This window comes from Malania oleifera, chromosome 4 (assembly GCF_029873635.1).
Source record: "Malania oleifera isolate guangnan ecotype guangnan chromosome 4, ASM2987363v1, whole genome shotgun sequence".
In the NCBI taxonomy this organism is placed as follows: Eukaryota; Viridiplantae; Streptophyta; class Magnoliopsida; order Santalales; family Ximeniaceae; genus Malania; species Malania oleifera.
The window spans coordinates 97,605,214-97,677,302 of NC_080420.1; the positions used below are offsets into that span (position 1 = coordinate 97,605,214).

At 34.8% G+C, this 72,089-nt stretch overlaps 1 protein-coding gene across 1 annotated transcript; it reads right to left on the bottom strand.

Annotated features, from left to right (window-relative positions):
- Positions 1 to 17,368: 17,368 nt before the first annotated feature.
- LOC131153457 (loganic acid O-methyltransferase-like) lies at positions 17,369 to 20,072 on the bottom strand. Its single transcript, XM_058105775.1, has 3 exons — positions 19,870 to 20,072; positions 18,722 to 19,396; positions 17,369 to 17,886 (listed from the first exon to the last, which is right to left on the bottom strand). The coding sequence occupies exons 1-3, from the start codon at positions 20,032 to 20,034 to the stop codon at positions 17,548 to 17,550; spliced, it is 1,179 nt and encodes a 392-aa protein (XP_057961758.1). The 5' UTR covers positions 20,035 to 20,072; the 3' UTR covers positions 17,369 to 17,547.
- Between the last annotated feature and the right edge of the window lie 52,017 nt (positions 20,073 to 72,089).

Sequence of the window (72,089 nt, forward strand, 5' to 3'; positions counted from 1 at the left end):
TATATCAGTTTCGTTACCTGATGGAACAATACCAAATTATAACCACTCCTTCTATCAGGCTTGAGCCCGTCTCTCCAAACAATAACCCCTTGTTTGGTCCAACGATTCAACAACTTTGAATCGTTTAAGAATGATGATAAAGAAATTTGTGTACGAAAGAGAACTCTCATAATAGAGTAGATTAGTACAATGATCGGCTCACTTATACTCCAAAGTAATTCAAACATTAGAAATTTGAAGCTCAACGCTTAGTATGAATTACCAAATGATTTTTCAAAGAAAATGAATGATTCTGATTTTTTAAAGCTTTGCTTCAAAAAATATAAATCAATATCAAATCAGAAAGTTTAAGCACAAGAAAATTTTAGATCCTTTGAGAAATTTGAATATTTGAAAATCACTTGATCTAAAAACTTTTGAAAAATAGCTTGATCTAAAAACCTTGAAGGTTGCTTGATCTTAAATTTTGAAGAATGCTGGATCTGAAACTTTGAAGATTTCTGGATCTGAAACTTTTGAAGATTTCTGGATCTGAAACTTTTGAGAATTGTTTAATTTCAAAAACCTTTCAATATTGCCTCTAGAATCATTATTTTAAACCTTTGAAGCTTTTGACTATTTGTAGATGTTTTTAGAAGCCATCCATTACTCCCAAAGATTCCTAAAATTCATTTCCAAATATTTTGAAATAAATATGTTTAAAAACATGGTTTAAAAAATCTTCTCTTCTTAAGCCCTTTTTATTTATTAAAAAAAAAAAAAACCTTTTAGAGTATATATGTTTAAAAAAAATATATTTTTGATTTTCTATGAGCTTCAAATCATTTTATATTTGAGTTTAACCTTTGAAGTACTTACATTAAGAACATCTTAAAATATAATTCTTTAATCTTTAATCTTGTTCTTCCATCATTTTTGTTGTTTCAATCTTTTATTTGAGCTTTTCACCAGTATAATTTTATTCCTCATGCTCTTTGTAATTCATAAGCTTTTCTTTGTGTTTTTCAAGGATTCTTTGTAATCCATAAACTATACTTGTGTTCTTCAAGAATTCTTTATAATCCATAGACTTCTTTATGCACTTGGGCTTTGTCACTTTCCTGAAAAAATTTTACTTGAAACATATTAAACATATCATTGATTTGTTATCATCAAAATAAGAATTGTAAGCCTTATTAGGCCAACATAACCAATTAACTTCATTTATTGTTAGAAAAACAAGTTACTTGTTGTGAAACTAAGTTATCAAAAGTGGTAGTGTATACATTTTCATGGCGATCTACAGTAAAAAACACTTTATGATCTGATTTACTTTCAACTATGCATTTATCATTTTTAAATGATACCTTATATCCTTTATCACACAATTAACTTATGCTCAATAAATTATGATTTAGTCCATCAACTAATAAAACATTATCAATAACAAGGGAATGATCCTTACCAACCTTACCTACACCGATGATGCGTCCCTTTGCGTTGTCGCCAAACGTCATAAATCGTCCATCATTGGGAATGATTGACGCAAATTTTGCCTTGTCACCATTCATGTGTCGTGAGCACTTGCTATAAAGTACCACCTATCCTTGGAGGAGGATGTTCTCAAACATACCTACAAAATAGACTAAGTAACTAATGCTGGTCCCCAAATTTTGTTGGGTCCACGGGGGTTAGTAGCTGGATCACCTTTAACTACCCATACTTTTCTAATTTTCGCATGCTTGTTCCTAAGTGGACAATCAAATTGAATATGGTCAATTTGTTTGCATTTAAAACATTTCATTCTACACTTAGGATCTTTAGGAGGGACTTGAGATTTTGATTCACGTGTGAAATGTCCCACGTAAAGATTAGGTCTTCTAACATTTTCAATACCATTAAAACCTAGACCCTCTTTACTTAGAGAGTTTTTTTGGAACACCAAGTAGTTTTTCAAAATTGTGTTTGCCCTCGGTGAATTTAAAAATAACTTTGGAGCTTTCCTCCAATTTCCTTTCAAGTTCAGCAATAGTCACATCTTTTTCTTTCAAAATAGAAGCGCAAGAGGTTTTTGCAATTCCAAACAATTTTGACCAATTTTCACATTTCTTTTTCAAATCATTATTTTCTTTGGTTATTTTATTCAACAGTTTAGATATACAAATATATTCAAATTGTAATTCTCTAAACGTAGGCATGTAATCAGAATCACAATCATCACATGAATAATATGAAGATAAAAAGGAAGAGGACGATACCTCATCACCGTGTGCCATCAAGCACAGATTAGCAACCTCTAAGTCGCTGCGATCTGATTCTGAGTCACTGCTTAATTTATCCCATGAAGTGCCTGCCTTAATGGTTTTCTTTTCTTTTTCTTAGCCTCCCTTTTCAGTAGTGGGCAGTCCAGCTTGATGTGCCCAACTTTGTTGCAATTGTAACGCGTGAGGGCATTTGATTTTTCTTTTCTTTTGCTAGACTCTCCCTTCTCAGATGCAGACTCCCAATATCTTTTGTATGGCTTTCTATTCTTCCTGAAGAATTTTCTAAATTTTCTAGTTAGCATGACCATATCATCATCAGTGTCAGGTTTGCTGCATTCACTAGATGTATTAGTGGAGGTTTTCAGTGCAGTCACCTTTTTCTCCCTATTAAGTTCATTGACTCTCTTATTTATGACTAATTCATAGGTCATCAGGGAACCTATCAATTCATCTAGAGTCATGGCCTTAAGGTCTCTACCCTCAGAAATGGCCGTAGCCTTAGCTTCCCAAACAAGAGGCAAGCCTCAAGGATCTTCCTAATCATCTCATATATGGGATAGGTCTTACCTAATGCATGCAGTGAGTATATAATATGTGTGAATCTAGTGTACATGCTCTAAATGGACTCACCTACATTCATCCTAAAGGCCTCATATTCACTAGTCAGCATATCTATCTTACTATCTTTCACATCCCTAGAACCTTTATATGTGACTTCTAACTTAGCCCAGATTTCTTTTGCAGTAGAACATGTCATTACTCTATTCAACTCATTTACATCAAGACCACAATATAGAATATTCATAGCAGTGGCATTCAAACTAACAGATTTCATATCATCATCATTATATTCTTCCTCAATTTTAGGAACTTTAGTTGTACCCTCTGTTTTCAAAGGAACATAATTTCCCTTAGAGACGATCCTCCACACCTTCTAATCTGTATTTTGAAGGTAAATGCACATCCTCTATTTCTAAAAGGTGTAATTAACACCATTGAAAATCGGAGGTCATGTGGAAGATGGTCTCTCAAGGAAAAAGGTCATGGAGCTATGAGCCATCTAAGATATTTTTCAAAATAACTATGAGTCTATGCTACGTGGCTCTGATACCAATTGTTAACTTTACAGTGATCCTAAGAGGGGGGTGAATTGGTATTTTTAAAATTAATGCCCTAGGTCAGCATCCTAATAGCAGTATATTCACAACCCTAAAGTCAATCTAGTGCAAGTAAAATAAATCAATTGTAATAGTAGCAGAAATTAAATAACGCAATTTAATCAACTAAGCATGCACTAAAAAGCAGTAAAGAGAAGTGACACGCAGAAGTGTTATTGAGGTTCGAGAAATTGCTTACATCCCCACCTTGGATAACAAGCACAAGGATTACAACTATAATTCTCACTTAAACCGGTGGAGTGGCATCTAAACAACCAGGTCAATTAGCACAGGGCTGACCTCAACTTTTATACATAATCCTTACTGGGCCGGATTACCACCTCCTCATGCCATGTCTGGAATACAATAGTATTTTCTCAATCAACTGGTACATTGATTATGCTTTCATGTAAAGTAGATATGTACCTAATACGCATAGTCACATACACATCAACGATATGGATATAGTGTAAGCTCAGTGATGCAAATAGTTGTGCTATCAACACTCAATATGGTATAATCAGTTAAATGCTCAAGAGTGTTCAATACAAGAAATATCTTTGAATTTAAGTAAAGCACATTTCGGTAACAAATCAATATTCCAAAGATATCAATCAGATATTCAAACTAGTTCAAGAAGATTTTTTTCAATGAAATAAGCACACTACTAGTTTGAAATATTTTTCTTGTTGAAAATATCTTTGCACAACAAAAAAATCAAAGCTATTGGACACTTGCAATAACAATTTAAATATCCTAAGCTTACTACTTTATCCCAACACAAGATTTATAATATGAAAATCGGTGGGATAAACCTAAGCTAAACTCCCCAAAAGAATATCACAATCAAACATACAAATAGGAGTTTCTAGGAAATCTAGCAATCACAAGCACTCAAAATATGCTCTCTCAATCTCAGAATGTACCAAGGATATGGAAATTTGAGAGTATTTGGACAAAGAGAGGATTTTCTGGCAAATGAAATTGCTAATTAAGTGCTAATCTTTGCAAATGAGCCTATATTTATAGGTAAGGGTAAAATTATAACCGTTTGGGACTTGTTGGGAATTATTAGAAAAGTTTCAATTAGTTTAAACACAATTAACCCAACTTAACCCGATTTTACCATAGTTAAAATAATTTTAACCCAACGAGGTTCGGGTGGTTGAACCGTGGTTGGGTTGCCCGAACAGACACAATAAATAAAGGTTTTTAAATAGGTTTGGTAGCCCAAGTTTTAGTTTGATGGCCTGAAACAAAAGTCAAAAATTTTTTTTCGTAAATTCGAGAGCTCAGTCATAGGTTCGGTAGCTCGAACTCGTGTGTTTGGTCGCTCGGGGCTTAGTTTGAACTAAACAACTTGGTAGCCTGAGTTGGTGGAATGTCCTTTTCAGGTGGTTTGGACAACCGTGGAAGGTGTGCATAAATTTGGTCAGTCGCCCGAGAGGCTAAGTCAACCGTTGACTTCTCAACAGTTTGGGGCTCGAGGAGTTTTGAGCTCCTAGGATTCGGTTGCCTGAGCTCTATCAATTTTTCTAATAATATTTAATTTAAGTACATTTTAACACTCCTGTATTTTGTATGATATATGTGAGAGTGTTGGGACCTTGAGTCATACTATGATCTTACTGAACTTACCATATATCCTATATGCATGATATACAGGTAAGTAATACAGACTATATTCCTATTTACTATTACAGATCCATATTACATAAATTGAATTGGAATACAAATTAAAATCTTCAGGGTCTTCATGTCTTGTTTCAAGTGTCATTCCTTGAGATGCTCATCTAAGACTGCACAAACACTTGAAAAACATCAAATACGTAAGTATTTGTCATTACCAAAACCGGGTGTGACCTATAAGGTCAATACTACTGATCACCACTTTGTTTACCTTCAGATTCAACAGCTTGAACCCTTTCACCCCTTTATGATAACCTATAAATATGCACTGTCTAGACTTTGCATCGAGCTTTCATCTCTCCTCACTAGGAATGTGCACATAGGCTAGACACCCAAATACTCTCAAATCAGAGTATTGTACCTCGATGCCCATCCACACCTCCTCTACGACTTTCCCATCTAGTGCTTCCCATGGTGATATGTTAATCAGGAAACATGCCATATTTAATGCCTCTGCCCAGAAGTTCTTCGCGAGCCTTGCATTCAACCTGAATTGACACCAAGCCCTTTTAGCTATGGTTCAATTCATCCTTTCCGCCACACCATTTTGTTGTGGTGTCTTGCATAATATGAAATGTCTCTTAATGCCATGTTGCTTACACAACTCTATGAACCATGAATCAGCGTACTTAGTTCCATTGTTTGACATGAGGCACTTAATCTTTATCTCGGTTTGATTTTCCACCTCAGATTTACACAATTTAAACTTGGTAAACATTTCTGACTTATGTCGTATGAAGTACATCCATACCTTTCATGAGTAATCATCAATGAAACTCACAAAGTACATGTTGGCCTAACATAGCTTACTAATGTTGTTTTGATGATAACAAATAAAAGGTCACTTAACATGTTTTTTTGCAAGTGATGAAACTTTAGGAATCAAATCATTAAGCTCAAGTTCAAATGAATACAAAAGCTAATTGCAAGACTCCATGGAAAAGGAATATGAAAGCTTGAAGATCATGAGAGCATGAATATCAAAGAGGACTTGCTAAAAGCTTAGAGAATTTGAAGCTCAAAGTCAAGATGGACAAAACAAAAGACAAGCATGAAGACTCCAAGCATAAAATGTTTGAATGTCTTAAGAGAGTCTCTATGTGAGTACTTCATTCAAATGATATTTTGATTGGATTTGAAGCTCATTAGGAATCTCAGTGACTTAGAAACCATGTTTTGAAAAACCCCGAAAAATACTTTTCAAAAGTCTTAAATTATTTTAGCGAAAGCAAAAGAGCAAAAAGAATTTGGAAACAAAATTGAAAAATCAGTTTTTGGTCTTTCCAAACAACTAACGAGGTTTTCCCAGTCGACTGACAAATATTTGAACTGATTTTGAAATAACCTGAGAGGACCCAGTCGACTAACTCTTGAGTTCCTAGTCGACTGACTCATTTTATGTTTGAAAATCTTTGTGTTTTAAATGGATCCAGGCAACTGACTCCTATTTCCCAGTCGATTTACTCTTCAATATTTTAAATTTTAAACATAATGGGTACTTTTCAAATTTGATTTTTTGAATTCTAACCGTTTTGAAAACTTGAGAAACACTCCAAGTCACTTGGGGAACACAAAATACTCTTAATTGATCATCTATAAATACCTCCCCAAGGCTAAGGATTCAAACACACTAAGTAATTACAGCAATCAAGATTTCTTGCTCGCAAAACGCCCAATACTCTCAAATGCTCTCTTGTGAATTACTTTCTAAAATTCTCTACTGAGGTTTGCTGGCAATTTCTTACACAATTCTGAACCTATATTGAATTTTTTTCAATCTAGAAAGAAAGCTCACGGTGATATACTTATAAATGCTTCAAACTATTTTAATTATTATTTTTAATTGAAGTATATTTTAGTGCTGAATTATTGTACTAATCTGATCTTGTTGAGAGTGTCTTTGTACATCAAAATGTGTTCTTGTTTTGTAGACGGTTAAGGTTCTTGAATCGTTGTTGGACCAAGTGTGAGGTATCATTTGGAGAGGCATGATCTAGCCTATTGAAGGAGAGATTCTAAGGTTACTCCTGCTCGTAAAGGAGTGGTTATAGTGGAATCCTTGGGTGGTTTAGCTTAAGGCGAGGATGTAGGCTGGTATAACTAAACCTTGTAAAAAACTCTCATCTCACTCTTTTCCCTACTCTCATTTAATTTCCTTTTTATATTAACTGTGTTGTTGGATTTTAATTTTTTGATCATATACACTACGTGGATTGGAAATTCAATAAATGAATGTTTAATTTGATTTTGGAATTGCAAAAACCGAAAGGAGTACGTTGGTTGATCAATATAAATTGCGAAAACCTTAAAGGGAGTATGTTGATTGATTAACACCCAAGACTAATTAACTGAAAGTTTATTTAAAGTCTGAGTTTTTGGAAGATTGTTGGAAGTTTGAATTGTGGTTTATATTGAAGAAACAAGTTTATAAACACAGGGCTTTTTATCAGCAAGCATACATTCTCAAACTCTACTTTGAGTTGCTGAATCTTGACAAGCATTGCTGAACTCTTTCTCTAATGTGGATTGTGTTAAGTTTGTGTTGATTGGATTGTATTGAGTTGTTGAAAAGAATAAACAACTTGGCATATACATTCATAAAGGTTTTACAAAGTTAATTTTCCGCTGAACTTGAAATTCAAAACCTACTTTGCTTGTTCAATTGCAGAAATTAAAATAAGTTAAATAATTAATTAAAGAAATTTTAAAATACCAATTCACCCCCCTCTTAGGAATACACCTTCCTTTACAGTACATATGCCCCCTTCGTGATGCTACTCTCACCAGCCCCCATACATCTGAATGAAGTTAGTCAAGGATTCCCTCCATCTTGTGCGTGGCTGCCATGAACTGTACCCTATTTTGTTTCCCAAGCATAAAGTACCTAAAGAAATCCATCTTGCATGATTTGTCCCCCTTCAAAAGATTTCTCATATGAAGCCCCATTATTCCACGCTCACCCATATGCCCTAACTGTATATGCCACAAGACAGTACTATCCAACACAGTCTCTGCAGCTACAACTCCACCTACAAATGTAGTGCCTAGTAGTGTATAAATATTCCCTGGTACTTTGTGCCCCTTCATCATGATTAAAACATCCTTACTCACCTTCATCACCCACTTTCTAACTTGTAACTGAACTCGTTACAATCTAAAGTGCCTTATGAAATTTCGATTCTGATGTTAGGCATACTCTTGTATATGCCTAACATCACATAACGTCCTCACCACACCATCATAAATTTCGATTATGATGTTCCCCATTTCGACAATTTTTCATAAAGCATAATTCCTTATCAGAACAAAACTAGAATTTACCAATTTGTAAGTGGTAAACCAGTCTTTTGTTAGGCATCATGTGATAAGAGCACACAAAATCTAAGTTCCAAGAATTCGTGAACCTATCTGAACTAGATGAGACCGAAAACATATCACCGTCATGGCTTCCCGAGTCTCCTTTTTCCACTACATTCGCCAAGTTTGACGAACTTTCTTTATTTTTTGCATTCTCCTTCTTGCTCTTTGGATAATCTAGTTTTATTTGCCCTTTTTTTCGTACTTAAGACACCATACGTCCTTACTCTTCCTAGAATTGGACCAAGCCTTATTGTTACTTGGTCGACTCTAGAACTTGTTTCTCCTACGATCCTAATTACCTTTCACCACAAGCCCTTCACCTTGAAAATTCTCATCGCTTACCTTCTTCCTCTAATGAAAACCCAACAGGGCACTCGTGATATCCTCTAACTCCAGAGTTTATTTTCCCTATGTCAAAGTCGTAACTAGATTCTCATATGTAGGAGATGTAGGCAGGAAATTCAGCAGCATCAATGCTTTGTCTTCGTCCTTAAACTTCATATCAACCTGCTTTAGATCACTGATTGAATATGGTGATGTATTTATTGAGATACAAACCCTCTACCATCTTAAGCCCATACAATTTTTGCTTAAGATACATCTTGTTTATCAATGACTTAGACATATGCCGATTCTCCAGTTTCAGCCAAATTGCTGTTGGCGATTCCTCATCCATGACATGATACATCATGTCATCGGTCAGACAAAGTCTGATAGTCTCTAGAGCTTTCGCTTCCAATTCCTTCCAACTCATGTCGTCCATGCCTTCTAGCTGCCTCTTGTATAATGCTTTCACCATACATTGTTGTGCCAATAAGTCCTTAACCCTCCTCTGCCAAAGTACAAAATTTCTTGACCCATCGAACTTGACAATGTCAAACTTTGTTGAAGAAATTCCAGCCATTGCAACCAATAGCTCTAATACCAATTTGTTTTGCAAAGATTACCAATACATAGAGGAAACATAAATAGAATCAAATCGTGCAATGCATCAATCAATGATGAATAATATGGAACCAATCAATCACAAAGATAATAAAGGAAAGCAAATAATCAATGACACGAGATTATGTGATTCGGCAATGTGCCTATGTCTATGGGAAAAAACAGATGATTTTCACTATCTTATCAAACAAGGGTTACAATATTTTTTATATGCTGACCTTATATGCGTACATAAGGCTTAGAAAGTTCCTAAAGTACCTCTATAGGAATCTCCAGAGGAAAATTCTTCAAAATCCCCAATCTATTAATATTCCCAATTCAAAATTTGTAATCAGCACCGAATAAGACCTTAAACGATTTCAGCAAACCGTTGATGGTTTAATATTGAGCCTAAAACACTGTGACTAAAATCATCAACGGTGTTAGGCAAACCTTCGAAGGTTATCTCTTGAGTCCAAATTATTGACCAAATTGTCGACCAAATTGTCGATGGTTTCTTCTTGTAGCCCAGCTTCCTTGTTCTTTCTTCACCATTCTTTCCCCTTACATGTATTCCACTGAATAAGAGTCACATACTCCAACACAAATGTTAAGGTGGATGAGTGGTTTAACATTAAAAGATAAAGTCACAAATGAATATAAACATAATAATTTAGGCATAACACCAGTTGAAAACAAAGTAAAAGAGGGGAGACTGAGATGGTTTGGGCATTTGAAACGTAGGCTTAGTAGAACACTTGTAAAGAGAAGTGAGTTAGTTATTATGTTTCACATGAAAAAGGATAGTGTTGGAATTGGTGTGATCCCAAGAGGGGGGTGAATTAGATATTTAAAAACTTTTCGGCTAATTAAAACATTTCAATTCACCATAGTTCATATCATATTCAATATTAAAAACATGTACGTAAAATGATTAAGCTATCAGTGTAGACATACACGTGTGCATTATATCACATTTAAATGAAATGTGTGCATGCAAATAATTGTAACCGTGAATAAACAAACATACACATACATAAATTTAAGTGCGAAAATGTAAATGAGATAAAGAGAGAGAGTGACACACAAATTTATTATTGAGGCTCGGCCAAACCAGCCTACGTCCTTGCCTTGGGCATACCCCCAAGGATTCCACTGACCCTGCTTACTTAAATGGGCGGAGCAAAAGCCGTTACAACCTCTCCTTACGGAGCGAGGTAAACTCCAGTTCAATTACAAGGTTGAACCCAACTTGTCTCACTTATGGGGCTGAGATTCCCCAATTCAATTTTTGGGTTGAACCTAACCGCTCTCACTAAAAACATTTTTGTACATAATAAAATGCTTCTTAAATACAAGAAAAGATGTACAACATTAAGGCCAATACATGCACTCTCTTATGATATGCAATAATGCTTAGTAGAGAAAGGGTGCTTGTCAAAAAAAATAATCAAATCTTTGATGAAAGATATATATATGATAAAATGCATCAAAAAATTGAACCCTAATAAAATATTCTCCTAAAATATTTTCAAATACAAACGAGAGATCCTAGGGTTTTTTCTCTAAATATATATTTGCAAAAACTAATATCTAAGATCTTTGATGTTATATGAAACATGCAATAAAGGTTTCAAAGATTAAATGTAAAAAAAATATTTTCTCGAATAAAGATTTGCAATAAAGGATGTTTGGAGAAGTTAGGATTTGTGCTCAGAATATGTTCTTGCAATAATCACAATTTAAAAACAAATGCCAAAACAAAAATAAATACTCTCTTTCAAAAGATTTTCCAAAGAATAATGAAGAGAGTTGGAGAGTAAAAAATTTAACCCCAAAATGTTTTTTGAAATGAAAGTGTAAGTGGGGGAACTTTGATTGCAAAATATTTGAGAGAATTTTTAAAACTAATCAAAGTTGCTAATTTAGAGTAATGAAGGGGTATTTATAGTTTTTCTAAAAATTATGACCGTTGGGACACGCTAGATATTATTAGATTTGTTTAATTAAATTTTAACCCCACTTACCGCAGTTAATTCTTGGCAACCCGAGAGTTTCAGTCGCTCGGTCCTTAGGGCCGGTTGCCTAGATAGACACACAGAGAAAAGTAAACTTTTTGAATTTGTCTAACGACCCGAAAAACTATAATGATTAAATAATTAAGAAGATAATAGATGAAATAGATAAATAAAGAATAAGGGAAGAATGATGATTTAAAAGAGGAAGAACAGCAGACCTCATCAATGAATATCCTGTCTTTGTCGATGAGTGTTCTTCTAAAGATGGTCGACGAAGTTTAGTTTCTCATCGACGAAGAGATCTCGAGTGAGCAGATTTCAGATTTTAAGTTTCATCGACGAATGCAATATCTCGTCGACAAAGTTCCTTCTGTGACTCGTCGATGAATCTTGTATTCTCGTCAATGAGGTCACATGACAACACTGTGTATAAAAGGATTTGGGGAAGCTTCTTGACGAAGAAAACATATTTTCCTCCAAATTTCTCTCTCTAAAACGTCTTCTCTTCCTTCTCTCTTCAAATCCAGCTCGGATTTAGCTCGAATCGACAAACGGAGACTGCTATGGTGTTTTAGGGACGATTCTCTACATATCTAGTGGAGCATATTTCTAAACTGGGCTTTTTCGGGAAATGCTCCAAAGTTGAGGTAAGGGTTAAGATTTTTAATTTTGGGGTTTTAAATGCTTATTTGAGATTTATAGGTTGAGAAAATGCATAAATAGTAGGTTATTTTGCGTTTATACTAAATTAGGGTTTTTCATTCAAAGTTCGGGTGAGCACCACAGGTATCTTCTGGGGTTCCTGTTAATGTAGTTCAAGAAAGTAGGTAAGGGGGAATATATATTAAATCAGTTTTATGAATTAAACGGATAAATGGATTATGTTATGTATATATATACGTATATATTTTTGTATGGGTTTAAAATGTCAACTATTTAAATTTTGATTTCTGAGCCTATGACTGTTTTATTAGTTATGTATATGTAAAAATGGATTGATGAAAGTGAAATATTTTTCAAGATAAATATGTAAGGAATTAAAGGTATATTTTCAGTATATGAATGTAAATGTAGGTTGGCTTATTTTATAGGAAATGTTTGAATTTTACTGCTGAATTGTGTGGCATGAGAAAAATGGAAAATTCTATGTTGAATTATGTTATATGTATGAGATATAGGTTATGCAAGGAATGCAATGAGAGTGAAAATGTTATATGGACTATGCTACATGTGATTGTTAATGCAACCATGTAAATGATGAACAACTGGAAGGAGCTATAGAATAATTGATGTACATCTAAAAGGAGTTGTTGTACAACTAATTAATGTACAACTAAAAGGAGTTGTAGTATGACTAACTGATGTACAACTAAAAGGAGTTGTAGTACAAATGTATGAAATGAAATGAAAGGAAAATGCAATGTGAAATGTGAACAATGTAAAAATGGGAAAGAGTCACGTAAAGTGAAATGTTACGAAATGTCAAAGTTAAGAATGAATAGATAAGAATTGCATGATAAATGACAGACAGAATAATGTATTACACAAGTATCAGTATATATGCTAGTATAACATAGTACGTTTTATGGGCGGGGCAAACTCTTCGCCCAAAGGCTTGTTGAGATAGGCGAGTGCCCTAGTAGGTATTAGATGTAGCAGTAGGCTACATAACATATTGGGGTAGAGGGAAATTACTTGTATGGGCGGATAAATTTCCTTATTCTCGGGAGCCTTCTCTGATAAACCTTTGTATGAACAGTGTGAGTACGAGATTACTATTTTACATGAGGGCTTACTGAGTAAGGTAAGTACCCTGATATACTTCAGTTATGACCATAGGTTGCCTAAAGTATCAGAGTAGAGGGGTGCTACTTGTATGGGCAGGTAATCACCCTAATCCTTAGGTATTCTTGTGAGTAAAATATCTTGCATGTGTTTGATCAGGTTCAGAAAATGATTTTAGAAATTATGATGATGATTTGCAAATGATGAATATATATAAATATGTTATTTACAAACCTCATGTTAGCCACACTTTGAATTAATATATTGTTTCTTCCCTTACTGAGACGTGTCTCACCTAAATACAAATTTATCTTTTTGAAGACTTCCACATGATCGAGCTTAGAGAGTTCGGGATTATTATAGCATTTTTGGGTTATAAAAAGAAAAAAATGTGTAAACTTGATGATATTTTTGGGATGCATAAATTTATATTTTATGTTTTAAGTCTTCGGAGTTATGAATACTAGAAGTTGTGGATATTGTTTTTGGACATATGTATATATGTGGACACAGGTGGAGAAATGATTTATTCTGGAATGTAGATAGATATAGAAAACTCTGGAATTAAATGGATTGAGGATTATAGTTATGTTTTCCGCTACATAATTGTAAATGGAATAACAGGTACAAGAAAATGGATTACATGGCACCTAGGTCCCACTAGACGGGTTCGGAGCGCCACGAAGCACGGTTTATTAAGGTATAATGCACCGAACTAGGTTTTTGGGTTCCGGGTGTTACACTTTGGGTGCCCAAGGGGGAGTCCGGGTTGCTGGGTCAATATGATTTTCCAAACGTTTGAGGTTTGGTCGCCCGGTGAGTTGTTTAGTGTGCCGAAACTCACAATTTGGTCGCCTGAGCCTATTTTGAACTAAAAGTTTTGTCGCCCAAGGATAGTGGAAGAGTAACTTTTAAGCATTTGGTTGACCGGGGGCAATTAGTTCAATTTAAGTTCGGTTGTCTGGGCCTCAATCAACTTGTTGACGTTTTGGCCAACAGAGTGTTCGGTCGACCGAGGGCTATAACACATAAATAGTTCGGTCGCTTGAGACTTTCAATTAAGCCTAAAAACCTAACGTCGGTCGACTGAAGGTCGACCAAAGTCAGCTCTAAGGTCTGTCTATGACATTTGATTCCCTATGGTCAAACTACGGTCATCTAAGCATTCAAATCATATCATGCATATGCATGCATTATTACAGACCGAATAAAAAAATTAAATGCAATACAAATTAAAATCAAAATGTCCTCTTCTTTTGCTCTTCATTTTCCATAGAATTTGTCAGAAGTGTGTGAGTTTTATGTCCCTGCTGGCTTCCGTTTTCCAGTATCTTATGTTCGTGCTAAAATGATAAATTGTTCACACACTAAATGCACACGTAAGATACTAGTAGTTTATTAGCATCAAAACAGAGATTAAACTCAAAAAGTCAACAGATAGGCATATGTCTAAAATAACTTCAAGTGAGATAGTGAGTAGGGATTTAATAACTATTAATATAATATAAGAAAATGCTCTTGATCGAGTAAACTGGCGAAAATGAATTCACATAACAGACCTTACATAGTGAGACTTGTAGTTGTTGTTGTTGAATGATTTCAAGAGATTTCAAAACGAAGAAATAAAGTTTAAATAGCATTATATTTAAAATATTCTATTAAAATGAGATTATTTTGAGAAAAAAAAAATCTAAATGGAATTAATAGAAATAGCAGTGGCCCTAATCATACACATCCCTTGTGGCTAAATCTAAATTGATTCTTTCTTTGCAGTGGGGTATGATTCAATTAATGCCTTACCTAAAAAGGACACCCACTTGTTGAAGTAGGCTCCACGTACTTTATGAAGCCGAGACAAAAGAAAAACCTAATTTCTTTCAAGATACTAACTACGACTGCACTGCAAAATCATATACTGCATGTGTCAAAGTAAAAGCATTTTTGAATAATTAGTATATTTATATTATTGTTATTGATTGATAGCCTAGTAGGTGTCTCGTGACCCTCAACAAACATATATATATATATATATATATATAGAAGAAGGGTATGCACAAGGTAAGGGTTTTATTTTTTTTTTGGTGCACCTTCCTCCTGTCTATCTGATTTATTTTACTTTATTTCTATCTCCGGTTTAAGGCTTAAGAAGATGGTACCCTAATGTTGAAGGGATAGACATCGTACATTTTGAATAAACACATAATTAAAACTATTAATGTCATTTTTATATAGTAGTTGCTTTTATACATGTTTTAGTTATGACAAAAAAGTTCTTGTGGCTTGACTTGACGTGCATGAGCACCAACTTGACTCGAAATTTAATTTACTATTAGGAGTGGCTCTTCCCAATATGGGGTTCTAAACAAATAATTTAATTAGGAGTCCTTAATATTTTATTTAATTTTATTTTCATTTAAAATTAATTTTTCTTGGTACATCAAGTAATTTTAACTGCACTGCATGTGCACTTTACCCACCAAACACGTGAATTCCATATACAGTTAAATTAAATCCTAGGGGCTAGAGAGAGAGAGAGGCCACTATAAATAATGTTAACATCATTATATTAAAAAAAAAATTTGGGGCCCTAGGCAAATACCTCAATGACCTTAATGAAGAGCTGGCCCTGGTTACTATGTCTTGATGAACCCACTCGTATATACCAATACCCATCATGCACTCAATTTTTCTAATGTGTGACAAACTCACGAGTAAAATTTTGAATAATTTTTCCCTCACTTGTCATGAGTTCCAACTACTTCCCCTTGAATGGAAGTAATTCTAGATCACTAGTATTATGAAACCAATTATGAGTCATTTCTCAATCATTCATAGGAAATTAGACTATTGAGCCATAGCGAGTCCACATGGATGCCACCACCCCTCCTTCATAGAATTTACATCTGTAGGAATATACACATGAGTGTTTGAGCCTAATTCTAACTGTTGGCTCTAACTCCACTTGTTAGGACTGAGGAAGTCCTCATGGACTGATTTGATATACAAAAGTAAATACTAACTTGACCTAAAAGTTTAAATCAGTAGTGTTAGAGATGGAGCCAGAAACACAGCTGGAGACGAGTTGAGATGAGTTAGAAAACGCGTGGAATTTATTCTTCATTTAATCTATTCTTTTAACTTCCATTTTGTGATTAAATTGTATTGATTATCATTTAAAATCCAAGCCTATATAAAGAGGTTGTGGAAGATATTGTATAATACAATAGCTCAGAATAGCACAGCAGTGCAGAGAGAGCACAGAGAGTGCAGAGAGAGCTGAGAGGAAGAAAGGAGGAAGAGAGAGAGAGAGAGAGAGAGAGAGAGAGAGAGAGAGAGAGAGAATTGTAACATTTTCCGACGAGTTATTGAATAGTTGGTGTGTGCTCCGTGGACGTAGGTCGTTCTTGACCGAACCACGTAAAATTCTTGGTGTCATTCTCTTCTGGATGCTCATAGGGTCCTAACAAGTAGGCCTTAAACCCAATCATATAAATAAGCCACCCATCATCCCCTCATTTTTGAAATTTTTTCTTCTCCTTTTTAAGCTATGCATGGCAGAGGTAATTAAAAGTTTTTCCTAGAAACATTTGCCATGGAATTTTAATTTATGGAAAGAGGACAGGAAAAAAATACGGAGACATGATCCTTCCATGTAAGGTTTTATTCAAAGATAATTACAGAAATACGAGACTGCATTGACGTTGGTGGACATGCATGAATGGTCATTTTTTGCATGCTACATATGCTTCCTATTTGCCACATGCAAACTATTGGAGCTGTGCACTTGTACATAGTAGATAAGCCTAAACCCACTTCCATACTGGCACGACTGGTCCCATGCTTTGATGGAGTATCAAGTTTTCCACTTCTATAGGAGTCATCCATGACCTTGACCATTACAAACCACACGAAGAACAAAGAGAGGAGGACAGGCCTGAGCTCCGCAACGCTCCAATGGTCACATCTTGTGACGAATATAACATTGTCCAACTTAAACATACCAATATATTAACTCCCTATATACAATACCTAGTGTTCTTGTATGTACTGTAAAAATTTCCTACATGTATATAGTTTTTTATATAGATATATGCCCATGAATTTTCTTGATAATCATCAAACAAATGTTGCCATGCATCATATATGCTCTTTGACCTTCCAAAAAATATTAAAAAAAAAATAGAAGAAGACGTCGAGAGGATACATCACCTTGCAAATTAAATATATAAGAGGAGACAAGAAAGAAGAAAAAAGAACAATCCTCTCAAATGTAACATTGGAAGAAACTAAATAAGTCAAGCATAAAGGAAAATGTACGTTGTTCATACTTAAAATTCCAAGCATAGTGAGGAAAGAAAACAAGATATTCAACTACTTGCGCTTGAGAAGGATGAAAAAATCGACATCTTTACGATTTTTCTGATCGAAAATGAAATAATTCTCTTCAAGTTTTTTGCCGTAGGAATTGAACAATTTCTCGAGAATTTCATTCCCAAAGTGGTTCATGATGAGTCCCTCCAACGCAGCTCTCGTATGTGACACTACCATTTGGACATCAGCGGGAGCATGCTTTAATGGGTATGACAATATGTCAAATCTTTCTACCCTAAAACAGTGGTCATTTGCCTCAACCACTGCCATCAATTCCTTAGCAGGTGGATAATAAATTGGGAGGTTGAACGACTCCACTTTTGCTTCACTTATTAAACCCTGCACTAGTAGTAAAGAGAATCATACATATAAAGTAGAAAAGTGTAAATGCTTACCTATCCAACTTAATGCTAATACTTACTGCTTTATATAATTATAGCACGCACATGCAATAAATACGAAATAGTAAGAGTAAGAATGGTATTTGTTAGGTAAGTAGGTACACACACATACACATATACATACACATACATATAGAGTAGTTTTATTCTTGACCCTTAATACCAATGTGATTGATTTGTCTTCCAAAAAATGTATATTAATATGATTGATTTCTTTTAATTAAGGTGCGTTAATTTATAGCTAAACTTATAAAGTTGCACCATTTAAGTACTATATTACATGATGTATTTTTTGGTTTAAAAAATTACTTGTTTAAGTGTGAGAGAAAGTCTCACCCCTTGAACTAGTTTTTGGGGTTGAGAAAGTCCAAGGCCACTCAAGAGTGGCATCAGAATCATGGTTCAATATTCTCCCCGAGATGTCAAGTATATGGGGCTGCCGATTTGAAACTCCATATGTGAGGGGGAGATTGTTGGGATTATTCTATATCGATTGTGGAAGGAGTTGGTAGTTAGTTATTAAATGTGAGAAAAAGCTTTACCCTATGAGCTATCTTTTGGGATTGAAAAGGCTCCGAACCACCCAATAAGGATACCCTTTTCTTTGAATCACCAAAACACACAAAAAGAAGTTAAACTTTCGGGTGAGTTATAGGCTAAACAGATGTGATATATGTATGTACATATACACACACATACTAATTATATGTGATATGATGTATGTTCAAGTCTGGACAACACTAAAGTAGTCAATTAATGGCATTAATTCTTACCATCTTGGCCATGTCCACAAGGCAAGAATCCAAAAGGTCAAATCCCATACCAGTGGCAGTCTCGGCCAGAATGACCCCATCAGGGAGCCCAACTAAATTGAGTGCCATCAAACCTCCTTTAACAAGCTCTTCTGCCCTAGCACTCAGAAAACCCTCCATGTCTTCCTTGTGCTGAGCGGAAAACGCTTCTGTGACTTCCTTCACAGCCCCTGAGCAGTAAATGTTTGCTCTATTGAATGCAGCAGAGTTGCTGTCCACCACCTCGGCCGGGACCTTGGAGAGCCAGTGCAGCGCACTGAAGGAGTTCACAAAATGGAGACTGGACCTCGGAAACAACCGGCCGTGGAAAGATCCCGGCACGCCCCCTGCGAAGTAGCGTCGGGAGAGAGGGAGGGATCTGAAGAGAGTGTTGAAGTCATTCTCGGCGTGATCATTGAACAAAACTTCGAACTCAAGGGGTTTAGGGTTGTGCTGATCTTCTTGAATGCAGTTTTGGTACTTCAGCTCTACAGCCTCTACTATGTTTTGCACAGAGATGAAGGTGTTGGGTCCTATGGAACAGCCCAAGTCCGCTATCCGGAAGGGTTGGGGAGATTCGGATGAAGGGTTTTGGATGTCAAGTTTCTCTGTGATTGCCTCAGTGATCGCATTCTTTGCAGCTTCTGCCATCTCTCTCTAGCATAAATCCAAAAAGGAGAGAAAAAAAAAAGGTTTTTATCAATATATATATGCATGTATATCAATTTTAATTCAGAAAAAAAAATAACCACGCTTCTAAACAAACAAACAAATTAATTGACAAAGAAATGAAAAACAAAAGGCAATTAGGACACCCTTAGATCAGGTGGTTGGCCTAGCAATAGGAGCAGCCCCCTAGCAGAGCGTTTAACTTGATCTGATGCCTTGAGTTTGGTTAATTTCTCACGAGATCGAACCTATTTTTAGGTGAACAATGGTGATGTGATGGAGGTTGCTACTTGCTATGTAATCCGAAAATAGATCATTTCATGATTTGACGCTTTCAATACCAAAAAAACAAAAATACCAACAGAAAAACAAAAAAAAAAACAAAAAAACAAAAAAAAAAAAAAAAAGAAGAAGAAAGAAAGAAAGAAAGAAAGAAAGAAAGAAAAAGCAAAGGGCATGACCTGATAGAAAGAGTGTTGAGCATAGCTATAAGGGCTTTCTCCGCCGTTCATGGGGATTGACTTGGGATGGGATTCATGCAACATGTTGGTCTCCCCATTTGAGATCAATATCTTTGTCTCCTCCTTTGCCATCAGCGCCTTGCCCTTCTCAAGATTTGCCATCATCCCCCTTTTTCTGTGTCCCTGTTGTGCAGAAGCTAGCATGGTGCATGTATGTTGGCTTTATATGCAGCAGTTTATATTCGTTTTTCTAGTTCTACGTGAGTAACAGTTAATTGACGGTATATGCTCAATTTGTCAACTTTATGTGACTGAAAAATGAGAATAAAAAGGCAATAATTCAGTAAACTACTTCTCACTTTCCCTTGGATACTGAGTAATTGATGTTTTGAGTTAATGGTTACCGTTCTAAATAATAATATTCAAAGTAGCTAGTGTGTGAGCATCAGGGTAGTCAAAGGATGTGAAGAGATTAGCTAGGGTTAATATACATAAAAAACTATGAGTCCATTCCCGATAAAGCATCTAATGTCAAGCTCAAACAAAAGGAAGGGCAATGGCACGCCTCTGAGCAGCCTATAGAGAGCCTAGGCCTAGGTAGGGTAATGTGAGCAGAATAGTTTGTTTTAGAATAGCTGTTCAAACATCTTTATTTTCTTCTTTTTTTAGTGAAAAATTCTTTCAAGGGGTGCTTTGATTTCTTTGGAGTATCCTTGCACATATCAAACTCAAAACATGGAGCACATAGATTTGAAAAGGACCCCCTTGTATTACTTAATTTAAATTTTGATATCATTACAAAGTAAATGAGCATAATCCAAAAAAGAATTGATTCTCTTTACACATACTACAACGGAAAGGCGGAGAGCCACTAGCATATGTAAGTGGAAAAAAGTGCAGGTATAATTTGTTGGATTTCATGGTTCTTCTTTAACCCCTTTATGAAGTGCGGTTGATTTTATGGTGTTGATTGCTACTCAATATTAATTAGTCATAATTAATTATTGGTTATTCTACTTGGTATCTATTTCGATAAAGAGAATGATTATCTTAGGTTAATTATGGTGCTTCACTCCTGTTAAATTTGACAAGTTAAATATTAATGCTGGTGATGAAGGGCAAGAATATAATCCAAGAACAAAACATGAGTGATGAAGAATTTGCTAAAACGTGGCTTGAGGAGATGAGGCTATGATATAACTCTTGTAACCATAAGTAGTTGTAGAGTAAGCTTGTAACTATTTTTCCCTCCAAAAAAGAGTGGAAATCTGTTTTGTTTTCTAATTTGTTTTACCAGCACTTGTATATAAATAACTGTTGTATGTATTCAGTCATGTAATCGTAGTAGTATTTTGCTTAATCATGATTCAATAAAATCAGAGTTTATTTACAGAGAGAGAGAGAGAGAGAGAGAGCATTCAATTTTTACATGGTATCAGAGCTAAGGTTCAGAGCTTAAGCTAGCACAGAATCAATGATTTTCTAGCCAATTTCTTTTCATTTTTTGCTCGAATTTTCAATCAAGTTCTGGAGCATCATCCATGGCATCCTCCAAATCAAATGATCAAACAAATCGTATTACTCCACCGACCACTGAAACCAATTATCCAAATCTATATTTTTTCTCAATTCAAATGAAAATCCAGGAAAAATTTTGGTTACACAACCACTGTTTGGAATGAAGAATTATCACTCTTGGTCAAGGGCTATGATATTAGCTCTCATTGCAAAAAGGAAGATAGGTTTCATTAATGGCAAAATACTTGAGCCTAGTCCAAAATCTCCTCTCTATGAAGATTGGTTAAGCTGCAACACAATGGTGATTTCATGGATGATCAATTTCATGCATGTTGATGTCTCGAGTAGCATAATGTACTGTCAAACTATCAGGGAAATGTGGCTTGAATTGCAAAATCTTTTTTCACAGGGTAGTGGTCCCAAGATCTACAGTCTTCAGAAGGATATTTCTACCATTTCTCAGAACCAGATTACAGTTACTGAGCATTATACAAGATTCAAGAAACAATGGGATCAACTGCTAAATTTGGAGCCATTACCAGAGTGTACATGTGGAGCCATCAAAGCTTTAAATGTTTTTCATGACAAAACTTATGCTCTGAGGTTTTTAATGGGTTTGAACAAGAATTTTGAGAATAAAAGGACACAAATTCTGATGCAGGAGTCTTTTCCTTCGATTAGCAAGATTTATGCCTTGGTTCTTCAAGATGAGTCTCACAAGAATGTGGTACATGGAGGATTTTACATTGCAAAGCCTGATTTAGTGGCAATGTGTGCAAATTTGAAGAGAAGTAACTCTGGTAATTCTACTTGGAACAAAGGAAATAATAAGAGGGAGAGACTTTTATGCACTCATTGCAATATGCTTGGACTTACGATTGATAAATGTTACAAATTACATGGTTATCCACCAGGATATAAACCTAAAGGAAGACTAAGTGCTAATCAGATTACTTGCAATTCTAGAACGACATTTGAGAATGTTTCGATTCAATGTCCTATTTCTAAAGCTCAATGTGAGAAATTATTGACATTCCTTAATGCTGGATGTAACTCTGGTAAAAATCATCTTGTAGCCAATGTGAGTACTAGTAATGGATTGACTAATTTGGTTTATGAAGTTGCTAATATGTGTTCATCTTCTGGTGTTACTGCTACTTCTGATGTGTCAGCCACTATATCTTATCCTCAAACTCCGAAAAATTATATTGAAACCATGTTTGGTATTGTTTCTAATCTTCCTTTCAGTCCAAATTTAACTCATTCCATTTTTTCAGCCAAACTGGTTAATAGGACATGTTTTGAATCTGCTAAGTGGGTCATAGACACAGGTTCTACTGACCACATGGTACATTTTGCATCTCGTTTTAGCACCATAATCGCTACATTGATTTCGCATGTGAATTTGCCAAATGGTGAGGTAGCTTTAGTCACACATATTGAGACTGTCAAAATTAATGAAAACCTCATCTTATATAATGTTCTTTGTGTTCCATCATTTAGTTTTAATCTCATGTTAGTTAGTCAACTTGCTAAATCTATTCAGTGTTGCCTTATTTTCTTTGGTAACCTGTGTTTCATCTAGGACCTTGCTCATTGGAGCACACTTGGTCTGGGTAAAGAGAGCAATGGTCTATACTTGCTGGAAGATAGCAAGTCGATCTCTTCTTCTATTTCAGCTATTTCTTCCGCTAATAAAATTCAGCCACATATATGGCATTTGAGGTTGGGGCATCCATCTAATGCTAAGCTGAATTTACTCAAGTCAAATAATGTACAGATTGGTTATTCAAATGAATATTTCTTTTGTGATGTTTGTTTCCATGCCGAAAAGAAAAGATTACCATTTAATGAAAGTTTACATATTTCCAAGAATTATTTTGATTTGATCCATTGTGATTTGTGGGGTCTATTTTCTGTATCTACCATTAATTCTTGCATATATTTTCTCACTATAGTGGATGATTACTCTAGATGTACATGGATTTATTTGTTGAAACACAAATCACACAATCAGTCCATATTAGAACAATTTTGTACTATGGTTGAAACTCAATTTTCTAGGAAAGTAAAAATCATTAGAACTTATCATGGAACTAAATTCATCATGAGTGAAATTTTTTTTTTTTTGGCTAAAAAGGGGATTTTGCATCATTTAAGCTGTGTTGAAACCCCTCAGCAAAATGCAATTGTAGAAAGGAAACATCAATATGTTTTAAATGTAGTAAGGTCACTCATGTTTCATTCTCATTTACCTTTACATCTTTGGGGACATTGTGTGTTAACTGTTGTATATTTGATTAAAAGAATTCCCAGTACACCTCTTTCTCACAAAACACCTTATGAAATTCTTTATGACAATCTTCCTTCCTATGATCATTTAAGAATTTTTGGTTGTCTTTGTTATGCATCTATTCTTGCACAAAATAGATCCAAATTTGCAACAAGAGCAAGGAGGTGTGTCTTTCTAGGTTATCCTTTTGGCATAAAAGGTTACAAGGTTTTAGACTTATGTACAAATGCAGTTTTCATATCTAGAGATGTGGTCTTTCATGAACACATATTTCCTTTCATTGATGGTAAAGCACTAATTTTAGACCCTTTTACTTCAATTCCTAAAGTTGATGGTCTTGCATCTTCCAACTCAGGTAATGGTTTTTTTGTCACTCCTCTTACTATACAAGATGAGTCTATTGCTTGTTCAGATTTTGTTCATTATCCTATTCTAGTTCAGGTTTCCCCTCTCCACTTAGATTCCTCTCCTACAGTTTCTGATCCTACTATTCCTACAGTTCCTACTACAGTCACATCTGAACTTGCTTTTCCATTAGCTCATGAGTTACCATCAACACCTCTCAGAATATCATCTTGGCAATCCAGTAAACCAATTTACTTATAGGATTATGCTTGTGCTACTAATCATGCTATTTCTCATCCTTCTGGTGCACCTAATGATGTGGCTGATGGGCTCATTTATTCACACTTGGAGCCTTGTTATCAGTCATATTTGTTTGTAGTCAGCACATCACCTCAAGAGCCACAATCCTTCTTTCAAGCTATTAAAGATCCCCTTTGGAGAGTTGCAATGGAAAAAGAAATTAAGGTCCTTGAACATAATCATACTTGGGAGTTGACCACTTTACCTCCTAGTAAAACTCCTATTGGGTGTAAGTGGGTATATAGGATTAAGTTGAATGTTGATGGAATTGTGGACAGATAAGAGGCAAGACTTGTGGCTAAGCTATACACACAAAGGGAAGGCATTGATTTTCTTGAGACCTTCTCTCCTATTGCTAAGATAGTCACTGTTCGAGTCCTTCTTGCTTTGGCAACTGCTAGATGTTGGCTATTCACCAATTAGACATTAATAATGCATTTTTACATGGGGATTTAGATGAAGAAGTGTACATGTCATTGTCTCCTGGTTTGCACAGTATGGGGGGGGGGGGGACTTCAGTTGCTTCTTCTTCCTCACATTTAGCTCCTCTTGTTGTTTGCAAGCTACTTAAATATTTTTATGGTTTGATACAAGCTTCAAGGCAATGGTATACGAAACTATCACACACTATTCAACAACTTGGTTTTGTGCAGTCTACTACTGATAATTCTCTCTTTATTCATGCTAAACGTTCTTTGTTTACAACTTTATTGGTCTATGTGGATGACATGGTCATCATAGGAAATAATCCCACTTGTGTAGCAACTTTGAAATTTGTTTTGGATGCTAAATTTGGAATTAAGGATCTTGGCTCATTTAAGTTCTTCTTAGGACTTGAAATTGCTAGAAGCAAGAAGGTAGTAAGCTTAAACCAAAGAAAGTTTGCTTTATAAATTTTAAAGGAAACAGGCATGATGGATTATAAACCTGCCAAATCTCCAATGAGACAACAATTGAAGCTATCAAAGGATAGTGGTGAACTTCTATCAGATTCAAGCAAGTATAGAAAGCTCATAGGTAAATTGATGTATCTGACACTCAGCAGACTTGATATCACATATGTCGTGAACAAGCTAAGTCAATTTTTAGCCAAACCAAGAGTTCTTCATATGCAAGCTGCAACAAGAGTCTTGCAATATATTAAAGGAACCCCTGGATAAGGGATTTTTTTTCCTAGTGATTCAGATTTACAATTAAAAGCATATTGTGATGCTGATTGGGTAGGATGTCCAAATACAAGGAAATCACTTACTGGATATTGTGTTTTTCTTAAAAACGCCTTGATATTATGGAGATCAAAGAAACAATCAATGGTGTCAAGATCTTCAGCTGAAACTGAATATAAATCCATGGCAAGCACCACTTGTGAAGTAACTTGGATTTTATTTTTATTAATAGATATACAAGTGATGCATGAGAAATCAGTTTTGCTTTATTGTGATAACAAGGCAGCATTGCACATAGCTGCAAACCCAGTGTTTCATGAGAGATCAAAACACATAGAAGCAGATTATCACATTGTTAGAAACAGAGTTTTAGATGGTACAATCAAGTCCTTTTATGTTGCATCCAAGAATCAATTAGCAGATATTTTTACTAAAGCACTTGGTGCAGACAACTATGTTGGAATGGTTAAGAAGCTAGGATTGATTAATATTTTTACTCATCAAATTGAATATCCCGAGTATACCATGGATGATCTAGTAGTAAGAGCTTTGCTTTTGACCGGGGGGGGGGGGGTGTTAAATTTGACAAGTTAAATATTAATGCTAGTGATATCAGTGCAGCGAGGGGCAAGAATATAATCCAAGAACAGAACATGAGTGATGAAGAATTTGCCAACACGTGGCTTGAGGAGATGAGGCCGTGATATAACTCTTGTAACCATAAGTAGTTGTAAAGTAAGCTTGTAACTATTTTTCCCTCCAAAAAAGAGTGGAAATCTATTTTGCTTTCTATTTTGTTTCACCAACACTTGTATATAAATAACTGGTGTATGTATTCAGTCATGTAATCGTAGTAGTATTTTTCTTAACCATGATTCAATAAAATCAGAGTTTATTTACAAAGAGATAGCGTTCAGTTTTTACAACTCCATACCTGTCTTCCCTTAAAATGTTATAAGATCCCAGAAGTGACGAGTCTCATGAATTTATAAAATGATATCAAAGTTAATTTAGAACTTTGACATGTAATGATAAAAGTTAAGTCTTCTCACAAACTAGCAGTTGAATGACTAAATGTATCGTTACCAAGGTCAATATAAGTCATCTAACTAGTCAATGGATCCAAATGAGGTCAAGATGTCACAGCATGTGCCTGCACGTGCACATATACCCACACGCCTATCACGTCTTCCTCATAAGGTGTTATTTTTTTTTAGCAACAGTAGACCTAGTGAAGCAAGTGCAAACAACATTGATTGTCATAGGAACTTAATTGACTAGCCATGACTAGTCTTTTTTCTCTATAAACCCCCCTTTTCTTCTTCTCCCTCTATTTTAAAAACAAAGACAATCCCTTATTGGAGCTTTGTAGACAAAGACCCCTCACTCGCACATATAGTCCCCTCTCTTCCTCCCCTTGCCACCACAACCAATAGTCATCGACACTTAAATAGAATATGTCTTTTAATTTAAAGTGATTATTTTACCTTGTAGTGATGATTATGAGTATCATAGATCATTAGACTAGGAATTGCACAATCATTGGCAGAGCCAAGGTTGTTATAGGTTCTAGTGGAAATTATGTCCATTGCCTATGAAGATTTAAATTATTTCCACTAAAAACCTACAAAACATCCTTTTCTAGTCAAAGTTTTTAACTCAATATAAACCATTTTTCTAACCATTATAAGTGCCATCAAAAGAGTGTAACTTGTAACAACTCGAAGAATAATGGTATTTAAATAATAAAGAGGGAGTGAAATGGAAATAGGAACAAAAGGAGGCAGCCGACTTTTTTTGACGAACGCTTTGCGTTCATCGACAACATTGCACTTTGGATGTAATAATCCCAAGAAATTTTTCCAAGTCTCATCGATGAACACAGGGGTTTCATCGACGAGGGTTCTTCAGGATCTCATTGATGAGGTCCTGTATCGTCGACGAGAAGATACTGAGAGACGATTTTTGGAAAGTTTGATATTCGTCGACGGGGGTGCAGGTTCGTCGATGAACTTTATACAGGGCCCGTCGACGAGGTGGCGTTGCTCATCAACGAATCCCACGGTATAAAGAACCTATATTCGGGTTAAATGCATAATTTTTCAACGAAATTCTCTCATTTTATCTCTGTTACAGTTTATCCTCTCTCTCTCTCTCTCTCTCTCTCTCTCTCTCTCTCTTTGATTTCGGCTTCGTCAGTCACTAGATCGATGATCTGAGGTCACCACGATGCTCCTGGGGAAGTTCTCTTCAAGTTTTCTAGAGCGGATTGTCGATGGGACAAAGTTGGATTTCATCCCAGATTCAGGGTAAGGTCTTTTGTTGAAATTTGACTTTCTAGCGTAGAAATAGTAATATTTTGTTTTGCGATATATGGTTTTCAGGATGTTGAGTGGAGAACCTTGTGGGTGTAGGACCCATCATAGTAGGGAGATTTTAGCAGGAATTAGGTAAGGGAAATATGCTATGTTAGGCAGTTTTAGAATAATTTTCAGGATGAAATGTATATTTTTACTAGGTTATTATTCATAACAGAATTTTATACAGTTTATTAATTATGAATAATATGTTTTAAATTATTGTGTGGCTTGAGAATATAGATATAGTATAGAAACATGCTTTACAGTATTTTTTAGAGTTATGTTTTACATAATATACAGACAGTGGATATGTTTTACAGTAATTATAGAATACCATGATTATACAGTTTACAGTACCATGACATACAATTTTACAATTTATTTCAGAAATACAGTTGATACAGATATAATTGATCACAATGTCATGGTTAATACAATTATTACAGAATCATGGTAAAATGGATAGTTGTATATAGAGATGTATTATATAGTATTAAACCCTTATGGGCCATTACAGATACAGTTTACTAAGCACACTACCGTTGCTACATACAATATAGAGTGCAACCACCTATTTAGATAATACGTGGTAAGTAGGTCGATCAAATGCTCATATGGGGATAGGCTCCCCATTAGATATGGGTTGAGGAGGGCTGATCAGACCGATGGAGTATATTGGTTTATTCTAGTCAGCCAGCCACGATAGATCCCGTTTATGGGCCACACAACCTTGTCATGAGAGGTTAAATCATGACATACAGTTATCCATCCAGGGAAGTTTTTAACTATTATTATGTATGTACAGTTTCACAAAAACAGGGAATATATGTATATCTATATTAAAAGTATTATGTATAGAAACCTAAAATAAAGATATGTTAAGCAACATGGGAAAGGTGGTGGTTATATTATTTGTACTATATTCACAGATTCAGTTATAGATGATTATATAGAAATAGATCTTCATAGTATTGTAACTCATTTTCCACACACTAGCAATAGCATATTTCGTCTTACTGAGCGTCGTCTCGTCCCATTACTTTAACATTTTTCATGTGATCCAGGTAGGCGAGCAGATTAGGCTCACAGATAGAGGGGCTTCAGTACTGCCCTGTCGGTAAAGTGAGTACTTTTAGGAGTATTTATGTATATCCCTAGCCCAGTTGAGGGTATTAAGGGAAATAATCATATATGTATATTTTTGGGAATATTTGAGTACTCTAGTGGTCACGCCCCGAACCCGAAAATAGCTCCCGGGTGTGAGAATAGTAACCTAATCTGGCTCTGTATCAATTAAAACATACATGATACAATACCATAAGAGGGTCTAACCCCGTGGGGTATACGGATGCCCTATACACATGCACATATACATCCATACTCATCCAATACGCAGCAGCAAATGTTTCATCTATTCATATAACATACCATACCAGAGTTTATACAATACTAGGATATACAAACCCATAATTACAAAACATACCCTGGGTATCTAAAAAAACCATCACTACAACCCGGTTACAAAAACTGGTACCTAAACAGGCACTAACAGTAGCTAATGACACCCCCATTTCTAAATGTTAGGATGCTAATTATGACTACCTGAAGGACCTAAAAAATATTTGTACATACATTTGGGGTGAGACACCTCTTAGTAAGGAAGAAAGCAAGTTACATCAGTGTGTAGTATACCAATGCTATTTTACATAAAATATAACACCATACAATACGATACAGTTCAAAAAAATTTTCATACAATTCCATACAGTTCTAGTATTTTCAAAAATCCATTCCAGTACATACGATACCCAAACATACGATCAGTGTCATCACACTAATACACAACTACTCTATGAAACCCGAAGCTTCATAGTGATTACGTTGCCAATATGATGTAACTCACACTAATACGCAACTACTCCATGAAACCCGAAGCTTCACAGCAATTACGTTGTCAATATAGTGTAGCTCACACCCCTTAGTGACTAGTTGGGATACAAATGATATTTCACACCCTCGGATATAGAGTCAGACACTCTCACCCGCAGTTTTGACATCGGTACATGGCGCAGCGTACGGTAATTAGCTGCCCCTAGCTGATTTCACAAAACCTAGAATCATTTTGAAACTCATGTTTTTATACTCATCAGCGTACGGTAATTAGTTGCCACATAGCTATTTTACAAATACCAGGAACAATTACATACAACCATACATTCCACACTTATTTGGTTTACGACAAATCATATCATTTTCCAGTTCAAGTATACAATTTTATACAAATATGGATAATAGTCATCTCAATAATACAGTTTAAACAAGACAAACGGTTTTCCAAACAAAGCAGAGATGATACACGAAATCCCCAAATTTCTCAAAAAATGTAACCCAAAAATCCTGTATTTTCATCCCATAAATTTTTCCAAATAAGATACTAAAATATACATACGATCGTAGCCTACAAGCTTACCGATCCCAATTTTGAAAAGTAACTGATATAATCTGAATCCCTTTACCTTAACCCGAATTCCAATCATGAACTCTACAGTCCCCAAAACTACAAATCGAGACTCCAAAACCTACAAACCACAGTACAACACATGCTTAGAACTTATACCACTACACATATTTCGAATCAAAAAGGAAAATCAAGCCTTACCTCAATTTTAGTCTGAAATCCAAAACTGCTCGAAATGAGATTCCAATCCATTAGAAACATAGAGAATCCTTCCCTAATCCTCACAGTAATGTCTAATTTATAAATCAGGTGACAAGACAAAAAAATCAAGAGAGAGAGAGAGAGCTTCGAGTTCTAGAGAGGGAGGGAGAGATTTTTAAGCTAACTTAGCTTGGAAGCAACTCATTTGGATATTTATAGCCCTTTGACTTGGGTTGGTTCGTTGACTAATTGGCGTCCTCGTCAACGAGTCCGCCATTACCTTCGTCGACGAGACGGTGGCCTCGCCAGATTTTCCAAAATCCCTTAGGATCTCCTCGTCGGTGGGACACTGAATTTCGTCACCGACTTCATCAACAAACTCTAGCTTGGTTGACGAAGCTTGCCCAAATTTCCACATTACCCTTCTTTCGAATATTTAATCCACATACTACGGTTCGGGTTCTTACAACCTCCCCTCCTTACAAAAATTTCGTCATCGAAATTTGCAATCTATCATTATGAACACATTCATATTACGAAATAAATACACATTCTTAGATGAACCGGCGGCCATTTATACGCAGCCCTGTCACAATATGTAACGACCTGCTTAATAAACTAGGTTTTTTTTATATTTTTTATACTATGATAATCTAACATGCTCTGATACCATACATGATTGAACTCAATCATTAACCTAAGCAGCAAGAAGCAGAAATCACATAGACATAACCACATGTAAATATATATATATATACAATATCAATACCATATAATACTAGAGTACTACATGTTTCCCAAAACACCCTCAACTATATTGGGGTATACAAAAATCCTCCACAATACTCACTTCACTGATAGAGCACTACTAAAGCCCCTCTATCTGTGAGCCTGGTTTGCTCGCTTACCTGGATCACCTGAAAAATGATTCAACACTGGGATGAGCCAATGCTCAGTAAGACGAATATGCTATTACTAGTGTGTGGCAAGTGAGCTACGACATTATGAAAATTTGTTTTCATATAATCATGTATAACTGAATATGAAAATACAATACAAGTGATAAAATCCACCACCCTTTCCATGTTGCTTAACATAACAGTATCGTAGGTTACTATTTAAAATAATTCTAGTGTACATAAGTATGTTCCCTGTTTCTGTAAATCTGTATATATGTAATAGTAACTGAAAGCTTTCCCTGTGGATAACTATGTGTCGTGATTTAACCCCTCATGACAGGGTTGTGCAGCCCGTAGGTGGGATCTACACTGGTTGGCCGACCAAGATAAATCACTATACTCCATCGGTCTGATTTGCCCACCTCAACCCATATCTAATGGGGAGCCTATCCATGTCAAGGGCCTAGGTGATCGACCTATCATCACGTATTATCTAAATAGGTGGTTGCACTCAAAACATAACATAATATCTGTAGCAACGGTACCATGCTCTGTAATTGCATAGTCCAACAGGGTCTGATACTATATAATATATCTCTATATACAACTATCTGATTTATTATGATTCTGAAATAACTGTAATAACCATGATATTGCATAAACTGTAACTATAATCCATACATCATAATACTGAGAACTGTGTAATCATAACACTGATAACTGCATAATCATAGTACTGAAATTCATATAATCATGGTACCGAGATTCGCATAATTATGGTACTAGAATTCGTATAATCATGGTATTGAAATTCGTAAAATCATGATACTAAAATTCATAAAACATATCTCCATACTATATTCATATTCTCAAGCCACACCATACTTTTATACATAATTTTCATAATTTAATAAACTGTATAATATTTTAAAATTTCTTAGCATAGCATATTTCCCTTACTTGACTACTAGAAAGCCTCTATGGTTTACTAGCCTAACACCCATAGGGCCTCCTACATAACACCCTGAAAACAATATTTTCCAGAATAGAATATTAGTATTTCTTTGCCTACATCATTTCCTATAACTTTCATAAGACTAAAAATGGACTAAAAGGCTTTACCTTGAATTCTAGATGAATTCCAACTCGATCCCATCGACGATCCGCCCTAGTAAACTTGAAGAGAACTTCGCCAGGAACGTCGTGGTGACTTCAAATCATCGATTCGGTGACTCACAGGGCTGAAATCGAATAGAGAAGTGAGAGGATCCGTAGGAGAGAGAGAGAGAGAGAGAGAGGAGAGAGAGAGAGAGAGACGCGCTGAATTGTAATAAAAATCCAATTTTTCACTACTTATAGGGCCAGATTCATCGACGAGACATGTCACCTCATCGATGAGTCCTTTCGTAAATTCGTCGACGGATCTTACCCTTCGTCGATGAAATTCAGAGTAGCCTAAAATCCTCTCTCGGTATTTTCTCGTCAACGAGTTCCTGAAGACCTTCATCGACGAAATCCTGCATTCGTCGACGAAGCTTGGTAGTTCCCTGAAATTGTTATTTCCTAAAAAATGCAATGTTGTCGACAAAGTCTATAGCCTCCTTCTATTCATGTTCCTAATTTCCTCCCTCTTATTATTAAAATACTATTATTCTTTGAGTCACTACACAATACATACATATATACATACATTCCCTTACTTATGGCGGAGGAATGCCGTGGTTACATACATACACAGCCTCAGGAGCTCACAATACAACACGACTCTCCCAAAGACTAATCACACAATAATACTACTACAATAACAAAGTACTACATACATACATACCTATATCGACTCTGCTATCAAGATTACTACTCTGAACAACTGCGGATACTTCCAACATATTTCTGCCTCCAATTCCCAAGAAGCTTCCTCAACTGCGTGATTCCGCCACAATACCATTACTAACAATATTTCCTTGGTATGTAACTTCTAAACCTTCCAATACAGAATCTGAACTGGTACTTCCTCATACCAAAGCATCCCTAAGTTAAGGATTCGTAACTAATAGCATGCGATGGATTTGACACGTACCTCCTCAACATGGATACATGAAATACATCATGGATCCTTGAGAGCGCAGGGGGAAGTGCAATTCGGTAGGCTACTGGACCCACTCGTTCAAGATTATCAAACAGTCCGATAAACCTCAAGCTCAGCTTGCCCTTCTTCCTGAATCTCATCACTCTCTTCATCGAAGCGATTATAAGGAATACGATACCCCCCATCTCGAACTTCAATTCACAGTGGAGAACATCCAATAATTAATACATAGCCTTGAGGTTCCATTATGTTTCTTAGTGAGTAACACAGGTGCAACCTATGATGATATACTAGGTCGAACAAATTCCTTGTTAAGAAAATCTTCTAGTTGTATCCTAGATTGCCTTAGTTCAGTTAATGTTATTCTATATGAAGCAGTTGATATAGACTCCATTACTAGCACCAAATCAATATTAAATTCATTCTCCTCTTGGAGATAGCCCCAATAAATCATCTAGGAAAAATATTTAAAAATTCATTACCTATGGGTAAAGAAATTTGGGGATTCGTTAACTTGTATATTTCTTTCATGTTGTTACAACCCCAGACATGTGCCCCAACTCTACCCTTTCACGAGCACTCAAGATGTCAAGTATGAGAGCTTTTTAGTTGGAAAGAAACCATCACTCCATTTGGATTTCTGAGTACTCCTTCCTTTTGAAAACACTCAACTAGGTGTATAATAAATAGATAACCACCAATGGTTAGCCTCATATTTTAAAAGAGAAATTGCATTGATGACTCATACTCATCAAGGACCATACTTGCTGGGACATCTCAAACCAGGATGTATAATCATTAACTTATCAGATCAAATGTATAAAAGGAACTTCAAACTCTCATCATAACTTATGATTTGTTTGAGTAAAAATTATATGAGCTTCTAAACATTCCATGTAATTATAATCACCTAATTCCTTTTCAATGCCAAACTACTGTATAGGCTTACACTTTTAAATCAGGGTAAAGTATCATTTTCCTACCAAATTGGATTCTAGATTTATTTATTTTTTATTTTTTTATCGCTTCAAAAATAGTTTTTAAGAATCAACTTCTAACCTATGTTGGCAAACGATGAATATCAAAATATAGTTGGAAAAAATATCCTCAATGAAAAACATGGATTGCAATTATGGCAAGTCTAAGTCCTGGTATATTGACTCTAGCCAACCTTGGTTTGCCTCGAGTAACTGGATAAATATACAATAAACATGTGTCTTGGTTTTTAGTATAGAATACAATACTAATGAAGTTGTTTAGTCAGCTATGATCATTGATCGGACATTATCTAGTAGCAAAAATCTTATGTGAAATGAACTAGGAAGGAAAGGGTGACATTTATTTGTACTAGAGTGTTGCTAACGGTAAAAATATCACATTCAGAAGATGGCTTCAAAAGCTATAATCAACTGCAGATCCCTATGGAAGATTTCACATTAAGCTGTATACGAATCAAATCCCAACCGAGTTGATGCCCAAGCGGTTAAATTAGTGTGCCATTGCCAAGTAGGATTCGCATAGGATAGAGAAAAAAGATAAAGCTCCAAGTCCTAGCATGTATGGTTTTCCTTCTGGATAGCAGTTTATTAAAGGTCCAAATATCATTATGATTTTTTTCTAGGTAAGTTACTAAAGATGATTCTGTTAGGTATTATTTGGTTCATAGGATCCTTCGGAATACTTGGCAATGTGATGCCCATGACATTTATTCTCATGTTTGTTTTTAGGTTATAGTGATAACACAACTTCCCAGGGAATTAAGAATTTCCCCAAAAAATAGGAGTCCGGTTGTTGCCCACTTAGTATCTTACATTTTTATGGGCATCTTAATTTTAGGATTAAAATATCCTCATTATTTTGGTCGACTTATGGAAATATGAAAATATGTAGTCGATGCACATTCTCATCAAGCCATCTTTCTTTTTCGCAAACAATACCAGCGCTTCTCAGGGTTACACGATGGGCCTAATAAACCCTTATCTAATAATTCTAGTAACTGTTCCTTTAACTCTTTTAATTTTTCCGGTGTCATTCCGTACGACGCTTTAGAAATTAGCGTTGTCCCTGAAACTAGATCAATAGTAACCTCTACCTCATGATTAGAAGGTGGCCCCAACAAATCCTCGGGGAATATATCAGGAAAATACCTCACTATCGGGATATCCTCTAATCTCAACTCCCCTTTTGGTGACCCCCTTGGGGCGCTTGATTACCTCCTTAGTACTGATGTTGTGGAGGTGGATACCTCAATGTCATGCAGCAGTCGCACGCAATATGTTCAACCCCACCACATCGATAATAGATAGATGGTCCTCCCCTGCACTCGCCCCAATGCCTCTGATGGCATTTGGAATAGATAGAATGCTGTGAACTCTTCTAAAGAGCTTAAGATCCCGTATCCTACCGCTAGCCCAAGAAATTATCAAGCCACCTCCATAAGCCCTGACTAGTGCTGGCCTGAAACCCCTAAGGCAAGGGCCTCTTCTTTTGGTTTGCGGCTCTCTCCTCCTCCTGAATATTTGCCTCAACTGCCATGGCGCTGTCCACCAGCTCAAAGAAACTTTGACTTAACAACACCGCCACCTATGCTCGTATTTCCTACCTCAAACCTCTCTCAAACATCCAAGCTTTCCTCATCTCATCTAGGACCATATGAGAAGCGAAACGAGATAGATCCACAAACCTAACCGCATACTGCTATACAGTCAGGGGTCCCTGGGTCAATTACAGGAACTCTTGAGCCTTCGCCTCTTGGGTGACAATAGGGAAGTATCTGTCGAAGAAGACCTCCCTGAAATGACTCTAGGTAATAAATGTATGCCTTGGACACTATTTCTCCACTAGTTATGCCAATCGCCCCCATCTCTTTACTTCCCCCACTAATTTATAGGTAGCTTACCGCACCTTCTGCTCCTTTGTGCACTCCAACACACCTAGTAGTTTCTATATTGTTAGAATTGGTGTGTTCCCAAGAGGGGGGGGGGTGAATTGGAATTTTAAAACTTTTTCACCTAGGCTGATCTATGCAACAACGGTATGTACACAACCTAGGATCTATCCAAAAGCGTAGATAAATATACTGTGAAAATTAAGTCATACGCATCATTCACCCATAACATACACGTGCGGTAAATATAAAGTGCAGAAATATAAGCAAACACACGATATGTTGTCGGGGTTCGGCCAACTGTGCCTACGTCCCCGCCTCAAGCTCGCAAGCTTGAGGATTTCACTAGTAGCTCACTTAAGGGTGGAGCGGCACCGTTTACAACCAGGTCAAATTAACACAGGGCTGACCTCAACCTTAACCAGGTCAATTAGCGGGGCTGACCTCAACCTACACGCCTTAACAAGATGACGCACCTAGCTTTCCTAACTGGGTCTAGGCCAATTCGGGACTATTCCAGGGCTAGTCTCCCTCTTCAGGCCCGTGCCTGGAAATACAACTAAAGTGTATTACAATGAAATGGTACAGTGAATAAGCTTTCAAGTAAAGCAGATGTGTACCCAGATACGCGCAATATCACATACACCACAATATGATATAATATGTAAGCTCAATGTGGTCTAAGATGTCAACTCTCAAATAGATTTACTATCATTGTAATGAGTGCGTAAGAGTGCAAACCTAAATGATCTTTGTATCACAGGATATTCAATCTAAGTGCTCAAACAAAGATATTATCCAAACTTCATATATTTCAATCAACAAGTTTTCTCAATATATATATATATATATATATATATATATATATATGAAGTTCTAGCAATGTACAAGTTTGGTTTGCAAAAAGAGTTTAATCTTTGTATTCAACTATAGATATAAATCAATGAATATTGCAACAAAGATTTCTTTTCTCACACAAACAAATATCTCTGTAAAGATTTATCAAGATAAAGCACACTAGATATTTGAAAGTATTTTGAAAATGTTTTGCAACCAAAGACAAATACAATCTTCTTTAGATGTTGCCATGAAGGCTCAAATCTTAGAAGATCTATCAAAGTCTTCTTAGGATAGACTTATTTACCAAGTCTCCTAAGAATACTTAGGTTTAGCTCTCAATGAAAATAAATCAACCAAATATGAATGGGAGAGCAAACCTATTAACTATAAATACTCAATTGACTTACAGAGGATTTAAAAGATCGAAGAAGGTAAGCATGAGTGAATGGGGATTGGATATGAGTATTATAGGGTTTTGGTTTTTCAAAAAATTTTCCCTAATTAAAGTGGCTAAATATCTCACTTAATTTTCTCAAATGAACTCATATATATAGGCAAGGGAGAAAATATGACCGTTGGGGACGTTTTGGGTATTATTAGAAAAGTTTAATGACGTTTAAGGCATTTTAACCCTGTTTAAAAATATTAACTGCGGTAAAAAAATCAGGGCAACCCGAGAGGTCTGGTCGACCAGAAATGGTTCGGTCGACCAGGACTCAAATGGTTCGGTCGACCAGGGGTGTTTTGAACAGAGTGGTCGGTCGACCAAGGCAAGGCGATTTTGCAAATTTCTGAGGTTCGGTCGACCGGGCCTTTTTGAACTGAAGGGCTCGGTCGACCAGACTGCTGGGAATTTTCCCAAGACCCTTCGGTCAACCAGGCAGTTGGAGTACAAAAAGTGGTCGGTCGACCGGGAGGTCAAAATGTTGACTCCCAAGTGGTTCGGTCGACCGGGGTCAAATGAACTATAAGGTCTCGGTCGACAGCGCCTTGGTCAAACTATTGACCCAGGGCTGGTTCGGTCGACTAGGGTCTTTTAAACTATAGGTTTCGGTCGACCGAAAGTGCACCAGGTGTGCTTTTCGGTCCCGTATTGAACCAAACAAGTCCTAATCAAGTGCCTAACAAATGTATGTGAATATGTGTGTGTCCTAAGGTCACTTGAGGTCCAATTTGGAAATATCGAAAAGGTCCGGTGTCGGTCTACCGAAGGTGCACCCTAAGGTCTTTCTATGGTTCTTTCTCATTCATGATTTGGTTTGAGCTTACGTAGTAAATCATACGTGTGATGTGTGTGAGCTTATTACAAACCAAATACCTACTTACTATTACAGACCAATTTAATATATTACATTATGAAATAAAACTTTGGTCTTCGGGCTTCTTTTGCTTTGAGCACATCTTGATCTTATCATTCTTGAATCCTGCACAAAAACTCAGACGCTCATTAGATACAATAAGTATTTGTCATAATCAAAACCGGGCGTGACCAATAAGGTCAACATATATTTCTTGAACCCAATCTTCATCTGCAATCAGGTTTGCTCCTCCTATAAAAATGGGTGGATTCGTTGAGGTAAACTGATGAAAAGTGCAACCTCGACCAACCGGCGGTTGATCCTGCTCTCTAGAGTCCCTTTGGTTCTCTTTCCTAGCCTTTTGCACTATACTTCGCAGTATTGCTAAAGCATCGACATCATCCTCACTAGAAGTATCCACGTGATTATCCTCTCTATCTACGATGTCATTTTCCCTAGAATCCATCCCAAAGATAGGATAGAAACTGACTTAGAAACTCCTCATTTATCATAATTGAAGCATGTATGAAATGAAGAAACTACTAATACGTATGAATTCTCAGTTTAAAGATTCATTCCCCTAGTTTTGTCACTAAACCGACAAGATATCATTCTCCATCACAACACTGACTCCACACACATACTCGACCGCCCTAACGTCCCAACCTAAATTTTCAAGCTCCAGTCTCTTAATCTAGAAACAAAACCATTGATGGATTTGCCATGGTTTTCTTGAAATCGTCATTTTAGGAAAAACACAAAAAACCGTCAAAGGAACTCCGCCTCTAAGCTTCCAGACCAAAACCCAACCTAATCTACCCACTCTCATTATTATCCTATCTTAACATGTACTCTAGTAATTTTCAACTATGAAAGTCAACAAAACCTAGCAAACCTAGGCTCTAATACCACCTGTAACAACCCCAACCCACCACGTGGGCCTGGGGTGCTACTTTAGTGATGTTTGTGTATGTAATACCTTATTCATCATATAAAAGCACACATATGTAGCATAAATAAAATAAAAAATCCTCAAATTACATTACCAGAGATCTAACTATCTTTATACACAAACATCTCCATTTTCACATAATTACATCCCATAAAACTATATAAAAATAAAGTCGATGTCCATACACACCACTTACATAAATTTAAACCACTAGCTCGACTCCTTTAGCCCACTAGACTTGATCCCTAGGATTTCCTAAAAAGATAGTTTGTAAAGTAGCGGTGATGCACAACTCGGTAAAGGAAAGACTAAATTAATGTCAGTGTGTGGCTAGCATGCATTTAGTGTACAGAAAATAACCTATTCACTAAGTAGATAAACAAATTTATTAAATCATTCTTACTTTACACTCACGCACACAATTAGCTGAGGTTAGGGAAGATTACCCACCCATACAACTACCTTCCCTTTACTCTAATACCATTACTACTACTAGGGCACTCTCCTTTCTCAGCAAGCCCTCGAAATTATCTTATTAATTATCCATATTCATATAAATTAACAGATAAGCATATAAGACACTCCCTATGACAAACACGTCATTTACTTCCCCTATAGCATGGGTTGTGTGGCCCGAAGGCTAGACTAATGTCTTGGACTAATATCTTGGAGGATCCACTTAGAAAATAGTCATATGTACTCTTTACTAACATACTCCGCAGGTATATGCAACTCTAGTTGCTGGTCCACTTGCCCTTACCCAGGGGCGTACATTCACCTCAAGTAGGCAAATCGGACAAGGCCACCCTACACCTCTCAACACAAGTGTAGGCGCACACAACCACATGAAAAATCACTAGCTAGGTACTGTGCTCACAATACACTAGTCCCTAGGGTTCCTAAAGCATATCATGTAATTTAGATAATATAAATCGCCATTTAAAACATCAATTCACATATATTTCCTATTATTCCAAAAACCTGGGCCTTTGCCACAAATGCAATCCGGCTTACAGCCATTTAAACAAAACCCCGGCCCTCGGCCGTCATATCAAATCCCTGTATTATTCACAAGTATTTCCAGTATTTTGCAAACAATTTCAATATTTCACAAACAGTTCAGTACTTCAAAATCCCAAATCCAGATATGCAATAATCAATACCAATTAAATCACCTGTCACACGATTTCCACATTTTAGCATAACCATATAAACAAACAAACTTTCAACCTTTCAATTTATTCAAAAATATTTATATATATCCTAAGTTTGTAAAATCCATTTCGAATGGTTTAATATGAAAGATGGAAAAAATACTAGAGACACCTATAAGCTCTTCTTTGAAATTAGACAATGAAGAACAAGGTATAACAGTAGATGTCAAGCTCTATAGTGGGATGATTGACAGCTTACTATATCTGACTATCAGCAGGCCTGACATAATGTTTAGTGTATGTTTGTGCGAAAGAATTCAGGCTGCACCTAAAGCATCACATTTATTAGCTGTCAAATGAATACTTAGTTACTTGATAGGAACCGTGGAACTTGGATTATGATATCCTAAGTATACATCCTTTGAGATTGTTAGCTATTCGTATGCTGATTTTGCCAGAAGTAAAGTAGATGGAGAAAGTACTAGCGGCATATGTCCTTTCCTAGGACATTCATTAGTATTTTGATTTTCAAAGAAGCAAAATTCAGTTGCTCTATACACAGCCAAGACTGAATACGTAGCGTCTAGAAGTTGTTGTTCTCAAATTGTAATGGCCGAAAGTATAACGGTATTTAAATAATAAGAGAAAGGGAAATTCATCGATGAGAAGATTTCGAGAGGGTGTTTTGGGAGACTCTGAAATTCGTTGATGAAGGGGGGAGTTTGTCGATGAATTGCCTCTTGACTTTGTCGACGAGGTGATGTGGCTCGTCGACGAAGCCCATAGTATAAATAGCCCAAACTTTGGATTTTTTATGTAGAAAAATCAGAAAAACCTCACTCTCTCTCCTCCTTATGGATTGTGTCTCCTCTCTCTTTGATTTCAACTCCGACGTTCACCAGATCAATAATTTGAGGCCACCACGACACTCTTAGGAAAGTTCTCTCCAAATCTACCGGAGCGGATCGTTGGTGGGACTGAGTTAAAATTTATCCCTGATTTGAGGTAAGGTTTTTTATGCCAAATTTGGTCTTATCGTAGTTAAAGAAAATGTTATTCATGGAAAAATACTAAAGTTTAGTTCTGAGAGTTGTCGTTTTCAGGGTGTTGAACGGGGAACCCTGCGGGTGTAAGACGAGCACATTTTAGGGGGTTTCTTTTCAGTGTCAGGTAAGAGAATAAACTAAAGCAGTTATTTTCCATACAAATTATTATTATTATTTATCAGCGAATAAATTTTCAGGAAAGCATGTATTATATTTGAATATTATTGAGAAAATGCATATTTGGGAAAATACTGTTGTTCTACAGGAAATATGATTTTAGAATGAAATGTATGATTTTACTCAGCATTGTGTGGCATGAATATTATTTTCATAATAAGTATTATTTTATGGCAATTTAAGAATAAAGTATGATTTTCAAAAGTTATGAAATATTGCAGTGCATTATAGTTTCAAAATACATGATAAATGACTTATTTATTTAGAATGATATGTATGAACTATTCGGCGTAAGGCCGTGATTGATAGCCGGCGCAAGGCCATGTATAATGCATGAATTCGGCGCAAGGCAATATGTATATGTATGATTTTGGCGCAAGGCCACAAATATGAAAGTAATCCGTGCAAGGTCGTATGTATTATGTTATTACAGAAAATGCTATCAATCTATTTATGTTAAATTGTATATTATCATGTTCTATATAATATTAGAACCCGGATGATACTTCAGTTCAGTTACAGGAGCACGGTACCGTTGCTATACAGATAAGATATTTATGTTCAGACTTATGTTAACCACCCTACAAGGGGGTGGGAGATGGATAGTCGATGTGGCTTTCAGTGTAGAGTTATAAACGTCCGCCTGGTAGTCCGGACCAGGGTGTGGCGGGCCCATCGTACTTACAAACATTTTTGACTCGGTAGTAGTTGGCCAGCTATTGTCGTGTCCTGCCTTCGAGGCTGCACAACCCTTCATGGGACGTAATACATGACATCAGCTAACTATACATCCTGGGTAAATTTCAATGTTACAGTTATATCAAACATTTCATGATCAATATGAATTATTAGAAACTATGAAAGTATACGATTATTCAGTGTGTTATGATGAATTTTTTTCAGCTTGTGAAATGTAATGTATATGTATTATAGCATGAAATATTTATGTTGCCACACAATTGTATTTAGTTTAATTTCCCTTACTGAGAAATGTCTTACCCCCGAACTTAAATTATTTTCAGGAAACCCAAAAAGACCGGTAGATCGAGGCCGCCGTTGAGTCTGTTGTGCTACCCCGTTAAAAGGGTAAGTTTGAACTTGGATCAGGAAATTTTAGTGTGGGATCCTAGTGATATTTTTGTATTTTTGGGAGTTTGTATATAAATACAGTGTTTTGGAATACAGTTAACTCTGGTATTATATATTTTGTGGTTATGAGAATGATGATTTACATTTACTGCTGCCTAGGTTCCACTGCGTATAACAAGTGTCCCCATTACCCACGGGTTTCAGGTTGACTATTTTATTTATTATATTTTATTATATGATAAGATAAGCAGGTCGTTACACAAACGCTATACATGAAGCAACAACTTATGGATTTTGGATTAAACTATGATACAATTCCTATAAGGTGCGAAAATACTAGTGCAATAAACATATCAAAGAACCCTATATCACATTCATGAACTAAGCACATAGAAATTAGACATCATTTTCTTTGTGACCATGTGCAAAAAGGAGATGTGACACTTGAGTTTATATGCACAGATGAACAATGGGCAGACATATTCACGAAACCACTTGTGAAGGATAGGTTTATTCAAATTAGACGTGAATTAGGTTTGAAACATAGTCGAGAAGTTGCTTAAAATTATATTAGATTACATAATTTAGGGGGAGCAGCATCAATTAATATTCACAATTGGGTAGAATTTTTAAATTTGGCTCATTTGTTCACATTTGATATTAAACTCAAAGCATGGTGATTGTATGTTAAATTTTGTTATGGATATATGACACATGTTGATACTCACATAAACCTTTGAACATTAATGACTGTTTTGCTTATCCATGTCTATGTAAATTGACACATTGTGTAAGTTCACATTGAAATTTAATTCAACAATACAATTTTTCATTAGCAAGGGGGAGAAGTAAATTCAATAACACAGGAAGACATATTTCACAGTACAATTTTGAAATATAAAGGTTGCATATATTTTTTTTTAAAGATGAGATATAATTATGTTAGAACATTTTTGTTATATAGCTTTTTATTGATGTCAAAAGGGGGAGAAGAATATAAGGTTATATCAAACATAATTAGCAAATAGTTTGCAAACGTTTTCTTGAATGCAAAGGAGAAAAGTACATAAGTACATGAGTTATACATGCAAAACTATTACCTATTTTACATTGTGTATAAGCATATTTCATATTGCTGAATTTTAGATTGTGCATTATTTGAAGGGGAGCCTTGTTAAGCGTATCCCATTTTCTATTTTTGCTCATGTATCTGTCATCATCAAAAGGGCGAGATTGTTGACTCTATGAGTCCAATCTTATTTTGATAATAACAAATCACTTACTATTTGATCTATGCATTGAGAATATGAGTAGGAACATTACTTAGCTTGCACGGAATATGATGAAGTCATGGAAGCCACGAGGATTAAAACATATATAACTTGGCACAATCCATGGAACTAGAAGAGTAGAAGAATGAAGATGCAAACGTCAAGTTCAAGATCGTCATTGGAATGGGTATTTAGAATTGATTATATTTGCAAATTTTATATGATATAGGTAGAAGCTCAATATATACCCTACACATATGTCTCATGAAAACCTTCTAAAGTCAAATATGGACTTAGAAAACTTATTTTGAACCTCGGAACATGTTTAATAAGTGATTAAAGTAAGAGAGTTCTAATGTTTTTGAAAACTAAACTGAAAATTCTGAAGTTGGTCTCCCAAGGCGACTGAGGAGTACCCTCAGAAGTATGAAGATACCACCTTAGACAACTGGAGTTTTACTTCATATGTCTAAAGAATTTTCTCAAAAGACTAAAGAATTAGTTTAGTCATTTGAAGATTTAATTGATAAAACACAGAATAGGTAGAACACCTTCAGATGTTTGAACCTTTAGTTCAGTCGTCTGAACTGGGACTTCAGAAGAGTGAACCCATAGTTAAGTCGTCTAACCTTGTGTCCAGGCTATAATTTTCAGTGCTTCAAGGAACATAAGATGTTTGAACCCGAATGCCTAGTCGTCTGAACCTACGGGGACTTTAAAAATATGAACTTTAGTGAGAAAACATGTGAGTTATTTACTTGATAAAATTGATCCAACGGTCAGGACTTATCTTAAGGCCAAGATTACATATATAAGCAACCTCTAAACCCTAGTTCCTCACTTTTGGCATATGATTAGGAGCCTTGAACATATAACGAACTCTGGAAAGCATTGAACACATTGCTAAGTTCTTGCCTGCGATTTCAAAGCATTTACATCATATCAAAGCTTGGGCTACATTGATTTTCAAAAGGAGTTCCAGTGAATATTGTGCAAAAAACTTGGGTATTGAGGTTTGACGATGAAACTAATTGTTTTCATATTCTCAAAGACTTTTTCAACTCATAAACTTATTCTTGAATATTCATTTTGGGCGATTGATCTTGAGTTATAATTATATATACATTTTGTGAAAGATCACTGAGAAAAGTTTTTTGTTTAAAACTAAAATCTTGAAGAAAGTTTTAAATACATCTTCATTCAAAGATTTGTTATTTGATTAGTGTAAGAATTATTTGATTGCAAATACTAAGAGCTTTTAAATACATATTCTTGAGGAATATTATTTTTGAAACATAGTGTTTAAATCTTTGCAATATTCAAAGTCGTATATTTATTCAAAGATTCAACTTTACAAATTATTGATAGCAAGAACATAGATCTGCACATTATTCAAGATTATTTTTGAAAGGATCTTTTTTTCTAATTTTGCATAAAGTATTTTGAAATCGAACCATACATTTCTCCAAAGCATTTATTTATAAAATTATTTTTGGAAGATATTGATTTAAAGGGTAGATTTGTGAAGCATATCATTCATATAACGATCTCATCGTTATATACATACTGAGATTTAAGTTTTATCATATGAATATGTGTTAGGATTTCTATTATACTCACTAGCTTGGTTGGAAGCAATATTGAGTTTTGCATAATTGTAATTCTACATTGCAATCACAGTTCAGGTTGTGAATCGGGGAGGAGGAAACTGTGCCTCTTGTAAGTAGCAGAGTAGGAGGAACCTGTGCCTATTGTAAGCAGCGAATTGTAACGGAAGCTCCATCCCGGTTAAAGGAGCAGGAATTTAGTGGAATCTTTGAGTGGGTTGCTCAAGGTGAGGACATAGGTCGAGTTGGCTGAACCTCGTAAAATCGTGTTTGCCTTCTCTTTTCCCTTAACCTTTTAATTTCCACTAACATTTCATTATCAGTTTTTGCATGTTTGTATGTTGATTAATATTACATGCACTTGATAATTAATTGGATATAATTGAATTTATTGAGATAATAATTTGAATTAATTTCAAGCCCCTACGATTATTTTGTTAAATATTGAAATAGAGATTAAGAAGTAAAATAAACTTAAATAATTTTGAAATACCCAATTCACCCCCCCTCCTGGGATAACACCATAATTCACATTTGGTATTAGAGCGAGGTTACATAGACTTAACCATCATTTTTGTAAAAGGATCACATGACACACATCAATGTAACCCCATTCGGTGAGGGACACTCGTACACTAGACCACCTATTTTTTGTAGTGTAAACTACACCAACTGGAAAAGAAGAATGAGTATATATCTTTTAAATGTGGATTGGAAAGTGTGAAAAATTGTTTCCAAGGGAAACCATATCCCTATGAAAGTAGTTGATAAAGTTAATGTACCTAACACAGAAGATGAGTATAGTGAAGAAGACGAGAAATTTTTGCAAATAAATGCTACTGCAATGAGCTTACTGTTATGTGCACTAGATGTAAATGAGTTTAATAGGGTTATGGCCTACAATACTGCTAAAGAGATTTGGGAAAAATTATGTTTACCCTATGGGTCATTCCTTGTTTTGATTATGACAAATACTCTAATATTTAATGTTTATCTAGTTTGTGTGCAGGTTTATATTAGCAAACCAATTGATGGCACATGAAGACTTGAAGATTAAAGACCGTGAAGACTTATTGTAATTTATATTTTGTGTAATTTGGGTCTGTAATAGTAACAAGGTATATCGGTCAGTAATAATCTCTACATGTCATGCATGTAGGTTTTGGTAAACTCAAAATGACTGTAGAATGACCTTAGGGTACCTTTCGGTCGACCGATGCCAGGTTTTTGGCGTACTTAGTAAGACCTTAGAAAAGACCCTAGGTCCTAGCACTTGCACAAAAGAAAGTCCCCAATATCTCTTATAATATCTGGAAAATCAATTGAAGTGAAAATAAACCTAATAGGCATAAAATAAGAGAGGTCGGGAAACTGAACCCCTAGAGTTCAAAACTCCTCGGGCGCTCAAACTGCAGGGAAGTTAGCAGGTTGACTTGGTTTCGGGCGACCAAACCTTATTGAATGTATCTTCCTTGGGCACCTGAACCCATGTCAGAGTGCTTTTCACCAACCTGAGCGACTGAACTGTACAGTTCAAAATGAGCCCCGGGCGACCAAACACAAGAATTCGGGCGACCGACCCTATGACCAGGCACCCGAAGTTACGAGCAAAGGCTACTGACTTTGATTGGGGTCCCGAAGCCTGACACGGGCGACTGAACTTATTTGTATTCGGGCGACCGAACCACAGTTCAGCCACCCAAACCTCGGCAGGTTAAAAATTATTTAACTGCGGTAAAATGAGGTTAAGTTGGGTTAAGTGTGTTTAAACATTTTGAATTCTTTTCTAATAATTTCCAACAAGTCCCAAACGATTATAATTCTACCTTGGTCTATAAATATGAGTTCATTTGTGTGGATTAAGTAGAGATTAAGAAAAATCATTAGCCAAAATTCTATCAAACTCAAAATCCCATTTCTTCTATAATACTTCCAAACACTCTCATACCTTCATTCCATTGATTATTTTTAGCTTTGTGAGAATTCTTTCTTGGGTTAATAATTAGTAGTGGTTGCTAATACTCTCATTGTTCTTATTTGATTGATTGATTTATTTTTGGGGAGTTAGCAAAGTTTATCCCATGGATTTGAATATAATAAATCTTACGTTGGGATAAACTAACAAGCTTAAGGGTCTTTGCATTGTCATTGCAAGATTCCTATAGCTTTATTTTTGTTGTGCAAATATTTTTTACAAACTATAATATTTTTTTCAAACTACTTTTGTGCTCATTACATTGATGGAAAATATTTTGAGATAGTTTGAATATTTGAGTAGCATCTTTGAAACCCCAATTCCATATTAAAATTTGATGCAACTTGTTTCAAAGATATAACTTGAATAGAACACCCTTGAACATTCTAGTGATCATATCTTGTTTAGTGTTGTTTGCACAAATATTCACATCACTGAGCTTACATTTACCTACATTCTTGATGTGTATGTGATTACGCATATTGGGGTACATATTTGCTTTACATGAAAGCATAATCACTGTACCAATGCTTATTGTGAAAAATATTGTTGTATTTTCAAACGTGGCTTGAGGGGGCGGTGATCCAGCCCAGTAAGAATTGTGTAAAGGTTTGGGCCAGCCCTGTCAATTTGACCTAGGGCCTTCTCCGCCCCGCAAGGAGAGTTTGTAAAGGTTGAGGTTAGCCCTGTGCTAATTGACCTGGTTGTATTAGGTGCCGCTCCATCCGTTAAGTGAGCCTATGGTGGAATCCTAGAACTTGGGAGCTAGAGGCGGGGACGTAGGCACAGTTGGCCGAACCCCGATAACATATCGTGCGTGTTCTTTATATTTCAGTAAATTTATTTTCTACACATTTATTTTCAGCACATGTATGTTGTATGCTTGATTCATTATATGTAGTACATGTGTTGATTAGGTTTATAATAAAATAGAAAGACCCTAGGTTAGTGTAATGCTGTTGTTGAATTAGCTAAACCTACGAATAAATTTTTTAATACCCAATTAACCCCCCCTCTTGGGAATACACCAAAGCTATCAAATTAAAAGTTTTATATGAAGGTACTAAGGAAGTAAAAGATAGTAGGATAGACATGCTTACTAGTGAATATGAGGCCTTTAAAATGACTACTAATGAATCTATTCAATCTATGTACACTATGTTGACTCCACGAGTCCAATCCGGTTTTGATAATGACAAATCACTTGGTATTTGATCTGTGCATTGAGTTTGTGAATAGGAACCATATTAAGCATGCACAGAAGGATAACGATACAAGGAAGCCTTAAAGTAAAGCACACATATCTTGACAAGATCCATGGAACTCAAAGAGTATGAGAATCAAGATGCAAGCGACAAAGTTCAAGCATATTTTGGAAATGGGTACTTAGACCTCATGTATTTACATTTTCATATGATTTAATTTGAGACTCAACATAACTTAGAATGACTTTAAGATTCATGAATTTCATGTATATCATTAGGGGACTTTTATGGATCTTGAAATACTTTTAAAATCAGGGAAAATATATTTTATATAAGAGTCAAGAAAGAAAGCAAGACAGATTTTTGAATTGGAAAGTAAATATGCAAAAGTTGGGAACTTCAGTTGACTGAACTTTAAGTTTGGTTGATTAAAGAATTTCCTCAAATGTCTGAAGAATAAGCTCAGTCGTCTTAAGTTTTTTGGGTGAAAAACAGAAACTGACAGAAGCACCTCAGATAACAGAACTTGACACTTCGGTCATCAGAACTCAACACTTCAGTCGTCTGACCCTTAACCGCAGTTGTCAGACCCTGTGTCCAGGTTATTTTTTCAAAGGATAAAAATGACTTCGGTCGTCTAGGCCCTTGGCTTCAATCGTCTGAACTTGCGGGAAAGATTAAAAATTTAATTTTTATTGAGCAAACACGTGATATATCTTTTAATCCAACGGTTGAGATCAATTCTAAGGGTAAGACACTATATATACTGAATATCTAAACCCTAGTTCGCATGCTAAGAAAAACAAGAAGAAAAGAGAACACCTTCTGAAAGCGAATTGAGAATGTTGAGCACTTTGCTATACCATTGCCTGCACTTCAACTTACTCTTATCAAGCTTGGGCAAATCTACTCCGGAAATCAAAAGGGTTTTATTCACACAACTTTATTTCATCTTGGTATTGAGGTTTATTTGATTCTTTAAGTTCTTTCCAAGAGATTCTCCTATCAACATCTGCTATTGAATACTTTTAAAGAAGTTTGATATTGAGTCTTTTCATATTCCTATAAAGATTGTTTTTTTGACTAGTTGAGTACTTGAGAAAGTTTTTATTTGGTCATTGTTTAAAGAGTAATCATCCAAGTATTTTTAAAGTTAAATACAGGATATTTTGGTTACTTCTAAATTAGTTGATTAGATATCCTAAGAAGTGCATAACAAGATTTATACATATTGAAGGATATTTTCTGAAAATCATATATTAAGTATTTGATACTTGGTATTCTCATCACATAGATACATACAAACATACATACATACATATATATATATATATATATATATATATATATATTACGACAAATACTACCAAGATCACATTGAGATCGAACTCTTGAGAGAAATATTGTTTTTAACAAAGTGTGTCAAATCTTTACAATCTTCAAAGCTATTTTTGTATTCAAAGATTTAACCTAAGTTTCTCCAAAGTATTGATTCATGCAAACATTTTAGGAGATTTAATAAAAAGAGAATTGTGTGTTGAAGCATATCATACAATATCGATTGTATCGTTTCGTACAGTTTGAGCTTCAAGTTATATCATATGTTAAATGTATTAGGAATTTGAATTGTACTCACAAGATTTTGTTTGAAAGTATTTTTGAGTGTTTTTACAAATTCTATTGTATATATGGTTCAATGTGTGAACTAGTGTTTGAGGAGAGAGTTGTGTCTCTTGTAAGCAGTGAAGTAGGAGGGAGTTGTACCTCTTGTAAGCAGCGGATTGTAAGGGAAGTTGCGTCACAATTTAAGGAGCAGGGATTTTAGTGAAATCGTTGAGTGGTTGCTCAAGGCGAGGACGTAGGCCAAGTTGGCTGAACCTCGTAAAAACTGTGTTTGTCTTCTCTCTTCCCTTTACTCTTTATTTTTAACACTACATTTAAATTGTCATATTGCATGTGTAGGTTGAATAACATCGTACACTATTTATTGGGTAAAAAGAACTTATTGATAAACTCAATTTAATTAAGTTATAAATCCCAAAAATTGATTTGGTAAATAAATAAGTAGGGATTAAGTGGTAAATAGGATCAAAGATTTTTAAAATACCCAATTCACCCCCTCCTCTTGGGATTACTCCTAATTCAACATTTGGTATCAGAGTCAAGTTTACATAGATTCAATAGTCAATTAGTAAAAAGATCACATGACACATATCAATGTAACTCCATTTGGTGAGGGACACTCATCCACTAGACCACCCATTTTCTACGGTGTAAACTACACTTATTGGAAACGTAGGATGAGCATATATCTATTGAACGTAGATTGGAAGGTTTGGAAAATAGTGACTAAGGGTAATCGTTTTCCCATGAAAGTAATTGATAAGACCAATGTACCTAAAACTGAAGATGAATATACAGAGGAAGACTGGAAATTAGAACAAATCAACGTTATTGCCATGAACTTGCTTTCTTGTGCATTAGATGTAAATGAATTTAATAGGGTAATGGCTTGTAACTCAGCCAAATGAATTTGGGAAAAATTAGAAGTTACATATGAAGGTACTAAGGAAGTCAAGGATAGTAGGATTGACATGCTCACCAGTGAATATGAAGCATTTAAAATGATAGTTGATAAATCTATACAATCCATGTACACTAGATTCACACACATCATCAATTCCTTGAATGCACTTGGAAAGACTTAACCTTACTTATGAGTTGATTAAGAAAATACTTAGGGGATTACCTCTAGTGTGGGAAGCAAAGCTACGGCAATATCAGAAAGGAGAAATCTCAAGGAGATGTCGGTAGACGAACTCATTAGATCGCTCATCACCTATAAGCTAGCAATAAACGAGAGGAAAAATGAGCAAAGCAAAGCAAAGGAGGTCACTGCACTTAAGGCATCATCAAGCTACTCAAGTGAAGGAAGTGATTTTGAAATGGATGATGACATGACCTTGCTAACAAAGAAGTTCGGGAAGTTCGGTAAGTTCTTGAAGAAGAACAAGAAGTTCAATAGAAAATTTCAGAACTCTAAATCGGAAAGAGGAGAGCCTAGCATGAATAAAAAGAAGGAGGATCCACCAACATGCTACAATTGCCAAGAAGTTGGACACATCAAGCCTGAGTGCCCTAAACTAGTGAAAGCCTCAAAGAAAAATAAAAAGGTGTTGAAAGTTGGTTTGGATACTCTTAGCACTAGCGGTTCAGAACCTGAATCCAGTGACGATGAGGTTGCCAATCTGTGTCTAATGGCACATGATGACCTTGAGGTACAATCATCATTTTTATCATCTTCGTATTATTCTAGTGAGTCTGAAAATGAAAATGACTTGATTTCATATGATGAACTGAAACAAGAATACCTATACTCCATTAAATTGTTAGAAAAGAAAACAAAGAAAATCTCTGAGTTGAAAAGAAAAGTCAAAGAACTTTGAAATTTGGTTGAATGCCAAAATGAATCTCAAGCATCTTTCATAAAAGATAAAGATTTGAAAATTGAGGAATTAGAAAAATATTTGAGAGATAAAACTGAAATTATTTGTAAATTCATCGAGAGACAAAACAATTTTGAAAAGCTCCTAGGATCTTAAAGAAATTCCCTAGAAAAGGAAGGGTTTGGCTTTAATGGAAAGGAAAATCTAAAGAGTAGACACCTTTACATGGGTTATTTTAGAAGGGAGTCAAAGTCATATGTTCCAACTAAGAATTATTATAGAAATACTACATGCTTTAAATGTAAAAGGATGGGTCACATACAATTCGACTGTCCTTTCAAAAATAAAGATGTCAAAATCAAGAAAGAATGGAGAGTCAAAGGGGAATATAACACTAATCCCCCTGGACCCAAGAAAATCTAGGTACCAAAGCTAGTTGTTTGATTGTGTCTTGTAGATATGCTTAAGATCAGCATCCTCAAAAGATAGATGGCATATGGATAGTGGATGCTCACGTCACATGACAGGGGATAAAGCGAAGTTCACATCCATCACACCCAAGGATGAAGGGTTCGTTATTTTTGGAGATAATGCTAAGGGAAGGATCATAGGTGTAGGTAAAGTCGGTAATTATTTGTCACTCATTATAGATGATGTTTTATTAGTTGAAGCTTTAAAATACAACTTATTGAGCATAAGCCAACTACGTGATAAAGGTTACAAACTATCTTTTGAACATGACAAGTGCATAGTTGAACACAAAACTGATAATAAGATACTATTCACTACTGAACGTCACAAAAACGTATAGACCACAAGCTTTGATAATTTAAGTTCATAGAGTGTGACATGCTTATCTGCTATGAATAAAATTAGCTGGATTTGGAATAGGAGACTAGGAAATGCAAACATGGATTTAATTTCAAAACTTGTTAAGAAAGAATTAGTTAAGGGACTGCCTAAGACTAAATTTCTGAAAGATAAAATCTGTGATGCATGTCAACTAGGAAAACTAGCAAGAACAAGCTTTAAGAATAAGAAAGAAATCTCCACTACTAGGCCACTCCAAATGTTACACATACACTTATTTGGTCCAAACCCAATTCAAAGCTTAGGAGGAAAATCATACGCCTTTGTCATAGTTGATGACTTTTCAAGATATACATGGGTACTATTCTTAGGTCACAAAGATGAAGTATGTGAACAATTTATAAACTATTTTTCCTGACTCATCGGTCTTTCTGGGTTTCCTGAAAATCATTTAAAGTTCGGGGGTGAGACACTTCTCAGTAAGGGAAAATAAACTAAATTTAGCTGTATGGCAACACGAATATTTAATGTAATTATACATATACAGTACATTTCATATATCTGTAGACATTTATCATCACATACTGAATAATCATATACTTTCATAATTGCTGATAAATTATATCGTATGTAAACATCTGTTATACTAATAATATTGAAAACATACCCAGGATGAATAGCTAGCTGGTGTCATGTATTACCCCCCATGACGGGTTGTGCAGCCCGAAGACAAGACCCGACAATGGCTGGCCGACCACTGCCGAGTCCAATATGTTTGTAAGTACGATGGGCTTGCCACACCCTGGTCTGAACTGCCAGGTGGACATCCACACTCTATTGAAAGCCACATCGATTATCCATATCCCACCCCCTCGTGGGGTGGTTAGCACTAATCTGATTATAAACATCTGATCTATAAGCTACGGTGCTGAGCCTCTGAACTGAACTAAACTAACATCCGGGTTCTGATAACATATAATACATGATCATATATAACAACATTATGGCCTCGTGCCGAACATATCGTAATTACGGCCTTGTGCCGAACATAATATAACTATGGCCTCGTGCTGAAATCATTTTAGGTATATACATTTTGAAAATAAATCAATTATCATGTATTCGTAAAAATCATCATAACATAACATATCTTTTTATAATACCTGAAAACATACTTTGCTCATAAAATATTTCATATGATAATACATTTCACTTAAAATAATATTCATGCCACACATGCACTGTATAAAATCATACTTCTTATTCAAAAATCGTCATTCTCTGGCATCTCATACATACATATACATTTCAACATAATAACAGTATTTCCCAAATAAACATGTCAACCATAATATGCAAATATAACATATGCTTTTCTGAAACTAAATTTACTCATAATTAATAATAATTTGTATGGAAAGTAACTGTTTTAGTTTATTCCCTTACCTGGCTACTAAGAAAAGCCCCTATAAACTCTGGTCTCACACTCGTAGGATTTCCTAATTAATAACCTGAAGCTGAAAACTCACAGTACTAAACTTCAGTATTTCGAAGTGTACAACATTTCCTATAACTACTGTAAAGTCAAATTTGGCTTAAAAAGCCTTACCTCAACCCAGGGATGATTTTCAACTTACTTTCACCAACGATCCACTCCGGCAGATTTGGAGAGAACTTCCCCAAGAGCGTCGTGGTGACTTTGGATTGTCGATCCAGCGTAAATCTGGCCCAAAATCAATAAGAGAGAGAGAGAGAGAGAGAGAGAGAGAGAGAGAGGGCCGAAGGGGAGAGAGAGAGAGAAGAGAGTTTACTTAGTTACGAAGTTAAAAATTTGGATTTTTCTAATTATAGAACTGGATTCGTCGACGAGCCACGTCATTCGTTGACAAAATTCAGTCGGCTGAAAACGCCTCTCGATATTTCTTCGTTGACGAAATTCAGTCTTCGTCTACAAATTCTTTTAAGCCCTCGTCGACAAATCCCATGTATTCGTCGACAAAGCCCTGATGATCCCCCCCTCGGTTATTCCTTCCAAAGTGCGATGTTGTCAATGAATGCGAAACGTTCGTCGACGAAGTTGACTTCCTCCTTCTATTACTTGTTTCATTTCCCTTCCTTTTTATTATTTAAATTCTATTTTTATTTGGGTTGTCACAGCAAAAATAATAGACATTGAGAGAAAAATCATAAATAAGAGAAATCGGGAAAAAGAAGCAAAAATGAAAACTTTGTATTGGGGTGAAATACCAGGAGCAAAAATTGTTGGCAAAACTAATTGTACAAAAGGGGGAGAAGTATAATAACAAAAATTGTTGAAACATCATGAGCATATTGTCATTTTTTGAATATTTGATGCATTAATTGAGGGGGAGCCTTATTTGGTGTAACCCATTATATATATTTTTGCTAATGCATTTGTCATCATCAAAAAAGGGGAGATTGTTAACTCTAGAAGTCCAATCTGGTTTTGATAATGACAAATCACTTGGTATTTGATCTATGCATTGGTTTTGTGAATAGGAACCATATTAAGCATGCATGGAAGGATAATGAGTCTTGGAAGCCTTAAAGTACAACACACATATTTTGGCAAGATCCATGGAACTCAAAGAGTACGAGAATCAAGATGCAAGTGGCAAAGTTCAAGCATATCTTGGGAATGGGTACTTCGACCTCATGTATTTACATTTTCGTATGATTTAATTTGAAGCCCAACATAACTTAAAATGACTTTAGGATTCATGCATTTCATGTATATCATTAGGGGACTTTCATGGACCTTGAAATACTTTTAAAATCATGGAAAATATGTTTTATATTAGAGCCAAGAAAGAAAGCAAAATAGATTTTTGAACTGGAAAGTAAAAATGCAAAAGTTGGGAATTTCGGTTGACTGAACTTTAAGTTCAGTTGACTGAAGAATTTCCTCAGACGTCTGAAGAATAAGCTCAGTCGTTTGAAGTTTTATGAGTGAAAAACAGAAACTGATAGAAGCACCTCAAATGACTGAACTTGACACTTCGGTCTTCTGAACTCGACACTTCGATCATCTGACCCTTGACCTCAGTCGCTTGACCCTGTGTCTAGGCTATTTTTTCAAAGGATAAAAATGACTTCGGTCGTTTGGGCCCTTGGCCTCAGTCGTTTGAACTTGCGGGAAAGATTAAAAATTTAATTTTTATTGACCAAACATGCCAGATATATTTTGATCCAATGGTTGAGATCAATTCTAAGGGTAAGACATTATATATACTGAATATCTAAACCCTAGTTCACATGCCAAGAAAAACAAGAAGAAAAGAGAAAACCGTTTGAAAGCGAATTGAGAACATTGAGCACTTTGTTATACGATTGTCTGCACTTCAACTTACACTTTTTAAGCTTGGGCAAATCTACTCTGGAAATCAAAAGGGTTTTATTCACACAACTTTATTTCATCTTGGTATTGAGGTTTGTTTGATTCAATTAGTTCTTTCCAAGAGATTCTCATATCAACATCTGCTATTGAATACTTTTAGAGAAGTTTGATATTGAGCCTTTTCATATTCATATAAAGATTGTTTTTTGACTAGTTGAATACTTGAGAAATTTTTTATTTGGCCATTGTTTAAAGAGTAATCATCCAAGTGTTTTCAAAGTTAAAGACGGGATATTTTGGTTACTTCTAAACTAGATGATTAGATATCCTAAGAAGTGCATAACTAGATCTATACATATTGAAGGATATTTTATGAAAATCATATATTAAGTATTTGATACTTGGTATTCTCATCATATAGATAGATAGATAGATAAATAGATAGATAGATACATATATATATATATATATATATATATATATATATATATATATATATTAGGGCAAATACTACCAAGATCACATTAAGATCGAACTCTTGAGAGAAATATTGTTTTTGACAAAGTGTGTGTCAAATCTTTGCAATCTTCAAAGCTATTTTTGTATTCAAATATTTAACCGAAATTTCTCCAAAGTATTGATTCATACAAACATTTTGGGAGATTTGATAAAAAAAGAATTGTGTGTTGAAGCATATCATACATAAACGATTGTATCGTTTCATACATTCTGAGCTTCAAGTTATATCATATGTTTAATGTATTAGGAATTTGAATTGTACTCACAAGCTTTTGTTTGAAAGTATTTTTAAGTGTTTTTACAAATTCTATTTTATACACGGTTCAGTGTGTGAACCGGTGTTTGAGGAGAGATTTGTATCTCTTGTAAGCAGTGGAGTAGGAGAGAGTTGTACCTCTTGTAAGTAGCGGATTGTAAGGGAAGCTGTGTCCCAATTTAAGGAGCAGGGATTTTAGTAAATTCCTTGAGTGGTTGCTCATGATGAGGATGTAGGCCGAGTTGGCTGAACCTCGTAAAAACCACATTTGTCTTCTCTCTTCCCTTTACTCTCTACTTTCAGCACTACATTTAAATTATCATATTGCATGTGCAGGTTGAATAATATCGCACACTATTAATTGGGTAAAAATAACTTATTGATAAACTCAATTTAAGTAAGTTATAAATCCCCGAAATTGATTTGATAAATAAATAAATAGGGATTAAGTGGTAAATAGGATCAAAGATTTTTAAAATACCTAATTCACCCCCCCCCCTCTTGGGATTACACCTAATTCAACACACTAGATTCACACACATCATGAATTCTTTAAATGCTCTTGGTAAATCTTACCCTACTTATGAGTTGATAAGGAAAATGCTTAGGGGACTACCACCAGTTTGGGAAGCTAAGGCTACTCCAATAGCTGCAAGGAAGGAATTTGAAGGAGATGTCAGTTAATGAACTGATCGGATCGCTCATCACTATGAGCTAGTGATAAATGACAGGAAAAATGAGTAGAATAAACCAAAGAAAGTCATAGCACTTACGATATCATCTAACAACTCCAATGAAGGAAGTGATTCAAAATCAGATGATAACATGACTCTTCTCACTAATAAATATGGAAAGTTCATGAGAAAGAACAAAAAAATGCACCAGAAAATTCAAGGGCTCAAAGACAGAAAAGGGAGAGACAAGCAGAAAGAAGCAAAAGGAGGATCTTCCTATGTGCTATAACTGTAGAGAAGTTGGGCATATCAAGCTAGACTGCCCCTAGTTGAAGAAAGCGACTAAGAAGAAGAAGAAGGCACTAAAGGTTGGTTGTGATACTCATAGTACCAATAGTTCAGAATCTAAATCCAGTGATGACGAGATTGCAAATCTATGTCTGATAGCTCACGAAGACAACGAGGTACAATCTTTCTATTTTGCTTCATTTTATTATTCTAGTGATTCAGAAAATGAAAATAGCATGCTCTCTTATGATGAACTGCAATAGGAATATTTGTATACACTTAAAATGCTTGAGAAGATAAATAAGAAAAATTCTATTTTGAAATTAAAATTGAAAGAACTTTCAAAGTCAGTACAATGTCAAAATGAGTCTCATGCATCCATAATGAGAGACAAGGATTTGAAAATTGAGGAGCTAGAAAAGAATTTGAAAGATAAATCTAAGATTATTTGTAAATTTATAGAAGGTTAAACTAATTTAAAAAAAATCCTTGGAGTTCAAAGAAATTCCGTAAATACAGAAGGACTTGGTTTTAATGGAAAAGAAAATTTGAAACAAAAACATATTTATATGGGTTATTTTGTAAAAGAATCAAAGACTTATGTTCCATTAAAAGATTCTTATAAATATACCACATGCTTTAAATGTAAAAGGATGGATCATATAAAATTTGATTGTCCTTTTAAGAACAGAGATGTTAAGATGAAAAAGGTATAGATAGTTAAAGGAGAGTCAAGCACTAACTCCCGTGGACCCAAGAAAATAAATGTATATATTAACATCAAGACCAAGACATAGTTTATGGACAGCAAATGTTCACATCATATGGCTGGGGATAAAGCTAACTTCGCACCCATCACACCAAAGGATGGAGGATTTATTATTTTTTGGGACAATGCAAAAGGAAGGATCACAGATGTAGGTAAAGTTGGTAACGATTCATCACTTATTATAGATGATGTTTTACTAGTTGACGAAAAACATAACTTATTAAGTATAAGTCAACTGTGCGATAAAGGTTATAAAGTATCTTTTGAGCATGACAAGTGCATTGTTGAACATAAAACTGATAACAAAATTATATTCACTATTGAGCATCATGAAAATGTATATACCACTAGCTTTGACAATCTTGCTTCTCAACACGTAACTTGTTTTTTTTGCTATAAATGAGATTAGTTGGATTTGGAATAGGAGACTAGGACATGCAAACATAGACTTAATATCTAAACTCGTTAAGGGAGACTTAGATAAGGGACTACCTAAGGAAAAATTTGTGAAAGATAAAATATGTGATGCATGTCAACTAGGAAAACAAGCAAGATTTAGCTTTAAAAAGAAGAAAGTCATCACTACTAGGCCACTTCAAATGTTACATTTATATTTATTTGGTCCAAACCCAATTCAGAGTTTAGAAGGAAAATCATACGCATTCGTTATAGTTGATGATTATTCTAGATATATGTGGATGCTATTTTTAGGTCACAAAGATGAAGCATGTGAACAATTCATTAAACTGTGCAAGAAAATTAAAAATGCAAAAGGATATACAATCAAAAATATCCGGAGTGATAGGGGTAGAGAATTTAAAAATCAAGATATGGAAAAATATTGTGATTCGTTAGGAATATCTCATAACTTTTCAGCTCTTAGAACACCTTAACAAAACGGAGTAGTTGAAAAAAAGAATAGGTCTATACAAGAAATGACTAGAACTATGCTTAATAAACATAAGTTACCTAAGTACTTCTAGGCTGAGGCAATGAATACCGCTTGCTATGTTCTAAATAGAGTTTTGATTAGACCATCTCTAAATAAGACTCCTTACGAATTGTGGAATGGTCATAGACTGAACATCACATATTTTCCTGTCTTTGGCTGTAAATGCTTTATGCTTAGAGATAATGAACACTTAGGAAAGTATGATGTGAAATAAGATGAAGGTATTTTTTTAGGATATACCTTAGATAGTAAAGTCTATAGGATATATAATAAACGATCATTAACCATTGTAGAATCCACTCACATAGTATTTGACGAAACCAATCCATTTACTCAAAAGACGGATAAAGATGAAATTGAGATAAATAAAGATTTTGAAAAATTGTCTAGTGAATAAGAGAAATGAAATTAAGGACCCATCTTCTGAAAATAATCAATTTGAAAATGAAGTTAATGAACTACCTAAAGAATCCAAGTACATAAAAAATCACTCCATTGATCAAATAATAGGTGAACCATCTCGTGGAGTAGCCACACGATCCTCACTTAGAAATATGATTAGTCATTGTGCATTTCCATCTCAAGAAGAACCTAAGAATGTGAGTGAAGCAATTAAGGATGAATCTTGGGTGATGTCCATGCAAGAAAAGTTAAACCAGTTTGAGAGAAATAAAGTATGGACATTAGTTCCTAGACCTGAGGACAAGACAGTTATTGGAACAAAATGGATATAGAAGAACAAGAAAGATGAACATGGGATAGTTGTTAGAAATAAGGCAAGACTAGTAGTTTAGGGATATAACCAGGAAGAAGGAATAGACTTTGAGAAAACCTTTGCACCTATAGCTAGAATGGAAGTCATTCGTATGTTGTTAGCTTATGCTACTTTCAAGGATTTCAAGCTATCAAATGGATGTCAAAAGTGCATTTTTAAATGGCTTCATAAGTGAAGAGGAATATGTAGAACAACTCCCAGGTTTTGAAAACCATAAGTATCCAAAACGTGTTTATGGACTAACTAAAGCCTTGTATGGTTTAAAGCAAGCCCCTAGAGCTTGATATGAAAGGTTAAGCGATTTTCTACTGGATAATGGATTTATCAGATGAAAGATAAATTCAACACTATTCATAAAATTGAAGAATGAAAGCATGCTCCTAGTTCAAGTATGTGTAGATGATATCATTTTTGGAACAACAAATGAAGAATTATGCAATGAGTTTGCAAGAACTATGCAAAATGAATTTGAGATGAGCATGATAATTGAACTAAATTTCTTCATAGGACTTCAAATCAAACAAGTAAAATATGGAATTTTCATAAATCAATCGAAGTACATTAGAGACTTACTTAAAAGGTTTAATATGGAAGATGGAAAAATACTAAGGACACGTATGAGCTCTTCTTTGAAATTAGACAAAGACGAATAAGGTATACCAGTAGATGTCAAGCTCTATCGTGGGATGATTGGTAGCTTACTACATCTGATTGCCAGTAGGCCTGACATAATATTTAGTGTATGTTCGTGCACAAGATTTCAGGCTGCATTTAAAGAGTCACATTTATTAGCTATCAAAAGAATACTTAGATACCTGATAGGAGTTGTGGAACTTGAATTATGGTATCCTAATTATACATCCTTTAAGATTGTTAGTTATTCCAATGCTGATTTTTCCAGAAGTAAAGTAGATAGAAAAAGTACTAATGGCACATGTCATTTCCTAGGACATTCGTTAGTATCTTGGTTTTCAAAGAAGCAAAATTCAGTTGCTCTATCCACAGCCGAGGCTGAATACGTAGCGTAACTGGAAGTTGTTGTGCTCAAATGCTATACATGAAGCAAAAACTTATGGATTTTGGATTAAGTTATGATACAATTCCTATAAGGTGCGACAATACTAGTGCAATAAACATCTCAAAGAACCCACATTCACGAAATAAATACATAGAAATTATACCTCATTTTCTATGTGACCACGTGCAAAAAGGAGATGTGACACTTGGGTTTGTATGTATAGATGAACAATGGGCAGACATATTCACGAAACCACTTGTGGAGGATAAGTTATCCAAATTAGACGTGAATTAGGTTTGATGCATAGTTGAGAAGTTGCCTAAAATTATATTAGATTACATAATTCAAGGGGAGCAACATCAATTAATATTCACAATTGGGTAGAACTTTCAAATTTGGCTCATTTGTTCACATTTGGTAATAAACTCAAAGCATGGTGATTTCATGTTAAATTTTGTTATGGATACATGCACTAAAAAAAAACTGATTTTTAGTGACGAATTTAATTTTGTCTCTAAAAGCCGATATTACTAACGATTTTAGTGACTGTTACTAATACAACACTATTAGTGACGAAATTGAATCCGTCGCTAATCATTTCATCACTAAAAATCGGAAAATATCACGCGAAAACATTTTTCGTGCAACAATTATCCGGGAAAATATTAGCTGCGATTTTTGTGGTATTAGTAACGAATTAAATCCATCACTAAAAGATAAATATTAGTGACAAATAAATAATTGTCACTACTATTATTTTAAAAAAATAAAAATATTTAGTTCAAAGTATTAGTGACGAATTTGTAAATTCGTCACTATTAGCCAATTATTAGTGACGAATTTTTGTGAACCGTCACTAATACTTCCTTTTAAAAAAATAAAATATATTTAGTTGAGAGTATTACTAATGAATTTGTAAATTCGTCACTATTGACCCATTATTAGTGACGGATTTAAGAACCGTCACTAATACTTCCCTTTTTTAAAAAATTAAAAAATATTTAGTTCAGAATATTAGTGACGAATTTGTAAATTTGTCACTATTGACCCATTATTAATAACGGATTTGAGAACTGCCACTAATACTTCCCTCTTTAAATAAAAAATAAAAAATATTTAGTTCAAAGTATTAGTGACGAATGTCTAAATTCGTCACTAATACTTCCCTTTAAAAATAAAAATAAAAAATATTTAATTCAAAGTATTTGTGGCGAATTTGTAAATTTGTTACTAAGTCTATTATTAGTGACGGATTTGAGAACCATCATTAATACTTCCCTTTTTAAAAAAAGAATAGAAAAAAATATTAGTTATGAGTATTAGTGACGAATTTGAAAATCATCACTAATACTTCTCTTTTTTAAAAGAAAATAAAAAAATATTTAGTTCAAAATATTAATGATGAATTTGAGAACCATAACCAATACTTTCCTTTTTTAAAAAAAAAAATTTATTTGAAACTATTAAAAACGAATTTACAAAATCATCAGTCCCTTCCCCCAAATCTCTTATTTCTCCGCTCTCTCCAAAATTTCGCAGCCCCTCCCTCCCGATCCTCCTCTCTCCATTGCTGTTCGCTGTTGCCTTGCCCGTCGCTGTCGCCCATCGCCGTCCTAGCCCAGCTTTTGCCCCTCGCCGTTCGCTACTCCAAATGCCGCTGCTACTGCTCCTCGCTAGTAACACCTTGGTTAATTGTTCATCTTAGTCGAAGTTCAAACCTTAAATATTTGACCTATCACACTCATCCTCGTCCTCTTCCTTTTGCTACAAAATAAACATCATGAAATTGAGCTTGAAAATCGGGCGAAACTGCCTATAACTGAAGTTCTCCAATCAAACGTAAAATTTCCTCCAATTCAGATGAACCTAGGCGGATGAGGATTGCTTGAACATTGTATCGGTTAGCAACGTTTCTGATTTTTAAACATAAAACCTAATATGCTGCGAGGCTTTTCTACTTTTGTGAGCTGAAATATAGAAAATTGAATGCCAAAACACTTATTTTAGAAAGTGTTGCAGTTTTAATCATTTAGGCTCCCAAAACTCTTAAATCTTGCATGGACTTTTTTCAGAAATTCTTAAGCTTTAGAAATAGTTAAGCAAGCGAAAAGAAATAAGTACACCACACAGCAGTGATTAAAAAACAAAGTGTTGCCTGCTCGCACTTACTTCACTTTGAGGAGCGAGCAGAAGAAGCATTGCCGCGATATGTTGGATCCAGAGCAAGAAGCTGGGTCAAAAGACCAAATGAAGACGGTGAGAATTCCCCAAAGGTCTCTTGCAAACTGAGTTTATACTTTGTGGTGGTCTGAAGCTTGTAGGTAGCTTCCTTTTCGTCCACCTGAATACACAAAAAGCTTAACAAACAAACACAAGGAGTGGGAACATTTTTCCTCGTTCGTTTTTTCTTTTCTTTCTCACTACTATTTGTGATGCTGACTCTCATTCATGCCAATGGTCCTCTTCTCAATAATTGAAACTAGAACTTATCGATGGAGCAATTTCAGTTGTATCCAAAATAACATGATTTCAGATTTTTATCTCTGTCCTACCGGGCATAATTGGCTTTCCAACGAACATCTCGGCCAAAAGGCATCCTGCACTCCAGAGATCAACTCCAACTCCATAATCTGTATCAAAATAATCGATTAATGAAATAATTAAGTCCCATTCAAATTTTAAAATTTTTGTGGCTTTTGGTTATACTTACATGCCTTTTTATTTTCTTGGTAAAAACACAATATTTTGTGTAACATTTAGGTGTATATGACAACGCTTTAGAAGCATCATTTTGTTTAGATTGATGTTTTTGTCACTCATGAACTAATTTTTCTTGTGTTGTTTTGGTCATATTATTATGATGTAGAAATGCAATGCAACTGCGGTTCATTCTTGAAAGAATACTATCAGTTATTTGGCCTTATGGGTGAGAGTGATGGCAGCTGACACAATTGGCTTGCATGATTCGTATCTTTAGTTGTTTTTGAACTTATATGACCCCTCTTTCTTTCTCATGCACATGCACACACACACACACCCACCTCACAAACTTATCATCGAGATAAATTCTAAACTTCTAACTTGGAAATTCTTTAATTCTCCTATAATGAGATAACTCGATCTCTTTATATTTTCGTTAATGATTTTTAATTAGTAATCCTTTGTGCAGATGCTAACATGTCTCCCAAGGTGTAATTCGCACCTAAAAAGTAGGTCAAAATTCCACCTTGGGTCTATATGATGAGTAATCTAGCGTAGTTGTAGCAAAGATATTTGTCATTTATGTTTAGCTATTATCAGTTTTGGAAATATATCTTGCACACAAAAGAAGGAAGCTGAAAAATAGTATCTTGCTACTCTTGAGAAGAATTTTCTTTAATGGTATGATCTTAAGATGCTTAACAACAATTTGTTTTTATATGGAATCACATCATATTGTGTAGTTCAATGTTGAAATTGATCCTATTACAAGTTTTATCTTGTTTTCCTATTCTCCAGGGAAGTTTGGATTGTGAGATTCCTCCAAAATGGAAGAGTGATATTTGCACAAAAATGTATTCCAATGGAACAACAGGAGAACCAAAGGGTGTCATTCTAACTAATGATGCTATTATGGTAGTAGTCTAGTATGTGGACCAACTATTATTTGAAACAGACAAAGTGGTAAATAACTAACTACAGATCTAGGATGTTTTCAAAGTTGGATGATTCTGAACCTCCTTTTGAGGCCTAAACATTGATACTCTCCTGAAATGTTGCCATTTAAGTGTCCCTTGTCAGCATAGAAAGTATTATTATGTGCCCATAACTTCCATTTCTAATATTTAATTTGTGTTATTTATTATATGTAAAATTAGGTGAGCACAAATGAAAAATAAGGTGTAGTCCCAGGAGGGGGGGGGGGTGAATTGGATTATAAAAATTTCTTTTAATTCATTTTAAGAATCCTTAACCTTCTTTTTATTTCTTTGAGCTAATTCTTGACTTGTTTGTTTAATTCTTTAATCACTCAAGAACTTAGTTCTTTTAATTCAATCAATCAATACAATTAAACAATCAATAAATTAAGCACAATATTCAAACCAAACAATCAATTAATTTCCCAAGTATAAGTTAACTGCAGCACTATTAGATTAATGGAAGTATGTAAGATTCAACACTCTTTGGAATATAAATACATTCAAACTTCAAACCATTTAGCCACAATATATTAATATATTAAATTCAACTTTCAGCTTTTGTTGTCAGCCCGCAATATAAATTTGAATTAAGCCTTTTTGTGTTTGCCGATGTGAAGCCTTGTATTAATTGATTAGCTTAATATGATATGTAATATAAAATCCAACACAATATCTACACTCTTCTCAATATTCAAGTCTCAACTAAACTCTCAGTTAATTTATCATTGGACTGTTAACTAAGTAACGTACTCCCATATGGTTTTCGCAAGGTATGGTATAACCAACGTATTCCCTTTCGGTTTCCGCAACCTAAATCAAAATTAGACTTCAAGTTTACTTGATTTTTATATTACGTAGTATATATGATTATCAATTAAACCATCCACGCAATTTAAATATACTGAAAATAAAGAGTAAGGGAAAGAGAGAGTGAGACGGGGATTTTTACGAGGTTCGGCTTATACCCAACATACGTCCTCGCCTTTGGCAAATCACCAAAGGATTCACTAAACCTGTTCCTTTAACGGGCAAAACAAACATTTACAACACTCATTGGTTAAGACTAGAGCCCGCCTTCTCCAAACGGTGAACCCTCGTTCAGTCACTCCTTACATAGGCTAGAGCTCGCCTCTTTAAGTAATATCCCCTTACTTACCCAACAATCCAAACAATCCTTAGAATCCTCAATCTACAAGATACAAATCAAATATTTGTGTACAAAGAATTTAGTCCTAAAAGAACAGATTAGTACAACAATTCAGAACTATAATATACTTCAAAGTAAATAAAAATATGGAAATTAACTTGAAGCTCAATGAAGTATATCACCAATTAATTCTTTCAATAATTCAAAGTTTTAAAATTTGTAACCCAATTCCAGTGGAAGAAGGTCAGCAAAAACTCAGTTGAATTCATGTAAGTTGAGAGCAAGAGAGATCCTTGAGAATTTGAGAGCAATTAAAAGAGATTTTGAATTTTGAATTTGAATTCTTGGTGTATTGATTCAATGATCTTTGAAGCTTATTTGTAGACTTTAAAAGGTATGTAACTTGATCCCCAAGTGACTACGAGTATCCCCCAAGTTTTCACAAAGTTTGAGCCCCAAGCAAACCATTTAAAAAATGTTTCCATTGAGTTATTTTTAAAATTCTGTTCGTGGCAATCGCCTGCCACACTCTAGCAGTGACCTACCATGTTATTTTTAAAGGAGCAGCAGGGGCACTAGGGTGGCAATCGCCTACCAGGACACAGCTAGTCGCCTGGCTTGACCACATTTGAAAAAACCTCTTTTTTGTGTTTTTTATTCCAAAAATGATTCTAACCTTTTTGAAATAATTTTTGACCTTATAAAAATAGTTTCCAAGTATGTTGAAAGGTATCTAGGTCCAATAAATTAACCTAAGAGTTTCATGTATTTATATTGAAATTATTTGAAGTACTTACATGAAATTTCCTATAAATTCTTTTAAATTTTCAATTCTTGAATTTATTGAGGTCTTTATGCTTGCTTCATCTTTCTTTGAGCTTTCATCAAGTTCTCCTTAATCTTCATGCTCTCATGATCTTCAAGCTCTATCATTAAATCCATTTTTGAATGCATGTTTCAAACTTGATATAATCATCCTTATTTGAAGTACAAGCTTTCATGAATTATTTAACATTTCATTCATCATCGAGTCCTGAAAATACATCACTTAAACAAAGCATGTTAAATTTTACTTGTTTGTTACCATCAAAACAATATGTTAAACCTTGTAAGGCTAACAATTTCCCTTTTTTTGATGATAGCAAATAAGAAGTAAAAATTGGAGTGAGCCTTAAAAAGACTCCACCTTTCAATAAGCATAATCTTAACAATATTTGTAAGATCAATATCAATTTCAAAACCTCTTTTACAATCATGCTCATCACTATCAAATATTTTTCCTTTTGATATATATTATGTTCATGCTCAGTTTTTGCAATTTGCAATACTATGCTCAATTTTTACTTTAAAACTTCTCCCCCTTTTGACATTCATCAAAAAGAGAAAAAAAAATGATTAAGTTCAAATAAAATTACATGTTGGGCATATCATCAAACATGCTTATCAAACATATGAACACACTCAATTTATTATTTTTTAATATAACATGTGTAGTGTTTTATAACATTCAAGTATATGAGTTGTAACTTCATTACTAACAGTTTTTTCCTTTAGACGATATTCAAGATTTCATTTGTTGATTTTATGATACCGATTTAAAATTGAATTCATGATATCTATTTAAAATTCATGATACTAATTGAGAATTGATACCAATTGAAAATTTAATTCACGATACCAATTGAAAATTCTCTGAATTGATTAATCGAGAAACAATCATAATATGAGCAATATGACATAACACTCCCCCTGAATTCAATACATTCAGTTTTGTTATCAATTTTGCTTTCATCATCCTATATTTCAAAACATTGATTCACATTATTTATCAAATATCAGTATTATGCTCATTAATGTCATACCATGCTCATAGATATAATTATTCTTGTCATGATTTAAAAACCAATTGATCTTTTAGATTGTGATACCAAATGAGCCCCCCCTCCCCTTTTTTTTTTCTTTTAAAGTTGTGATACCAATTAAAATTTTTAAAATGTGATACCAAAAATATTCATGGATACCAAAGACTTTATAGATACCAAAGTCATTATCACATTATACACAGCTCATGGATACCAATATAACCATTATATCTCTCATAACTCATGGATATCAATATAAAAAGTAGTAAGTCTATCCATGTAATTCATTAATAGCATGCATGAGTAAGAATTAATCTCATATCAAAATTTATGCTTATACTTAATAATCTCGTGCTCAAATTTTCAACATAGTGAGCCGTAAATTTTCAATATAAGTCAAACATATCATGTAGCATATCATATAGACATGTAAGCATATAGCATCTCATATAGTCATTCATTCTCAAACTTATCTTAAACTCTTCTTTAAGTTTTTCTATTTTAACTAGTTTGTTTGTTAATCATGAATTAAGTTACTTTCTCAATTTTTAAAGGGAATGACTTAATCCATGGAGTTTTTCATTTATGAACTAGTCTATCATCTCGGTACCCATACTTTCTTGGGTCTAGTTAGTTTCATAAATGATGTTTCTTTAACTCTCCATATTTGTTTAGTTTTCATACCTTTTCTTTTAAATGGACATTCAAACTTTATACGCTCATTTTCTTCCATTGATAGCATATGGTGTTAGTGTAAGCATTAAGGGATGTGCTTGCATTATCTTTGGAGGCTTTTGAGAAATAACCCATATAAAGATTCATTTTCTTTTTATTTTCAATTCCATTAAATCCAATGCCTTCTTTGTTTAGAGACATTTTTTGGGAGCCTACCATTTTGTTAAAGTTTGTTTTTCTTTTTGTAAAGTTATAAATGATCTTTTCTTTATCTTTAATATGATTTTTGAGATCATTTAATTCTATATCTTTCTTGTTGTCAATCTTCTTTAGTGATTTTTCTAATTCTAGGAATAGTTTTCTTATCTTATCCTCTAATTCAAAAATATATATATCTTTCTTATGTTCTATAGAGGATAGGGATCGAAGGTCTTCTATCATATTTTCATTCTTACTTTCTAATTCTTTAATTTTTAAATCTTTTTCATTTTCAGCAAGATTTTTAGCTTCTAACTCCTTTGTTATAACTTCATTCTTACTTTCTATTTTCTTGATTCTAGAATCCTTTTCTCTTTCTACAGTCTTAAGGGATTCTAACTCTTTCATTATTCCTTCATTCATATTTTTCAATGAAGTATTTTGTTTAGTTACTTTAATTAGCATCTTATGAACTTTGAATAAATCATTATGAAATTCTTCAGAAGATGTCATGCTCTCATCATCAGATTCATCACTACAAGAATTATTTAAAGATTTAGATGAGGAGCTTTTCTCATTGTCCCAAGCCATAAAGCACGTATAAGCAACCTCTTGGCCACTTGATTCATTCTCTGAACTACTTGTACTCATCATGTCCTAAGTAATGGCTTTCATGGCCTTTTTTGTTTTCTTCTTAGATTCTTTCTTTAGTAGTGGACATTCTAGTTTAATATGTCCAGTTTTGTTGCAATTGTAACACTTAGGAGTTTTATTCTTTAATTTCTTGCTAACTTCTTCTTCTTCTTCTTCATCTGAGTCAGATTTGGATTTTCTTTTGAATTTATTTTTCTTTCTTAGAATCTTTGCTAGCTTTTTACATATAAAGACTACTTCATCTTCATCCATTTCTTCTTCACTACTTGAGTTCTCTTTTGAGGCTTTGAAGACTATTATGTCTTGGGCTTTGGTTTTACCACTCTTTTCATTTATTGTCATTTTGTATATGAGTAAAGAACCTATAAGCTCATCTAAGGAAGTGGTTTTCAGGTTTCTTCCTTCCATTATGATAGTGGCTTTTAGTTCCCATTTAGGTGGCAGCCCTCTAAGAATTTTCCTTATCATCTCATAAGTAGTGTAGGTTTTTCCTAGTGCATTTAGGGAATTGATTATGTAAGTGAACATAGTAAACATATTAGTTATGGATTCATCCGAGTTCATTTTAAACGCTTCATATTCACTTGTAAGCATATCGATCCTATTATCCCTAACATTTATAGTGCCTTCATATGTTACTTCTAGTTTGTCCCATATCTCCTTAGCTGATTTGTAAGCCATTATTCTATTAAATTCATTGGCATCTAAAGCACAATATAGAGTATTCATGGCACTAGAATTTACTTGCAGCATCTTATAGTCTAAGTTTGTCATATCAATTTTCTCCTTAGGGACTTGTTTTCCATCAACTAATTTAAGGAGAATTTGGTCACCATCTATAACAACCTCCCAAGCTTTTCAATTCATAGTTTGAATAAATATTTGCGTTCTCTTTTTCCAGAAGGTATAGTTTAAACCACAAAAGATTGGTGGCCTAGTTGAAGATTGTCCCTCTCTAGAGGGAGCTACGCCTAATTGAGCCATTTAGATCCTTTTATAGCTACTAATTAAGATTTGCTATAACCCCGCTCTGATACCAATTGAAAAGTAAGGTGTAGTCCCAAGAGGGGGGGGTGAATTGGATTATAAAAATTTCTTTTAATTCCTAGGAAGAATCCTTAACCTTCTTTTTATTTCTTTGAGCTAATTCTTGACTTATTTGTTTAATTTTTTAATCACTCAAGAACTTAGTTCTTTTAATTCAATCAATCAACACAATTAAACAATCAATCAATTAAGCACAATATTCAAACCAAACAATTAATTAATTTCCCAAGTATAAGTTAACTGCAGCACTATTAGATTAATGGAAGTATGCAAGATTCATCACTCTTTGGAATATAAACACATTCAAACTTTAAACCATTCAACCACAATATATCAATATGTTAAATTCAACTTTCAGCTTTTGTTGTCAGCCTTGGATATGAATTTGAAATAAGTCTTTTTGTGTTTGCTCATGTGAAGCCTTGTATTAATTGATTAGTTTAATATGATATGTAATATAAAATCCAATGCAATATCTATGTTCTTCTCAATATTCATAACTCAACTAAACTCTCAGTTAATTTATCCTTGGGATGTTAACCAAGTAACGTGCTACCATATGGTTTCCGCAAGGTATGGTATAACCAACGTACTACCTTTCGGTTTCTACAACCCAAATCAAAATTAGACTTCAAGTTTACTTTATTTTTATATTACATAGTATATATGATTATCTATTAAATCATCCGCGCAATTTAAATATACTGAAAACAAAGAGTAAGGGAAAGAAAGAGTGAGATGGAGATTTTTACGAGGTTCGACTTATACCCAATCTACGTCCTCACCTTTGGAAAACCACCAAAGGATTCACTAAACTTGTTCCTTTAACGGGCGAAACAAACCTTTGCAACACTCCTTGGTTAATACTAGAGTCCGCCTTCTCCAAACGATGTACCCTTGTTCAGTCACTCTTTACATAGGCTAGCGCCCGCCTCTCTAAGCAATATCCCCTTGCTTAGCCAATG

Excerpts from the sequence above, each read along its gene's own strand:
- LOC131153457 (XM_058105775.1), bottom strand. The coding sequence starts at position 20,034 with ATGATGGCAAATCTTGAGAAGGGCAAGGCGCTGATGGCAAAGGAGGAG. Across the intron at positions 19,397-19,869 it reads CTCAACACTCTTTCTATCAG|AGAGAGATGGCAGAAGCTGC; the intron begins GTCATGCCCTTT and ends GATTTATGCTAG. Across the intron at positions 17,887-18,721 it reads TTGTGGACATGGCCAAGATG|GGTTTAATAAGTGAAGCAAA; the intron begins GTAAGAATTAAT and ends CTACTAGTGCAG.